The following is a 72,089-nucleotide window of genomic DNA, read 5'->3' on the forward strand; positions in this document are numbered from 1 at the left end:
ACATACCAAGTTTAGCTCAGTTCTGGGCATCTTTGAAATACCTATACAAACTTGTTCCTACATAGTAACTTGCATCTTTGAATGAAAATGTGCTTGCTTACAGCAACGTGCTATATGTTCTGAATGCCCGAATTGGGAATCTGTGTCAAAACTTTGTTAGGAATTATGTGATCCTTACTAGCTGGAAGTAAGGGAGATGGGGCATGAAGTTATTTCTAGGAGTTGGACACATACCAAGTTTAGCTCAGTTCTGGGCATCTTTGAAATACCTATACAAACTTGTTCCTACATAGTAACTTGCAACTTTGAATGAGAATGTGCTTGCTTACAGCAACGTGCTATATGTTCTGAATGCCCGAATTGGGAATCTGTGTCAAAACTTTGTTAGGAATTATGTGATCCTTACTTGCTGGAAGTAAGGGAGATGGGGCATGAAGTTATTTCTAGGAGTTGGACACATACCAAGTTTAGCTCAGTTCTGGGCATCATTGAAATACCTATACAAACTTGTTCCTACATAGTAACTTGCAACTTTGAATGAGAATGTGCTTGCTTACAGCAACGTGCTATATGTTCTGAATGCCCGAATTGGGAATCTGTGTCAAAAGTTTGTTAGGAATTATGAGATCCTTACTAGCTTTAAGTAAGGAAGATGGGGCATGAAGTTATTTCTAGGAGTTGGACACATACCAAGATTAGCTCAGTTCTGGGCATCTTTGAAATACCTATACAAACTTGTTCCTACATAGTAACTTGCAACTTTGAATGAGAATGTGCTTGCTTACAGCAACGTGCTATATGTTCTGAATGCCCGAATTGGGAATCTGTGTCAAAACTTTGTTGGGAATTATGTGATCCTTACTAGCTGGAAGTAAGGGAGATGGGGCATGAAGTTATTTCTTGGAGTTGGACACATACCAAGTTTAGCTCAGTTCTGGGCATCTTTGAAATACCTATACAAACTTGTTCCTACATAGTAACTTGCAACTTTGAATGAGAATGTGCTTGCTTGCAGCAACGTGCTATATGTTCTGAATGCCCGATTTGGGAATCTGTGTCAAAACTTTGTTAGGAATTATGTGATCCTTACTAGCTGGAAGTAAGGGAGATGGAGCATGAAGTTATTTCTAGGAGTTGGACACATACCAAGTTTAGCTCAGTTCTGGGCATCTTTGAAATACCTATACAAACTTGTTCCTACATAGTAACTTGCATCTTTGAATGAGAATGTGCTTGCTTACAGCAACGTGCTATATGTTCTGAATGCCCGAATTGGGAATCTGTGTCAAAACTTTGTTAGGGATTATGTGATCCTTACTAGCTGGAAGTAAGGGAGATGGGGCATGAAGTTATTTCTAGGAGTTGGACACATACCAAGTATAGCTCAGTTCTGGGCATCTTTGAAATACCTATACAAACTTGTTCCTACATAGTAACTTGCATCTTTGAATGAGAATCTGCTTGCTTACAGCAACGTGCTATATGTTCTGAATGCCCGAATTGGGAATCTGTGTCAAAACTTTGTTAGGAATTATGTGATCCTTACTAGCTGGAAGTAAGGGAGATGGGGCATGAAGTTATTTCTAGGAGTTGGACACATCCAAAGTTTAGCTCAGTTCTGGGCATCTTTGAAATACCTATACAAACTTGTTCCTACATAGTAACTTGCATCTTTGAATGAGAATCTGCTTGCTTACAGCAACGTGCTATATGTTCTGAATGCCCGAATTGGGAATCTGTGTCAAAACTTTGTTAGGAATTATGTGATCCTTACTAGCTGGAAGTAAGGGAGATGGGGCATGAAGTTATTTCTAGGAGTTGGACACATACCAAGTTTAGCTCAGTTCTGGGCCTCTTTGAAATACCTATACAAACTTGTTCCTACATAGTAACTTGCAACTTTGAACGACAATGTGCTTGCTTACAGCAACGTGCTATATGTTCTGAATGCCCGAATTGGGAATCTGTGTCAAAACTTTGTTAGGAATTATGTGATCCTTACTAGCTGAAAGTAAGTGAGATGGGGCATGAAGTTATTTCATGGAGTTGGACACATACCAAGTTTAGCTCAGTTCTGGGCATCTTTGAAATACCTATACAAACTTGTTCCTACATATTAACTTGCAACTTTGAATGAGAATGTGCTTGCTTACAGCAACGTGCTATATGTTCTGAATGCCCGAATTGGGAATCTGTGTCAAAACTTTGTTAGGAATTATGTGATCCTTACTAGCTGGAAGTAAGGGAGATGGGGCATGAAGTTATTTCTAGGAGTTGGACACATACCAAGTTTAGCTCAGTTCTGGGCCTCTTTGAAATACCTATACAAACTTGTTCCTACATAGTAACTTGCAACTTTGAACGACAATGTGCTTGCTTACAGCAACGTGCTATATGTTCTGAATGCCCGAATAGGGAATCTGTGTCAAAACTTTGTTAGGAATTATGTGATCCTTACTAGCTGGAAGTAAGGGAGATGGGGCATGAAGTTATTTCTAGGAGTTGGACACATACCAAGTTTAGCTCAGTTCTGGGCATCTTTGAAATACCTATACAAACTTGTTCCTACATAGTAACTTGCATCTTTGAATGAGAATCTGCTTGCTTACAGCAACGTGCTATATGTTCTGAATGCCCGATTTGGGAATCTGTGTCAAAACTTTGTTAGGAATTATGTGATCCTTACTAGCTGGAAGTAAGTGAGATGGGGCATGAAGTTATTTCTAGGAGTTGGACACATACCAAGTTTAGCTCAGTTCTGGGCATCTTTGAAATACCTATACAAACTTGTTCCTACATAGTAACTTGCATCTTTGAATGAAAATGTGCTTGCTTACAGCAACGTGCTATATGTTCTGAATGCCCGAATTGGGAATCTGTGTCAAAACTTTGTTAGGAATTATGTGATCCTTACTAGCTGGAAGTAAGGGAGATGGGGCATGAAGTTATTTCTAGGAGTTGGACACATACCAAGTTTAGCTCAGTTCTGGGCATCTTTGAAATACCTATACAAACTTGTTCCTACATAGTAACTTGCAACTTTGAATGAGAATGTGCTTGCTTACAGCAACGTGCTATATGTTCTGAATGCCCGAATTGGGAATCTGTGTCAAAACTTTGTTAGGAATTATGTGATCCTTACTTGCTGGAAGTAAGGGAGATGGGGCATGAAGTTATTTCTAGGAGTTGGACACATACCAAGTTTAGCTCAGTTCTGGGCATCATTGAAATACCTATACAAACTTGTTCCTACATAGTAACTTGCAACTTTGAATGAGAATGTGCTTGCTTACAGCAACGTGCTATATGTTCTGAATGCCCGAATTGGGAATCTGTGTCAAAAGTTTGGTAGGAATTATGAGATCCTTACTAGCTTTAAGTAAGGAAGATGGGGCATGAAGTTATTTCTAGGAGTTGGACACATACCAAGTTTAGCTCAGTTCTGGGCATCTTTGAAATACCTATACAAACTTGTTCCTACATAGTAACTTGCAACTTTGAATGAGAATGTGCTTGCTTACAGCAACGTGCTATATGTTCTGAATGCCCGAATTGGGAATCTGTGTCAAAACTTTGTTGGGAATTATGTGATCCTTACTAGCTGGAAGTAAGGGAGATGGGGCATGAAGTTATTTCTTGGAGTTGGACACATACCAAGTTTAGCTCAGTTCTGGGCATCTTTGAAATACCTATACAAACTTGTTCCTACATAGTAACTTGCAACTTTGAATGAGAATGTGCTTGCTTGCAGCAACGTGCTATATGTTCTGAATGCCCGATTTGGGAATCTGTGTCAAAACTTTGTTAGCAATTATGTGATCCTTACTAGCTGGAAGTAAGGGAGATGGAGCATGAAGTTATTTCTAGGAGTTGGACACATACCAAGTTTAGCTCAGTTCTGGGCATCTTTGAAATACCTATACAAACTTGTTCCTACATAGTAACTTGCATCTTTGAATGAGAATGTGCTTGCTTACAGCAACGTGCTATATGTTCTGAATGCCCGAATTGGCAATCTGTGTCAAAACTTTGTTAGGGATTATGTGATCCTTACTAGCTGGAAGTAAGGGAGATGGGGCATGAAGTTATTTCTAGGAGTTGGACACATACCAAGTATAGCTCAGTTCTGGGCATCTTTGAAATACCTATACAAACTTGTTCCTACATAGTAACTTGCATCTTTGAATGAGAATGTGCTTGCTTACAGCAACGTGCTATATGTTCTGAATGCCCGAATTGGCAATCTGTGTCAAAACTTTGTTAGGAATTATGTGATCCTTACTAGCTGGAAGTAAGGGAGATGGGGCATGAAGTTATTTCTAGGAGTTGGACACATACAAAGTTTAGCTCAGTTCTGGGCATCTTTGAAATACCTATACAAACTTGTTCCTACATAGTAACTTGCATCTTTGAATGAGAATCTGCTTGCTTACAGCAACGTGCTATATGTTCTGAATGCCCGAATTGGGAATCTGTGTCAAAACTTTGTTAGGAATTATGTGATCCTTACTAGCTGGAAGTAAGGGAGATGGGGCATGAAGTTATTTCTAGGAGTTGGACACATACCAAGTTTAGCTCAGTTCTGGGCCTCTTTGAAATACCTATACAAACTTGTTCCTACATAGTAACTTGCAACTTTGAACGACAATGTGCTTGCTTACAGCAACGTGCTATATGTTCTGAATGCCCGAATTGGGAATCTGTGTCAAAACTTTGTTAGGAATTATGTGATCCTTACTAGCTGAAAGTAAGTGAGATGGGGCATGAAGTTATTTCATGGAGTTGGACACATACCAAGTTTAGCTCAGTTCTGGGCCTCTTTGAAATACCTATACAAACTTGTTCCTACATAGTAACTTGCAACTTTGAACGAGAATGTGCTTGCTTACAGCAACGTGCTATATGTTCTGAATGCCCGAATAGGGAATCTGTGTCAAAACTTTGTTAGGAATTATGTGATCCTTACTAGCTGGAAGTAAGTGAGATGGGGCATGAAGTTATTTCTAGGAGTTGGACACATACCAAGTTTAGCTCAGTTCTGGGCATCTTTGAAATACCTATACAAACTTGTTCCTACATAGTAACTTGCAACTTTGAATGAGAATGTGCTTGCTTACAGCAACGTGCTATATGTTCTGAATGCCCGAATTGGGAATCTGTGTGAAAACTTTGTTAGGAATTATGTGATCCTTACTAGCTGGAAGTAAGGGAGATGGGGCATGAAGTTATTTCTTGGAGTTGGACACATACCAAGTTTAGCTCAGTTCTGGGCATCTTTGAAATACCTATACAAACTTGTTCCTACATAGTAACTTGCAACTTTGAATGAGAATGTGCTTGCTTACAGCAACGTGCTATATGTTCTGAATGCCCGATTTGGGAATCTGTGTCAAAACTTTGTCAGGAATTATGTGATCCTTACTAGCTGGAAGTAAGGGAGATGGAGCATGAAGTTATTTCTAGGAGTTGGACACATACCAAGTTTAGCTCAGTTCTGGGCATCTTTGAAATACCTATACAAACTTGTTCCTACATAGTAACTTGCAGCTTTGAATGAGAATGTGCTTGCTTACAGCAACGTGCTATATGTTCTGAATGCCCGAATTGGCCATCTGTGTCAAAACTTTGTCAGGAATTATGTGATCCTTACTAGCTGGAAGTAAGGGAGATGGGGCATGAAGTTATTTCTAGGAGTTGGACACATACCAAGTTTAGCTCAGTTCTGGGCATCTTTGAAATACCTATACAAACTTGTTCCTACCTAGTAACTTGCAACTTTGAATGAAAATGTGCTTGCTTACAGCAACGTGCTATATGTTCTGAATGCCCGAATTGGGAATCTGTGTCAAAACTTTGTTAGGAATTATGTGATCCTTACTAGCTGGAAGTAAGGGAGATGGGGCATGAAGTTATTTCTAGGAGTTGGACACATACCAAGTTTAGCTCAGTTCTGGGCATCTTTGAAATACCTATACAAACTTGTTCCTACATAGTAACTTGCATCTTTGAATGAGAATGTGCTTGCTTACAGCAACGTGCTATATGTTCTGAATGCCCGAATTGGGAATCTGTGTCAAAACTTTGTTAGGAATTATGTGATCCTTACTAGCTGGAAGTAAGGGAGATGGGGCATGAAGTTATTTCTAGGAGTTGGACACATACCAAGTTTAGCTCAGTTCTGGGCATCTTTGAAATACCTATACAAACTTGTTGCTACATAGTAACTTGCATCTTTGAATGAGAATGTGCTTGCTTACAGCAACGTGCTATATGTTCTGAATGCCCGATTTGGGAATCTGTGTCAAAACTTTGTTAGGAATTATGTGATCCTTACTAGCTGGAAGTAAGGGAGATGGGGCATGAAGTTATTTCTAGGAGTTGGACACATACCAAGTTTAGCTCAGTTCTGGGCATCTTTGAAAAACCTATACAAACTTGTTCCTACATAGTAACTTGCAACTTTGAATGAGAATGTGCTTGCTTACAGCAACGTGCTATATGTTCTGAATGCCCGAATTGGGAATCTGTGTCAAAACTTTGTTAGGAATTATGTGATCCTTACTAGCTGGAAGTAAGGGAGATGGGGCATGAAGTTATTTCTAGGAGTTGGACACATACCAAGTTTAGCTCAGTTCTGGGCATCTTTGAAATACCTATACAAACTTGTTGCTACATAGTAACTTGCATCTTTGAATGAGAATGTGCTTGCTTACAGCAACGTGCTATATGTTCTGAATGCCCGAATTGGGAATCTGTGTCAAAACTTTGTTAGGAATTATGTGATCCTTACTAGCTGGAAGTAAGGGAGATGGGGCATGAAGTTATTTCTAGGAGTTGGACACATACCAAGTTTAGCTCAGTTCTGGGCATCTTTGAAATACCTATACAAACTTGTTCCTACATAGTAACTTGCATCTTTGAATGAGAATGTGCTTGCTTACAGCAACGTGCTATATGTTCTGAATGCCCGAATTGGGAATCTGTGTCAAAACTTTGTTAGGAATTATGTGATCCTTACTAGCTGGAAGTAAGGGAGATGGGGCATGAAGTTATTTCTAGGAGTTGGACACATACCAAGTTTAGCTCAGTTCTGGGCATCTTTGAAATACCTATACAAACTTGTTCCTACATAGTAACTTGCATCTTTGAATGAGAATGTGCTTGCTTACAGCAACGTGCTATATGTTCTGAATGCCCGAATTGGGAATCTGTGTCAAAACTTTGTTAGGAATTATGTGATCCTTACTAGCTGGAAGTAAGGGAGATGGGGCATGAAGTTATTTCTAGGAGTTGGACACATACCAAGATTAGCTCAGTTCTGGGCATCTTTGAAATACCTATACAAACTTGTTCCTACATAGTAACTTGCAACTTTGAATGAGAATGTGCTTGCTTACAGCAACGTGCTATATGTTCTGAATGCCCGAATTGGGAATCTGTGTCAAAACTTTGTTAGGAATTATGTGATCCTTACTAGCTGGAAGTAAGGGAGATGGGGCATGAAGTTATTTCTAGGAGTTGGAGACATACCAAGTTTAGCTCAGTTCTGGGCATCTTTGAAATACCTATACAAACTTGTTCCTACATAGTAACTTGCATCTTTGAATGAGAATGTGCTTGCTTACAGCAACGTGCTATATGTTCTGAATGCCCGATTTGGGAATCTGTGTCAAAACTTTGTTAGGAATTATGTGATCCTTACTAGCTGGAAGTAAGGGAGATGGGGCATGAAGTTATTTCTAGGAGTTGGACACATACCAAGTTTAGCTCAGTTCTGGGCATCTTTGAAATACCTATACAAACTTGTTCCTACATAGTAACTTGCATCTTTGAATGAGAATGTGCTTGCTTACAGCAACGTGCTATATGTTCTGAATGCCCGAATTGGGAATCTGTGTCAAAACTTTGTTAGGAATTATGTGATCCTTACTAGCTGGAAGTAAGGGAGATGGGGCATGAAGTTATTTCTAGGAGTTGGACACATACCAAGTTTAGCTCAGTTCTGGGCATCTTTGAAATACCTATACAAACTTGTTCCTACATAGTAACTTGCATCTTTGAATGAGAATGTGCTTGCTTACAGCAACGTGCTATATGTTCTGAATGCCCGAATTGGGAATCTGTGTCAAAACTTTGTTAGGAATTATGTGATCCTTACTAGCTGGAAGTAAGGGAGATGGGGCATGAAGTTATTTCTAGGAGTTGGACACATACCAAGTTTAGCTCAGTTCTGGGCATCTTTGAAATACCTATACAAACTTGTTCCTACATAGTAACTTGCATCTTTGAATGAGAATGTGCTTGCTTACAGCAACGTGCTATATGTTCTGAATGCCCGAATTGGGAATCTGTGTCAAAACTTTGTTAGGAATTATGTGATCCTTACTAGCTGGAAGTAAGGGAGATGGGGCATGAAGTTATTTTTAGGAGTTGGACACATACCAAGTTTAGCTCAGTTCTGGGCATCTTTGAAATACCTATACAAACTTGTTCCTACATAGTAACTTGCATCTTTGAATGAGAACGTGCTTGCTTACAGCAACGTGCTATATGTTCTGAATGCCCGAATTGGGAATCTGTGTCAAAACTTTGTTAGGAATTATGTGATCCTTACTAGCTGGAAGTAAGGGAGTTGGGGCATGAAGTTATTTCTAGGAGTTGGACACATACCAAGTTTAGCTCAGTTCTGGGCATCTTTGAAATACCTATACAAACTTGTTCCTACATAGTAACTTGCATCTTTGAATGAGAATGTGCTTGCTTACAGCAACGTGCTATATGTTCTGAATGCCCGAATTGGGAATCTGTGTCAAAACTTTGTTAGGAATTATGTGATCCTTACTAGCTGGAAGTAAGGGAGATGGGGCATGAAGTTATTTCCAGGAGTTGGACACATACCAAGTTTAGCTCAGTTCTGGGCATCTTTGAAATACCTATACAAACTTGTTCCTACATAGTAACTTGCATCTTTGAATGAGAATGTGCTTGCTTACAGCAACGTGCTATATGTTCTGAATGCCCGAATTGGGAATCTGTGTCAAAACTTTGTTAGGAATTATGTGATCCTTACTAGCTGGAAGTAAGGGAGATGGGGCATGAAGTTATTTCTAGGAGTTGGACACATACCAAGTTTAGCTCAGTTCTGGGCATCTTTGAAATACCTATACAAACTTGTTCCTACATAGTAACTTGCAACTTTGAACGAGAATGTGCTTGCTTACAGCAACGTGCTATATGTTCTGAATGCCCGAATTGGGAATCTGTGTCAAAACTTTGTTAGGAATTATGTGATCCTTACTAGCTGGAAGTAAGGGAGATGGGGCATGAAGTTATTTCTAGGAGTTGGACACATACCAAGTTTAGCTCAGTTCTGGGCATCTTTGAAATACCTATACAAACTTGTTCCTACATAGTAACTTGCATCTTTGAATGAGAATCTGCTTGCTTACAGCAACGTGCTATATGTTCTGAATGCCCGAATTGGGAATCTGTGTCAAAACTTTGTTAGGAATTATGTGATCCTTACTAGCTGGAAGTAAGGGAGATGGGGCATGAAGTTATTTCTAGGAGTTGGACACATACCAAGTTTAGCTCAGTTCTGGGCATCTTTGAAATACCTATACAAACTTGTTCCTACATAGTAACTTGCAACTTTGAATGAGAATGTGCTTGCTTGCAGCAACGTGCTATATGTTCTGAATGCCCGAATTGGGAATCTGTGTCAAAAATTTGTTAGGAATTATGTGATCCTTACTAGCTGGAAGTAAGGGAGATGGGGCATGAAGTTATTTCTAGGAGTTGGACACATACCAAGTTTAGCTCAGTTCTGGGCATCTTTGAAATACCTATACAAACTTGTTCCTACATAGTAACTTGCATCTTTGAATGAGAATGTGCTTGCTTACAGCAACGTGCTATATGTTCTGAATGCCCGAATTTGGAATCTGTGTCAAACCTTGTTAGGAATTATGTGATCCTTACTAGCTGGAAGTAAGGGAGATGGAGCATGAAGTTATTTCTAGGAGTTGGACACATACCAAGTTTAGCTCAGTTCTGGGCATCTTTGAAATACTTATACAAACTTGTTCCTACATAGTAACTTGCATCTTTGAATGAGAATGTGCTTGCTTACAGCAACGTGCTATATGTTCTGATTGCCCGAATTGGCAATCTGTGTCAAAACTTTGTTAGGAATTATGTGATCCTTACTAGCTGGAAGTAAGGGAGATGGGGCATGAAGTTATTTCTAGGAGTTGGACACATACCAAGTTTAGCTCAGTTCTGGGCATCTTTGAAATACCTATACAAACTTGTTCCTACATAGTAACTTGCATCTTTGAATGAGAATGTGCTTGCTTACAGCAACGTGCTATATGTTCTGAATGCCCGAATTGGCAATCTGTGTCAAAACTTTGTTAGGAATTATGTGATCCTTACTAGCTGGAAGTAAGGGAGATGGGGCATGAAGTTATTTCTAGGAGTTGGACACATACCAAGTTTAGCTCAGTTCTGGGCATCTTTGAAATACCTATACAAACTTGTTGCTACATAGTAACTTGCATCTTTGAATGAGAATGTGCTTGCTTACAGCAACGTGCTATATGTTCTGAATGCCCGAATTGGGAATCTGTGTCAAAACTTTGTTAGGAATTATGTGATCCTTACTAGCTGGAAGTAAGGGAGATGGGGCATGAAGTTATTTCTAGGAGTTGGACACATACCAAGTTTAGCTCAGTTCTGGGCATCTTTGAAATACCTATACAAACTTGTTCCTACATAGTAACTTGCAACTTTGAATGAGAATGTGCTTGCTTACAGCAACGTGCTATATGTTCTGAATGCCCGAATTGGGAATCTGTGTCAAAACTTTGTTAGGAATTATGTGATCCTTACTAGCTGGAAGTAAGGGAGATGGGGCATGAAGTTATTTCTAGGAGTTGGACACATACCAAGTTTAGCTCAGTTCTGGGCATCTTTGAAATACCTATACAAACTTGTTCCTACATAGTAACTTGCATCTTTGAATGAGAATGTGCTTGCTTACAGCAACGTGCTATATGTTCTGAATGCCCGAATTGGGAATCTGTGTCAAAACTTTGTTAGGAATTATGTGATCCTTACTAGCTGGAAGTAAGGGAGATGGGGCATGAAGTTATTTCTAGGAGTTGGACACATACCAAGTTTAGCTCAGTTCTGGGCATCTTTGAAATACCTATACAAACTTGTTCCTACATAGTAACTTGCATCTTTGAATGAGAATGTGCTTGCTTACAGCAACGTGCTATATGTTCTGAATGCCCGAATTGGGAATCTGTGTCAAAACTTTGTTAGGAATTATGTGATCCTTACTAGCTGGAAGTAAGGGAGATGGGGCATGAAGTTATTTCTAGGAGTTGGACACATACCAAGATTAGCTCAGTTCTGGGCATCTTTGAAATACCTATACAAACTTGTTCCTACATAGTAACTTGCAACTTTGAATGAGAATGTGCTTGCTTACAGCAACGTGCTATATGTTCTGAATGCCCGAATTGGGAATCTGTGTCAAAACTTTGTTAGGAATTATGTGATCCTTACTAGCTGGAAGTAAGGGAGATGGGGCATGAAGTTATTTCTAGGAGTTGGACACATACCAAGTTTAGCTCAGTTCTGGGCATCTTTGAAATACCTATACAAACTTGTTGCTACATAGTAACTTGCATCTTTGAATGAGAATGTGCTTGCTTACAGCAACGTGCTATATGTTCTGAATGCCCGATTTGGGAATCTGTGTCAAAACTTTGTTAGGAATTATGTGATCCTTACTAGCTGGAAGTAAGGGAGATGGGGCATGAAGTTATTTCTAGGAGTTGGACACATACCAAGTTTAGCTCAGTTCTGGGCATCTTTGAAATACCTATACAAACTTGTTCCTACATAGTAACTTGCAACTTTGAATGAGAATGTGCTTGCTTACAGCAACGTGCTATATGTTCTGAATGCCCGAATTGGGAATCTGTGTCAAAACTTTGTTAGGAATTATGTGATCCTTACTAGCTGGAAGTAAGGGAGATGGGGCATGAAGTTATTTCTAGGAGTTGGACACATACCAAGTTTAGCTCAGTTCTGGGCATCTTTGAAATACCTATACAAACTTGTTCCTACATAGTAACTTGCAACTTTGAATGAGAATGTGCTTGCTTACAGCAACGTGCTATATGTTCTGAATGCCCGAATTGGCAATCTGTGTCAAAACTTTGTTAGGAATTATGTGATCCTTACTAGCTGGAAGTAAGGGAGATGGGGCATGAAGTTATTTCTAGGAGTTGGACACATACCAAGTTTAGCTCAGTTCTGGGCATCTTTGAAATACCTATACAAACTTGTTCCTACATAGTAACTTGCATCTTTGAATGAGAATGTGCTTGCTTACAGCAACGTGCTATATGTTCTGAATGCCCGAATTGGCAATCTGTGTCAAAACTTTGTTAGGAATAATGTGATCCTTACTAGCTGGAAGTAAGGGAGATGGGGCATGAAGTTATTTCTAGGAGTTGGACACATACCAAGTTTAGCTCAGTTCTGGGCATCTTTGAAATACCTATACAAACTTGTTCCTACATAGTAACTTGCAACTTTGAATGAGAATGTGCTTGCTTACAGCAACGTGCTATATGTTCTGAATGCCCGAATTGGGAATCTGTGTCAAAACTTTGTTAGGAATTATGTGATCCTTACTAGCTGGAAGTAAGGGAGATGGGGCATGAGGTTATTTCTAGGAGTTGGACACATACCAAGTTTAGCTCAGTTCTGGGCATCTTTGAAATACCTATACAAACTTGTTGCTACATAGTAACTTGCATCTTTGAATGAGAATGTGCTTGCTTACAGCAACGTGCTATATGTTCTGAATGCCCGATTTGGGAATCTGTGTCAAAACTTTGTTAGGAATTATGTGATCCTTACTAGCTGGAAGTAAGGGAGATGGGGCATGAAGTTATTTCTAGGAGTTGGACACATACCAAGTTTAGCTCAGTTCTGGGCATCTTTGAAATACCTATACAAACTTGTTCCTACATAGTAACTTGCAACTTTGAATGAGAATGTGCTTGCTTACAGCAACGTGCTATATGTTCTGAATGCCCGAATTGGGAATCTGTGTCAAAACTTTGTTAGGAATTATGTGATCCTTACTAGCTGGAAGTAAGGGAGATGGGGCATGAAGTTATTTCTAGGAGTTGGACACATACCAAGTTTAGCTCAGTTCTGGGCATCTTTGAAATACCTATACAAACTTGTTCCTACATAGTAACTTGCAACTTTGAATGAGAATGTGCTTGCTTACAGCAACGTGCTATATGTTCTGAATGCCCGAATTGGCAATCTGTGTCAAAACTTTGTTAGGAATTATGTGATCCTTACTAGCTGGAAGTAAGGGAGATGGGGCATGAAGTTATTTCTAGGAGTTGGACACATACCAAGTTTAGCTCAGTTCTGGGCATCTTTGAAATACCTATACAAACTTGTTCCTACATAGTAACTTGCATCTTTGAATGAGAATGTGCTTGCTTACAGCAACGTGCTATATGTTCTGAATGCCCGAATTGGCAATCTGTGTCAAAACTTTGTTAGGAATAATGTGATCCTTACTAGCTGGAAGTAAGGGAGATGGGGCATGAAGTTATTTCTAGGAGTTGGACACATACCAAGTTTAGCTCAGTTCTGGGCATCTTTGAAATACCTATACAAACTTGTTCCTACATAGTAACTTGCAACTTTGAATGAGAATGTGCTTGCTTACAGCAACGTGCTATATGTTCTGAATGCCCGAATTGGGAATCTGTGTCAAAACTTTGTTAGGAATTATGTGATCCTTACTAGCTGGAAGTAAGGGAGATGGGGCATGAGGTTATTTCTAGGAGTTGGACACATACCAAGTTTAGCTCAGTTCTGGGCATCTTTGAAATACCTATACAAACTTGTTCCTACATAGTAACTTGCATCTTTGAATGAGAATGTGCTTGCTTACAGCAACGTGCTATATGTTCTGAATGCCCGAATTGGGAATCTGTGTCAAAACTTTGTTAGGAATTATGTGATCCTTACTAGCTGGAAGTAAGGGAGATGGGGCATGAAGTTATTTCTAGGAGTTGGACACATACCAAGTTTAGCTCAGTTCTGGGCATCTTTGAAATACCTATACAAACTTGTTCCTACATAGTAACTTGCATCTTTGAATGAGAATGTGCTTGCTTACAGCAACGTGCTATATGTTCTGAATGCCCGAATTGGGAATCTGTGTCAAAACTTTGTTAGGAATTATGTGATCCTTACTAGCTGGAAGTAAGGGAGATGGGGCATGAAGTTATTTCTAGGAGTTGGACACATACCAAGATTAGCTCAGTTCTGGGCATCTTTGAAATACCTATACAAACTTGTTCCTACATAGTAACTTGCAACTTTGAATGAGAATGTGCTTGCTTACAGCAACGTGCTATATGTTCTGAATGCCCGAATTGGGAATCTGTGTCAAAACTTTGTTAGGAATTATGTGATCCTTACTAGCTGGAAGTAAGGGAGATGGGGCATGAAGTTATTTCTAGGAGTTGGACACATACCAAGTTTAGCTCAGTTCTGGGCATCTTTGAAATACCTATACCAACTTGTTCCTACATAGTAACTTGCATCTTTGAATGAGAATGTGCTTGCTTACAGCAACGTGCTATATGTTCTGAATGCCCGATTTGGGAATCTGTGTCAAAACTTTGTTAGGAATTATGTGATCCTTACTAGCTGGAAGTAAGGGAGATGGGGCATGAAGTTATTTCTAGGAGTTGGACACATACCAAGTTTAGCTCAGTTCTGGGCATCTTTGAAATACCTATACAAACTTGTTCCTACATAGTAACTTGCAACTTTGAATGAGAATGTGCTTGCTTACAGCAACGTGCTATATGTTCTGAATGCCCGAATTGGAAATCTGTGTCAAAATTTTGTTAGGAATTATGTGATCCTTACTAGCTGGAAGTAAGGGAGATGGGGCATGAAGTTATTTCTAGGAGTTGGACACATACCAAGTTTAGCTCAGTTCTGGGCATCTTTGAAATACCTATACAAACTTGTTCCTACATAGTAACTTGCAACTTTGAATGAGAATGTGCTTGCTTACAGCAACGTGCTATATGTTCTGAATGCCCGAATTGGGAATCTGTGTCAAAACTTTGTTAGGAATTATGTGATCCTTACTAGCTGGAAGTAAGGGAGATGGGGCATGAAGTTATTTCTAGGAGTTGGACAAATACCAAGTTTAGCTCAGTTCTGGGCATCTTTGAAATACCTATACCAACTTGTTCCTACATAGTAACTTGCAACTTTGAATGAGAATGTGCTTGCTTACAGCAACGTGCTATATGTTCTGAATGCCCGAATTGGGAATCTGTGTCAAAACTTTGTTAGGAATTATGTGATCCTTACTAGCTGGAAGTAAGGGAGATGGGGCATGAAGTTATTTCTTGGAGTTGGACACATACCAAGTTTAGCTCAGTTCTGGGCATCTTTGAAATACCTATACAAACTTGTTCCTACATAGTAACTTGCAACTTTGAATGAGAATGGGCTTGCTTACAGCAACGTGCTATATGTTCTGAATGCCCGAATTGGGAATCTGTGTCAAAACTTTGTTAGGAATTATGTGATCCTTACTAGCTGGAAGTAAGGGAGATGGGGCATGAAGTTATTTCTAGGAGTTGGACACATACCAAGTTTAGCTCAGTTCTGGGCATCTTTGAAATACCTATACAAACTTGTTCCTACATAGTAACTTGCAACTTTGAACGAGAATGTGCTTGCTTACAGGAACGTGCTATATGTTCTGAATGCCCGAATTGGGAATCTGTGTCAAAACTTTGTTAGGAATTATGTGATCCTTACTAGCTGGAAGTAAGGGAGATGGGGCATGAAGTTATTTCTAGGAGTTGGACACATACCAAGTTTAGCTCAGTTCTGGGCATCTTTGAAATACCTATACAAACTTGTTCCTACATAGTAACTTGCATCTTTGAATGAGAATCTGCTTGCTTACAGCAACGTGCTATATGTTCTGAATGCCCGAATTGGGAATCTGTGTCAAAACTTTGTTAGGAATTATGTGATCCTTACTAGCTGGAAGTAAGGGAGATGGGGCATGAAGTTATTTCCAGGAGTTGGACACATACCAAGTTTAGCTCAGTTCTGGGCATCTTTGAAATACCTATACAAACTTGTTCCTACATAGTAACTTGCAACTTTGAATGAGAATGGGCTTGCTTACAGCAACGTGCTATATGTTCTGAATGCCCGAATTGGGAATCTGTGTCAAAACTTTGTTAGGAATTATGTGATCCTTACTAGCTGGAAGTAAGGGAGATGGGGCATGAAGTTATTTCTAGGAGTTGGACACATACCAAGTTTAGCTCAGTTCTGGGCATCTTTGAAATACCTATACAAACTTGTTCCTACATAGTAACTTGCAACTTTGAACGAGAATGTGCTTGCTTACAGCAACGTGCTATATGTTCTGAATGCCCGAATTGGGAATCTGTGTCAAAACTTTGTTAGGAATTATGTGATCCTTACTAGCTGGAAGTAAGGGAGATGGGGCATGAAGTTATTTCTAGGAGTTGGACACATACCAAGTTTAGCTCAGTTCTGGGCATCTTTGAAATACCTATACAAACTTGTTCCTACATAGTAACTTGCATCTTTGAATGAGAATCTGCTTGCTTACAGCAACGTGCTATATGTTCTGAATGCCCGAATTGGCAATCTGTGTCAAAACTTTGTTAGGAATTATGTGATCCTTACTAGCTGGAAGTAAGGGAGATGGGGCATGAAGTTATTTCTAGGAGTTGGACACATACCAAGTTTAGCTCAGTTCTGGGCATCTTTGAAATACCTATACAAACTTGTTCCTACATAGTAACTTGCATCTTTGAATGAGAATGTGCTTGCTTACAGCAACGTGCTATATGTTCTGAATGCCCGAATTGGCAATCTGTGTCAAAAATTTGTTAGGAATTATGTGATCCTTACTAGCTGGAAATAAGGGAGATGGGGCATGAAGTTATTTCTAGGAGTTGGACACATACCAAGTTTAGCTCAGTTCTGGGCATCTTTGAAATACCTACACAAACTTGTTCCTACATAGTAACTTGCATCTTTGAATGAGAATGTGCTTGCTTACAGCAACGTGCTATATGTTCTGAATGCCCGAATTGGGAATCTGTGTCAAAACTTTGTTAGGAATTATGTGATCCTTACTAGCTGGACGTAAGGGAGATGGGGCATGAAGTTATTTCTAGGAGTTGGACAAATACCAAGTTTAGCTCAGTTCTGGGCATCTTTGAAATACCTATACAAACTTGTTCCTACATAGTAACTTGCAACTTTGAATGAGAATGTGCTTGCTTACAGCAACGTGCTATATGTTCTGAATGCCCGAATTGGCAATCTGTGTCAAAACTTTGTTAGGAATTATGTGATCCTTACTAGCTGGAAGTAAGGGAGATGGGGCATGAAGTTATTTCTAGGAGTTGGACACATACCAAGTTTAGCTCAGTTCTGGGCATCTTTGAAATACCTATACAAACTTGTTCCTACATAGTAACTTGCATCTTTGAATGAGAATGTGCTTGCTTACAGCAACGTGCTATATGTTCTGAATGCCCGAATTGGCAATCTGTGTCAAAACTTTGTTAGGAATAATGTGATCCTTACTAGCTGGAAGTAAGGGAGATGGGGCATGAAGTTATTTCTAGGAGTTGGACACATACCAAGTTTAGCTCAGTTCTGGGCATCTTTGAAATACCTATACAAACTTGTTCCTACATAGTAACTTGCAACTTTGAATGAGAATGTGCTTGCTTACAGCAACGTGCTATATGTTCTGAATGCCCGAATTGGGAATCTGTGTCAAAACTTTGTTAGGAATTATGTGATCCTTACTAGCTGGAAGTAAGGGAGATGGGGCATGAAGTTATTTCTAGGAGTTGGACACATACCAAGTTTAGCTCAGTTCTGGGCATCTTTGAAATACCTATACAAACTTGTTCCTACATAGTAACTTGCAACTTTGAATGAGAATGTGCTTGCTTACAGCAACGTGCTATATGTTCTGAATGCCCGAATTGGGAATCTGTGTCAAAACTTTGTTAGGAATTATGTGATCCTTACTAGCTGGAAGTAAGGGAGATGGGGCATGAAGTTATTTCTAGGAGTTGGACACATACCAAGTTTAGCTCAGTTCTGGGCATCTTTGAAATACCTATACAAACTTGTTCCTACATAGTAACTTGCATCTTTGAATGAGAATGTGCTTGCTTACAGCAACGTGCTATATGTTCTGAATGCCCGAATTGGGAATCTGTGTCAAAACTTTGTTAGGAATTATGTGATCCTTACTAGCTGGAAGTAAGGGAGATGGGGCATGAAGTTATTTCTAGGAGTTGGACACATACCAAGTTTAGCTCAGTTCTGGGCATCTTTGAAATACCTATACAAACTTGTTGCTACATAGTAACTTGCATCTTTGAATGAGAATGTGCTTGCTTACAGCAACGTGCTATATGTTCTGAATGCCCGAATTGGGAATCTGTGTCAAAACTTTGTTAGGAATTATGTGATCCTTACTAGCTGGAAGTAAGGGAGATGGGGCATGAAGTTATTTCTAGGAGTTGGACACATACCAAGTTTAGCTCAGTTCTGGGCATCTTTGAAATACCTATACAAACTTGTTCCTACATAGTAACTTGCATCTTTGAATGAGAATGTGCTTGCTTACAGCAACGTGCTATATGTTCTGAATGCCCGAATTGGGAATCTGTGTCAAAACTTTGTTAGGAATTATGTGATCCTTACTAGCTGGAAGTAAGGGAGATGGGGCATGAAGTTATTTCTAGGAGTTGGACACATACCAAGTTTAGCTCAGTTCTGGGCATCTTTGAAATACCTATACAAACTTGTTCCTACATAGTAACTTGCATCTTTGAATGAGAATGTGCTTGCTTACAGCAACGTGCTATATGTTCTGAATGCCCGAATTGGGAATCTGTGTCAAAACTTTGTTAGGAATTATGTGATCCTTACTAGCTGGAAGTAAGGGAGATGGGGCATGAAGTTATTTCTAGGAGTTGGACACATACTAAGATTAGCTCACTTCTGGGCATCTTTGAAATACCTATACAAACTTGTTACTACATAGTAACTTGCAACTTTGAATGAGAATGTGCTTGCTTACAGCAACGTGCTATATGTTCTGAATGCCCGAATTGGGAATCTGTGTCAAAACTTTGTTAGGAATTATGTGATCCTTACTAGCTGGAAGTAAGGGAGATGGGGCATGAAGTTATTTCTAGGAGTTGGACACATACCAAGTTTAGCTCAGTTCTGGGCATCTTTGAAATACCTATACAAACTTGTTCCTACATAGTAACTTGCATCTTTGAATGAGAATGTGCTTGCTTACAGCAACGTGCTATATGTTCTGAATGCCCGAATTGGGAATCTGTGTCAAAACTTTGTTAGGAATTATGTGATCCTTACTAGCTGGAAGTAAGGGAGATGGGGCATGAAGTTATTTCTAGGAGTTGGACACATACCAAGTTTAGCTCAGTTCTGGGCATCTTTGAAATACCTATACAAACTTGTTGCTACATAGTAACTTGCATCATTAATGAGAATCTGCTTGCTTACAGCAACGTGCTATATGTTCTGAATGCCCGAATTGGGAATCTGTGTCAAAACTTTGTTAGGAATTATGTGATCCTTACTAGCTGGAAGTAAGGGAGATGGGGCATGAAGTTATTTCTAGGAGTTGGACACATACCAAGTTTAGCTCAGTTCTGGGCATCTTTGAAATACCTATACAAACTTGTTCCTACATAGTAATTTGCAACTTTGAATGAGAATGTGCTTGCTTACAGCAACGTGCTATATGTTCTGAATGCCCGAATTGGGAATCTGTGTCAAAACTTTGTTAGGAATTATGTGATCCTTACTAGCTGGAAGTAAGGGAGATGGGGCATGAAGTTATTTCTAGGAGTTGGACACATACCAAGTTTAGCTCAGTTCTGGGCATCTTTGAAATACCTATACAAACTTGTTCCTACATAGTAACTTGCATCTTTGAATGAGAATGTGCTTGCTTACAGCAACGTGCTATATGTTCTGAATGCCCGAATTGGGAATCTGTGTCAAAACTTTGTTAGGAATTATGTGATCCTTACTAGCTGGAAGTAAGGGAGATGGGGCATGAAGTTATTTCTAGGAGTTGGACACATACCAAGTTTAGCTCAGTTCTGGGCATCTTTGAAATACCTATACAAACTTGTTCCTACATAGTAACTTGCATATTTGAATGAGAATGTGCTTGCTTACAGCAACGTGCTATATGTTCTGAATGCCCGAATTGGGAATCTGTGTCAAAACTTTGTTAGGAATTATGTGATCCTTACTAGCTGGAAGTAAGGGAGATGGGGCATGAAGTTATTTCTAGGAGTTGGACACATACCAAGTTTAGCTCAGTTCTGGGCATCTTTGAAATACCTATACAAACTTGTTGCTACATAGTAACTTGCATCATTAATGAGAATCTGCTTGCTTACAGCAACGTGCTATATGTTCTGAATGCCCGAATTGGGAATCTGTGTCAAAACTTTGTTAGGAATTATGTGATCCTTACTAGCTGGAAGTAAGGGAGATGGGGCATGAAGTTATTTCTAGGAGTTGGACACATACCAAGTTTAGCTCAGTTCTGGGCATCTTTGAAATACCTATACAAACTTGTTCCTACATAGTAACTTGCATCTTTGAATGAGAATCTGCTTGCTTACAGCAACGTGCTATATGTTCTGAATGCCCGAATTGGGAATCTTTGTCAAAACTTTGTTAGGAATTATGTGATCCTTACTAGCTGGAAGTAAGGGAGATGGGGCATGAAGTTATTTCTAGGAGTTGGACACATACCAAGTTTAGCTCAGGTCTGGGCATCTTTGAAATACCTATACAAACTTGTTCCTACATAGTAACTTGCATCTTTGAATGAGAATGTGCTTGCTTACAGCAACGTGTTATATGTTCTGAATGCCCGAATTGGGAATCTGTGTCAAAACTTTGTTAGGAATTATGTGATCCTTACTAGCTGGAAGTAAGGGAGATGGGGCATGAAGTTATTTCTAGGAGTTGGACACATACCAAGTTTAGCTCAGTTCTGGGCATCTTTGAAATACCTATACAAACTTGTTCCTACATAGTAACTTGCATCTTTGAATGAGAATGTGCTTGCTTACAGCAACGTGCTATATGTTCTGATTGCCCGAATTGGCAATCTGTGTCAAAACTTTGTTAGGAATTATGTGATCCTTACTAGCTGGAAGTAAGGGAGATGGGGCATGAAGTTATTTCTAGGAGTTGGACACATACCAAGTTTAGCTCAGTTCTGGGCATCTTTGAAATACCTATACAAACTTGTTCCTACATAGTAACTTGCATCTTTGAATGAGAATGTGCTTGCTTACAGCAACGTGCTATATGTTCTGAATGCCCGAATTGGGAATCTGTGTCAAAACTTTGTTAGGAATTATGTGATCCTTACTAGCTGGAAGTAAGGGAGATGGGGCATGAAGTTATTTCTAGGAGTTGGACACATACCAAGTTTAGCTCAGTTCTGGGCATCTTTGAAATACCTATACAAACTTGTTCCTACATAGTAACTTGCATCTTTGAATGAGAATCTGCTTGCTTACAGCAACGTGCTATATGTTCTGAATGCCCGAATTGGGAATCTGTGTCAAAACTTTGTTAGGAATTATGTGATCCTTACTAGCTGGAAGTAAGGGAGATGGGGCATGAAGTTATTTCTAGGAGTTGGACACATACCAAGTTTAGCTCAGTTCTGGGCATCTTTGAAATACCTATGCAAACTTGTTCCTACATAGTAACTTGCATCTTTGAATGAGAATGTGCTTGCTTACAGCAACGTGCTATATGTTCTGAATGCCCGAATTGGGAATCTGTGTCAAAACTTTGTTAGGAATTATGTGATCCTTACTAGCTGGAAGTAAGGGAGATGGAGCATGAAGTTATTTCTAGGATTTGGACACATACCAAGTTTAGCTCAGTTCTGGGCATCTTTGAAATACCTATACAAACTTGTTCCTACATAGTAACTTGCATCTTTGAATGAGAATGTGCTTGCTTACAGCAACGTGCTATATGTTCTGATTGCCCGAATTGGCAATCTGTGTCAAAACTTTGTTAGGAATTATGTGATCCTTACTAGCTGGAAGTAAGGGAGATGGGGCATGAAGTTATTTCTAGGAGTTGGACACATACCAAGTTTAGCTCAGTTCTGGGCATCTTTGAAATACCTATACAAACTTGTTCCTACATAGTAACTTGCATCTTTGAATGAGAATGTGCTTGCTTACAGCAACGTGCTATATGTTCTGAATGCCCGAATTGGCAATCTGTGTCAAAACTTTGTTAGGAATTATGTGATCCTTACTAGCTGGAAGTAAGGGAGATGGGGCATGAAGTTATTTCTAGGAGTTGGACACATACCAAGTTTAGCTCAGTTCTGGGCATCTTTGAAATACCTATACAAACTTGTTGCTACATAGTAACTTGCATCATTAATGAGAATCTGCTTGCTTACAGCAACGTGCTATATGTTCTGAATGCCCGAATTGGCAATCTGTGTCAAAACTTTGTTAGGAATTATGTGATCCTTACTAGCTGGAAGTAAGGGAGATGGGGCATGAAGTTATTTCTAGGAGTTGGACACATACCAAGTATAGCTCAGTTCTGGGCATCTTTGAAATACCTATACAAACTTGTTCCTACATAGTAACTTGCATCTTTGAATGAGAATGTGCTTGCTTACAGCAACGTGCTATATGTTCTGATTGCCCGAATTGGCAATCTGTGTCAAAACTTTGTTAGGAATTATGTGATCCTTACTAGCTGGAAGTAAGGGAGATGGGGCATGAAGTTATTTCTAGGAGTTGGACACATACCAAGTTTAGCTCAGTTCTGGGCATCTTTGAAATACCTATACAAACTTGTTCCTACATAGTAACTTGCATCTTTGAATGAGAATGTGCTTGCTTACAGCAACGTGCTATATGTTCTGAATGCCCGAATTGGCAATCTGTGTCAAAACTTTGTTAGGAATTATGTGATCCTTACTAGCTGGAAGTAAGGGAGATGGGGCATGAAGTTATTTCTAGGAGTTGGACACATACCAAGTTTAGCTCAGTTCTGGGCATCTTTGAAATACCTATACAAACTTGTTCCCACATAGTAACTTGCATCTTTGAATGAGAATCTGCTTGCTTACAGCAACGTGCTATATGTTCTGAATGCCCGAATTGGGAATCTGTGTCAAAACTTTGTTAGGAATTATGTGATCCTTACTAGCTGGAAGTAAGGGAGATGGGGCATGAAGTTATTTCTAGGAGTTGGACACATACCAAGTTTAGCTCAGTTCTGGGCATCTTTGAAATACCTATACAAACTTGTTCCTACATAGTAACTTGCATCTTTGAATGAGAATGTGCTTGCTTACAGCAACGTGCTATATGTTCTGAATGCCCGAATTGGGAATCTGTGTCAAAACTTTGTTAGGAATTATGTGATCCTTACTAGCTGGAAGTAAGGGAGATGGGGCATGAAGTTATTTCTAGGAGTTGGACACATACCAAGTTTAGCTCAGTTCTGGGCATCTTTGAAATACCTATACAAACTTGTTGTTACATAGTAACTTGCATCATTAATGAGAATCTGCTTGCTTACAGCAACGTGCTATATGTTCTGAATGCCCGAATTGGGAATCTGTGTCAAAACTTTGTTAGGAATTATGTGATCCTTACTAGCTGGAAGTAAGGGAGATGGGGCATGAAGTTATTTCTAGGAGTTGGACACATACCAAGTATAGCTCAGTTCTGGGCATCTTTGAAATACCTATACAAACTTGTTCCTACATAGTAACTTGCATCTTTGAATGAGAATGTGCTTGCTTACAGCAACGTGCTATATGTTCTGAATGCCCGAATTGGGAATCTGTGTCAAAACTTTGTTAGGAATTATGTGATCCTTACTAGCTGGAAGTAAGGGAGATGGGGCATGAAGTTATTTCTAGGAGTTGGACACATACCAAGTTTAGCTCAGTTCTGGGCATCTTTGAAATACCTATACAAACTTGTTCCTACATAGTAACTTGCATCTTTGAATGAGAATGTGCTTGCTTACAGCAACGTGCTATATGTTCTGAATGCCCGAATTGGGAATCTGTGTCAAAACTTTGTTAGGAATTATGTGATCCTTACTAGCTGGAATTAAGGGAGATGGGGCATGAAGTTATTTCTAGGAGTTGGACACATACCAAGTTTAGCTCAGTTCTGGGCATCTTTGAAATACCTATACAAACTTGTTCCTACATAGTAACTTGCATCTTTGAATGAGAATGTGCTTGCTTATGGCAACGTGCTATATGTTCTGATTGTCCGAATTGGCAATCTGTGTCAAAACTTTGTTAGGAATTATGTGATCCTTACTAGCTGGAAGTAAGGGAGATGGGGCATGAAGTTATTTCTAGGAGTTGGACACATACCAAGTTTAGCTCAGTTCTGGGCATCTTTGAAATACCTATACAAACTTGTTCCTACATAGTAACTTGCATCTTTGAATGAGAATGTGCTTGCTTACAGCAACGTGCTATATGTTCTGAATGCCCGAATTGGGAATCTGTGTCAAAACTTTGTTAGGAATTATGTGATCCTTACTAGCTGGAAGTAAGGGAGATGGGGAATGAAGTTATTTCTGGAGTTGGACACATACCAAGTTTAGCTCAGTTCTGGGCATCTTTGAAATACCTATACAAACTTGTTCCTACATAGTAACTTGCAACTTTGAATGAGAATGTGCTTGCCTACAGCAACGTGCTATATGTTCTGAATGCCCAAATAGGGAATCTGTGTCTAAACTTTGTTAGGAATTATGTGATCCTTACTAGCTTGAAGTAAGGGAGATGGGGCATGAAGTTATTTCTAGGAGTTGGACACATACCAAGTTTAGCTCAGTTCTGGGCATCTTTGAAATACCTATACAAACTTGTTCCTACATAGTAACTTGCATCTTTGAATGAGAATGTGCTTGCTTACAGCAACGTGCTATATGTTCTGAATGCCCGAATTGGGAATCTGTGTCAAAACTTTGTTAGGAATTATGTGATCCTTACTAGCTGGAAGTAAGGGAGATGGGGCATGAAGTTATTTCTTGGAGTTGGAGACATACCAAGTTTAGCTCAGTTCTGGGCATCTTTGAAATACCTATACAAACTTGTTCCTACATAGTAACTTGCAACTTTGAATGAGAATGTGCTTGCTTACAGCAACGTGCTATATGTTCTGAATGCCCGATTTGGGAATCTGTGTCAAAACTTTGTTAGGAATTATGTGATCCTTACTAGCTGGAAGTAAGGGAGATGGAGCATGAAGTTATTTCTAGGAGTTGGACACATACCAAGTTTAGCTCAGTTCTGGGCATCTTTGAAATACCTATACAAACTTGTTCCTACCTAGTAACTTGCATCTTTGAATGTGAATCTGCTTGCTTACAGCAACGTGCTATATGTTCTGAATGCCCGAATTGGGAATCTGTGTCAAAACTTTGTTAGGAATTACGTGATCCTTACTAGCTGGAAGTAAGGGAGATGGGGCATGAAGTTATTTCTAGGAGTTGGACACATACCAAGTTTAGCTCAGTTCTGGGCATCTTTGAAATACCTATACAAACTTGTTCCTAAATAGTAACTTGCAACTTTGAATGAGAATGTGCTTGCTTGCAGCAACGTGCTATATGTTCTGAATGCCCGAATAGGGAATCTGTGTCAAAACTTTGTTAGGAATTATGTGATCCTTACTAGCTTGAAGTAAGGGAGATGGGGCATGAAGTTATTTCTAGGAGTTGGACACATACCAAGTTTAGCTCAGTTCTGGGCATCTTTGAAATACCTATACAAACTTGTTCCTACATAGTAACTTGCATCTTTGAATGAGAATGTGCTTGCTTACAGCAACGTGCTATATGTTCTGAATGCCCGAATAGGGAATCTGTGTCAAAACTTTGTTAGGAATTATGTGATCCTTACTAGCTGGAAGTAAGGGAGATGGGGCATGAAGTTATTTCTAGGAGTTGGAGACATACCAAGTTTAGCTCAGTTCTGGGCATCTTTGAAATACCTACACAAACTTGTTCCTACATAGTAACTTGCATCTTTGAACGAGAATGTGCTTGCTTGCAGCAACGTGCTATATGTTCTGAATGCCCGAATTGGGAATCTGTGTCAAAACTTTGTTAGGAATTATGTGATCCTTACTAGCTGGAAGTAAGGGAGATGGGGCATGAAGTTATTTCTAGGAGTTGGACAAATACCAAGTTTAGCTCAGTTCTGGGCATCTTTGAAATACCTATACAAACTTGTTCCTACCTAGTAACTTGCATCTTTGAATGTGAATCTGCTTGCTTACAGCAACGTGCTATATGTTCTGAATGCCCGAATTGGGAATCTGTGTCAAAACTTTGTTAGGAATTACGTGATCCTTACTAGCTGGAAGTAAGGGAGATGGGGCATGAAGTTATTTCTAGGAGTTGGACACATACCAAGTTTAGCTCAGTTCTGGGCATCTTTGAAATACCTATACAAACTTGTTCCTAAATAGTAACTTGCAACTTTGAATGAGAATGTGCTTGCTTGCAGCAACGTGCTATATGTTCTGAATGCCCGAATAGGGAATCTGTGTCAAAACTTTGTTAGGAATTATGTGATCCTTACTAGCTTGAAGTAAGGGAGATGGGGCATGAAGTTATTTCTAGGAGTTGGACACATACCAAGTTTAGCTCAGTTCTGGGCATCTTTGAAATACCTATACAAACTTGTTCCTACATAGTAACTTGCATCTTTGAATGAGAATGTGCTTGCTTACAGCAACGTGCTATATGTTCTGAATGCCCGAATAGGGAATCTGTGTCAAAACTTTGTTAGGAATTATGTGATCCTTACTAGCTGGAAGTAAGGGAGATGGGGCATGAAGTTATTTCTAGGAGTTGGAGACATACCAAGTTTAGCTCAGTTCTGGGCATCTTTGAAATACCTACACAAACTTGTTCCTACATAGTAACTTGCATCTTTGAACGAGAATGTGCTTGCTTGCAGCAACGTGCTATATGTTCTGAATGCCCGAATTGGGAATCTGTGTCAAAACTTTGTTAGGAATTATGTGATCCTTACTAGCTGGAAGTAAGGGAGATGGGGCATGAAGTTATTTCTAGGAGTTGGACAAATACCAAGTTTAGCTCAGTTCTGGGCATCTTTGAAATACCTATACAAACTTGTTCCTACATAGTAACTTGCAACTTTGAATGAGAATGTGCTTGCTTGCAGCAACGTGCTATATGTTCTGAATGCCCGAATTGGGAATCTGTGTCAAAACTTTGTTAGGAATTATGTGATCCTTACTAGCTGGAAGTAAGGGAGATGGGGCATGAAGATATTTCTAGGAGTTGGACACATACCAAGTTTAGCTCAGTTCTGGGCATCTTTGAAATACCTATACAAACTTGTTCCTACATAGTAACTTGCATCTTTGAATGAGAATGTGCTTGCTTACAGCAACGTGCTATATGTTCTGAATGCCCGAATTGGGAATCTGTGTCAAAACTTTGTTAGGAATTATGTGATCCTTACTAGCTGGAAGTAAGGGAGATGGGGCATGAAGTTATTTCTTGGAGTTGGAGACATACCAAGTTTAGCTCAGTTCTGGGCATCTTTGAAATACCTATACAAACTTGTTCCTACATAGTAACTTGCAACTTTGAATGAGAATGTGCTTGCTTGCAGCAACGTGCTATATGTTCTGAATGCCCGATTTGGGAATCTGTGTCAAAACTTTGTTAGGAATTATGTGATCCTTACTAGCTGGAAGTAAGGGAGATGGAGCATGAAGTTATTTCTAGGAGTTGGACACATACCAAGTTTAGCTCAGTTCTGGGCATCTTTGAAATACCTATACAAACTTGTTCCTACCTAGTAACTTGCATCTTTGAATGTGAATCTGCTTGCTTACAGCAACGTGCTATATGTTCTGAATGCCCGAATTGGGAATCTGTGTCAAAACTTTGTTAGGAATTACGTGATCCTTACTAGCTGGAAGTAAGGGAGATGGGGCATGAAGTTATTTCTAGGAGTTGGACACATACCAAGTTTAGCTCAGTTCTGGGCATCTTTGAAATACCTATACAAACTTGTTCCTAAATAGTAACTTGCAACTTTGAATGAGAATGTGCTTGCTTGCAGCAACGTGCTATATGTTCTGAATGCCCGAATAGGGAATCTGTGTCAAAACTTTGTTAGGAATTATGTGATCCTTACTAGCTTGAAGTAAGGGAGATGGGGCATGAAGTTATTTCTAGGAGTTGGACACATACCAAGTTTAGCTCAGTTCTGGGCATCTTTGAAATACCTATACAAACTTGTTCCTACATAGTAACTTGCATCTTTGAATGAGAATGTGCTTGCTTACAGCAACGTGCTATATGTTCTGAATGCCCGAATAGGGAATCTGTGTCAAAACTTTGTTAGGAATTATGTGATCCTTACTAGCTGGAAGTAAGGGAGATGGGGCATGAAGTTATTTCTAGGAGTTGGAGACATACCAAGTTTAGCTCAGTTCTGGGCATCTTTGAAATACCTACACAAACTTGTTCCTACATAGTAACTTGCATCTTTGAACGAGAATGTGCTTGCTTGCAGCAACGTGCTATATGTTCTGAATGCCCGAATTGGGAATCTGTGTCAAAACTTTGTTAGGAATTATGTGATCCTTACTAGCTGGAAGTAAGGGAGATGGGGCATGAAGTTATTTCTAGGAGTTGGACAAATACCAAGTTTAGCTCAGTTCTGGGCATCTTTGAAATACCTATACAAACTTGTTCCTACATAGTAACTTGCAACTTTGAATGAGAATGTGCTTGCTTGCAGCAACGTGCTATATGTTCTGAATGCCCGAATTGGGAATCTGTGTCAAAACTTTGTTAGGAATTATGTGATCCTTACTAGCTGGAAGTAAGGGAGATGGGGCATGAAGATATTTCTAGGAGTTGGACACATACCAAGTTTAGCTCAGTTCTGGGCATCTTTGAAATACCTATACAAACTTGTTCCTACATAGTAACTTGCAACTTTGAATGAAAATGTGCTTGCTTACAGCAACGTGCTATATGTTCTGAATGCCCGAATTGGGAATCTGTGTCAAAACTTTGTTAGGAATTATGTGATCCTTACTAGCTGGAAGTAAGGGAGATGGGGCATGAAGTTATTTCTAGGAGTTGGACACATACCAAGTTTAGCTCAGTTCTGGGCATCTTTGAAATACCTATACAAACTTGTTCCTACATAGTAACTTGCAACTTTGAATGAGAATGTGCTTGCTTACAGCAACGTGCTATATGTTCTGAATGCCCGAATTGGGAATCTGTGTCAAAACTTTGTTAGGAATTATGTGATCCTTACTAGCTGGAAGTAAGGGAGATGGGGCATGAAGTTATTTCTTGGAGTTGGAGACATACCAAGTTTAGCTCAGTTCTGGGCATCTTTGAAATACCTATACAAAATTGTTCCTACATAGTAACTTGCAACTTTGAATGAGAATGTGCTTGCTTGCAGCAACGTGCTATATGTTCTGAATGCCCGATTTGGGAATCTGTGTCAAAACTTTGTTAGGAATTATGTGATCCTTACTAGCTGGAAGTAAGGGAGATGGAGCATGAAGTTATTTCTAGGAGTTGGAGACATACCAAGTTTAGCTCAGTTCTGGGCATCTTTGAAATACCTATACAAACTTGTTCCTACATAGTAACTTGCATCTTTGAATGAGAATGTGCTTGCTTACAGCAACGTGTTATATGTTCTGAATGCCCGAATTGGCAATCTGTGTCAAAACTTTGTTAGGAATTATGTGATCCTTACTAGCTGGAAGTAAGGGAGATGGGGCATGAAGTTATTTCTAGGAGTTGGACACATACCAAGTTTAGCTCAGTTCTGGGCATCTTTGAAATACCTATACAAACTTGTTCCTACATAGTAACTTGCATCTTTGAATGAGAATGTGCTTGCTTACAGCAACGTGCTATATGTTCTGAATGCCCGAATTGGGAATCTGTGTCAAATCTTTGTTAGGAATTATGTGATCCTTACTAGCTGGAAGTAAGGGAGATGGGGCATGAAGTTATTTCTAGAAGTTGGACAAATACCAAGTTTAGCTCAGTTCTGGGCATCTTTGAAATACCTATACAAACTTGTTCCTACATAGTAACTTGCAACTTTGAATGAGAATGTGCTTGCTTGCAGCAACGTGCTATATGTTCTGAATGCCCGAATTGGGAATCTGTGTCAAAACTTTGTTAGGAATTATGTGATCCTTACTAGCTGGAAGTAAGGGAGATGGGGCATGAAGATATTTCTAGGAGTTGGACACATACCAAGTTTAGCTCAGTTCTGGGCATCTTTGAAATACCTATACAAACTTGTTCCTACATAGTAACTTGCAACTTTGAATGAAAATGTGCTTGCTTACAGCAACGTGCTATATGTTCTGAATGCCCGAATTGGGAATCTGTGTCAAAACTTTGTTAGGAATTATGTGATCCTTACTAGCTGGAAGTAAGGGAGATGGGGCATGAAGTTATTTCTAGGAGTTGGACACATACCAAGTTTAGCTCAGTTCTGGGCATCTTTGAAATACCTATACAAACTTGTTCCTACATAGTAACTTGCAACTTTGAATGAGAATGTGCTTGCTTACAGCAACGTGCTATATGTTCTGAATGCCCGATTTGGGAATCTGTGTCAAAACTTTGTTAGGAATTATGTGATCCTTACTAGCTGGAAGTAAGGGAGATGGGGCATGAAGTTATTTCTAGGAGTTGGAGACATACCAAGTTTAGCTCAGTTCTGGGCATCTTTGAAATACCTATACAAAATTGTTCCTACATAGTAACTTGCAACTTTGAATGAGAATGTGCTTGCTTGCAGCAACGTGCTATATGTTCTGAATGCCCGATTTGGGAATCTGTGTCAAAACTTTGTTAGGAATTATGTGATCCTTACTAGCTGGAAGTAAGGGAGATGGAGCATGAAGTTATTTCTAGGAGTTGGAGACATACCAAGTTTAGCTCAGTTCTGGGCATCTTTGAAATACCTATACAAACTTGTTCCTACATAGTAACTTGCATCTTTGAATGAGAATGTGCTTGCTTACAGCAACGTGTTATATGTTCTGAATGCCCGAATTGGGAATCTGTGTCAAAACTTTGTTAGGAATTATGTGATCCTTACTAGCTGGAAGTAAGGGAGATGGGGCATGAAGTTATTTCTAGGAGTTGGACACATACCAAGTTTAGCTCAGTTCTGGGCATCTTTGAAATACCTATACAAACTTGTTCCTACATAGTAACTTGCATCTTTGAATGAGAATGTGCTTGCTTACAGCAACGTGCTATATGTTCTGAATGCCCGAATTGGGAATCTGTGTCAAATCTTTGTTAGGAATTATGTGATCCTTACTAGCTGGAAGTAAGGGAGATGGGGCATGAAGTTATTTCTAGGAGTTGGACACATACCAAGTTTAGCTCAGTTCTGGGCATCTTTGAAATACCTATACAAACTTGTTCCTACATAGTAACTTGCAACTTTGAATGAAAATGTGCTTGCTTACAGCAACGTGCTATATGTTCTGAATGCCCGAATTGGGAATCTGTGTCAAAACTTTGTTAGGAATTATGTGATCCTTACTAGCTGGAAGTAAGGGAGATGGGGCATGAAGTTATTTCTAGGAGTTGGACACATACCAAGTTTAGCTCAGTTCTGGGCATCTTTGAAATACCTATACAAACTTGTTCCTACATAGTAACTTGCAACTTTGAATGAGAATGTGCTTGCTTACAGCAACGTGCTATATGTTCTGAATGCCCGAATTGGGAATCTGTGTCAAAACTTTGTTAGGAATTATGTGATCCTTACTAGCTGGAAGTAAGGGAGATGGGGCATGAAGTTATTTCTAGGAGTTGGAGACATACCAAGTTTAGCTCAGTTCTGGGCATCTTTGAAATACCTATACAAAATTGTTCCTACATAGTAACTTGCAACTTTGAATGAGAATGTGCTTGCTTGCAGCAACGTGCTATATGTTCTGAATGCCCGATTTGGGAATCTGTGTCAAAACTTTGTTAGGAATTATGTGATCCTTACTAGCTGGAAGTAAGGGAGATGGAGCATGAAGTTATTTCTAGGAGTTGGAGACATACCAAGTTTAGCTCAGTTCTGGGCATCTTTGAAATACCTATACAAACTTGTTCCTACATAGTAACTTGCATCTTTGAATGAGAATGTGCTTGCTTACAGCAACGTGTTATATGTTCTGAATGCCCGAATTGGCAATCTGTGTCAAAACTTTGTTAGGAATTATGTGATCCTTACTAGCTGGAAGTAAGGGAGATGGGGCATGAAGTTATTTCTAGGAGTTGGACTCATACCAAGTTTAGCTCAGTTCTGGGCATCTTTGAAATACCTATACAAACTTGTTCCTACATAGTAACTTGCATCTTTGAATGAGAATGTGCTTGCTTACAGCAACGTGCTATATGTTCTGAATGCCCGAATTGGGAATCTGTGTCAAATCTTTGTTAGGAATTATGTGATCCTTACTAGCTGGAAGTAAGGGAGATGGGGCATGAAGTTATTTCTAGGAGTTGGACACATACCAAGTTTAGCTCAGTTCTGGGCATCTTTGAAATACCTATACAAACTTGTTCCTACATAGTAACTTGCATCTTTGAATGAGAATGTGCTTGCTTACAGCAACGTGCTATATGTTCTGAATGCCCGAATTGGGAATCTGTGTCAAAACTTTGTTAGGAATTATGTGATCCTTACTAGCTGGAAGTAAGGGAGATGGGGCATGAAGTTATTTCTAGGAGTTGGACACATACCAAGTTTAGCTCAGTTCTGGGCATCTTTGAAATACCTATACAAACTTGTTCCTACATAGTAACTTGCAACTTTGAATGAGAATGTGCTTGCTTACAGCAACGTGCTATATGTTCTGAATGCCCGAATTGGGAATCTGTGTCAAAACTTTGTTAGGAATTATGTGATCCTTACTAGCTTGAAGTAAGGGAGATGGGGCATGAAGTTATTTCTAGGAGTTGGACACATACCAAGTTTAGCTCAGTTCTGGGCATCTTTGAAATACCTATACAAACTTGTTCCTACATAGTAACTTGCATCTTTGAATGAGAATGTGCTTGTTTACAGCAACGTGCTATATGTTCTGAATGCCCGAATTGGGAATCTGTGTCAAAACTTTGTTAGGAATTATGTGATCCTTTCTAGCTGGAAGTAAGGGAGATGGGGCATGAAGTTATTTCTTGGAGTTGGAGACATACCAAGTTTAGCTCAGTTCTGGGCATCTTTGAAATACCTATACAAACTTGTTCCTACATAGTAACTTGCAACTTTGAATGAGAATGTGCTCGCTTGTAGCAACGTGCTATATGTTCTGAATGCCCGATTTGGGAATCTGTGTCAAAACTTTGTTAGGAATTATGTGATCCTTACTAGCTGGAAGTAAGGGAGATGGAGCATGAAGTTATTTCTAGGAGTTGGACACATACCAAGTTTAGCTCAGTTCTGGGCATCTTTGAAATACCTATACAAACTTGTTCCTACCTAGTAACTTGCATCTTTGAATGAGAATCTGCTTGCTTACAGCAACGTGCTATATGTTCTGAATGCCCGAATTGGGAATCTGTGTCAAAACTTTGTTAGGAATTATGTGATCCTTACTAGCTGGAAGTAAGGGAGATGGGGCATGAAGTTATTTCTAGGAGTTGGACAAGTACCAAGTTTAGCTCAGTTCTGGGCATCTTTGAAATACCTATACAAACTTGTTCCTACATAGTAACATGCAACTTTGAATGAGAATCTGCTTGCTTACAGCAACGTGCTATATGTTCTGAATGCCCGAATTGGGAATCTGTGTCAAAACTTTGTTAGGAATTATGTGATCCTTACTAGCTGGAAGTAAGGGAGATGGGGCATGAAGTTATTTCTAGGAGTTGGACACATACCAAGTTTAGCTCAGTTCTGGGCATCTTTGAAATACCTATACAAACTTGTTCCTACATAGTAACTTGCATCTTTGAATGAGAATGTGCTTGCTTACAGCAACGTGTTATATGTTCTGAATGCCCGAATTGGCAATCTGTGTCAAAACTTTGTTAGGAATTATGTGATCCTTACTAGCTGGAAGTAAGGGAGATGGGGCATGAAGTTATTTCTAGGAGTTGGACAAATACCAAGTTTAGCTCAGTTCTGGGCATCTTTGAAATACCTATACAAACTTGTTCCTACATAGTAACTTGCATCTTTGAATGAGAATGTGCTTGCTTACAGCAACGTGCTATATGTTCTGAATGCCCGAATTGGCAATCTGTGTCAAAACTTTGTTAGGAATTATGTGATCCTTACTAGCTGGAAGTAAGGGAGATGGGGCATGAAGTTATTTCTAGGAGTTGGACACATACCAAGTTTAGCTCAGTTCTGGGCATCTTTGAAATACCTATACAAACTTGTTCCTACATAGTAACTTGCATCTTTGAATGAGAATGTGCTTGCTTACAGCAACGTGCTATATGTTCTGAATGCCCGAATTAGGAATCTGTGTCAAAACTTTGTTAGGAATTATGTGATCCTTACTAGCTGGAAGTAAGGGAGATGGGGCATGAAGTTATTTCTAGGAGTTGGACACATACCAAGTTTAGCTCAGTTCTGGGCATCTTTGAAATACCTATACAAACTTGTTCCTACATAGTAACTTGCAACTTTGAATGAGAATGTGCTTGCTTACAGCAACGTGCTATATGTTCTGAATGCCCGAATTGGGAATCTGTGTCAAAACTTTCTTAGGAATTATGTGATCCTTACTTGCTTGAAGTAAGGGAGATGGGGCATGAAGTTATTTCTAGGAGTTGGACACATACCAAGTTTAGCTCAGTTCTGGGCATCTTTGAAATACCTATACAAACTTGTTCCTACATAGTAACTTGCATCTTTGAATGAGAATGTGCTTGCTTACAGCAACGTGCTATATGTTCTGAATGCCCGAATTGGGAATCTGTGTCAAAACTTTGTTAGGAATTATGTGATCCTTACTAGCTGGAAGTAAGGGACATGGGGCATGAAGTTATTTCTTGGAGTTGGAGACATACCAAGTTTAGCTCAGTTCTGGGCATCTTTGAAATACCTATACAAACTTGTTCCTACATAGTAACTTGCAACTTTGAATGAGAATGTGCTTGCTTGCAGCAACGTGCTATATGTTCTGAATGCCCGATTTGGGAATCTGTGTCAAAACTTTGTTAGGAATTATGTGATCCTTACTAGCTGGAAGTAAGGGAGATGGAGCATGAAGTTATTTCTAGGAGTTGGACACATACCAAGTTTAGCTCAGTTCTGGGCATCTTTGAAATACCTATACAAACTTGTTCCTACCTAGTAACTTGCATCTTTGAATTAGAATCTGCTTGCTTACAGCAACGTGCTATATGTTCTGAATGCCCGAATTGGGAATCTGTGTCAAAACTTTGTTAGGAATTATGTGATCCTTACTAGCTGGAAGTAAGGGAGATGGGGCATGAAGTTATTTCTAGGAGTTGGACACATACCAAGTTTAGCTCAGTTCTGGGCATCTTTGAAATACCTATACAAACTTGTTCCTACATAGTAACTTGCAACTTTGAATGAGAATCTGCTTGCTTACAGCAACGTGCTATATGTTCTGAGCGCCCGAATTGGCAATCTGTGTCAAAACTTTGTTAGGAATTATGTGATCCTTACTAGCTGGAAGTAAGGGAGATGGGGCATGAAGTTATTTCTAGGAGTTGGACACATACCAAGTTTAGCTCAGTTCTGGGCATCTTTGAAATACCTATACAAACTTGTTCCTACATAGTAACTTGCAACTTTGAATGAGAATGTGCTTGCTTACAGCAACGTGCTATATGTTCTAAATGCCCGAATTGGGAATCTGTGTCAAAACTTTGTTAGGAATTATGTGATCCTTACTAGCTGGAAGTAAGGGAGATGGGGCATGAAGTTATTTCTAGGAGTTGGACACATACCAAGTTTAGCTCAGTTCTGGGCATCTTTGAAATACCTATACAAACTTGTTCCTACATAGTAACTTGCAACTTTGAATGAGAATGTGCTTGCTTACAGCAACGTGCTATATGTTCTGAATGCCCGAATTGGGAATCTGTGTCAAAACTTTGTTAGGAATTATGTGATCCTTACTAGCTGGAAGTAAGGGAGATGGGGCATGAAGTTATTTCTAGGAGTTGGACACATACCAAGTTTAGCCCAGTTCTGGGCATCTTTGAAATACCTATACAAACTTTTTCCTACATAGTAACTTGCAACATTGAATGAGAATGTGCTTGCTTACAGCAACGTGCTATATGTTCTGAATGCCCGAATTGGCAATCTGTGTCAAAACTTTGTTAGGAATTATGTGATCCGTCCTAGCTGGAAGTAAGGCAGATGGGGCATGAAGTTATTTCTAGGAGTTGGACACATACCAAGTTTAGCTTAGTTCTGGGCTTCTTTGAAATACCTATAGAAACTTGTTCCTACATAGTAACTTGCAACTTTGAATGAAAATGTGCTTGCTTACAGCAACGTGCTATATGTTCTGAATGCCCGAATTGGGAATCTGTGTCAAAACTTTGTTAGGAATTATGTGATCCTTACTAGCTGGAAGTAAGGGAGATGGGGCATGAAGTTATTTCTAGGAGTTGGACACATACCAAGTTTAGCTCAGTTCTGGGCATCTTTGAAATACCTATACAAACTTGTTCCTACATAGTAACTTGCAACTTTGAATGAGAATGTGCTTGCTTACAGCAACGTGCTATATGTTCTGAATGCCCGAATTGGGAATCTGTGTCAAAACTTTGTTAGGAATTATGTGATCCTTACTAGCTGGAAGTAAGGGAGATGGGGCATGAAGTTATTTCTTGGAGTTGGAGACATACCAAGTTTAGCTCAGTTCTGGGCATCTTTGAAATACCTATACAAACTTGTTCCTACATAGTAACTTGCATCTTTGAATGAGAATGTGCTTGCTTACAGCAACGTGCTATATGTTCTGAATGCCCGAATTGGCAATCTGTGTCAAAACTTTGTTAGGAATTATGTGATCCTTACTAGCTGGAAGTAAGGGTGATGGGGCATGAAGTTATTTCTAGGAGTTGGACACATACCAAGTTTAGCTCAGTTCTGGGCATCTTTGAAATACCTATACAAACTTGTTCCTACATAGTAACTTGCAACTTTGAATGAGAATCTGCTTGCTTACCGCAACGTGCTATATGGTCTGAATGCCCGAATTGGGAATCTGTGTCAAAACTTTGTTAGGAATTATGTGATCCTTACTAGCTGGAAGTAAGGGAGATGGGGCATGAAGTTATTTCTAGGAGTTGGACACATACCAAGTTTAGCTCAGTTCTGGGCATCTTTGAAATACCTATACAAACTTGTTCCTACATAGTAACTTGCAACTTTGAATGAGAATGTGCTTGCTTACAGCAACGTGCTATATGTTCTAAATGCCCGAATTGGGAATCTGTGTCAAAACTTTGTTAGGAATTATGTGATCCTTACTAGCTGGAAGTAAGGGAGATGGGGCATGAAGTTATTTCTAGGAGTTGGACACATACCAAGTTTAGCTCAGTTCTGGGCATCTTTGAAATACCTATACAAACTTGTTCCTACATAGTAACTTGCAACTTTGAATGAGAATGTGCTTGCTTACAGCAACGTGCTATATGTTCTGAATGCCCGAATTGGGAATCTGTGTCAAAACTTTGTTAGGAATTATGTGATCCTTACTAGCTGGAAGTAAGGGAGATGGGGCATGAAGTTATTTCTAGGAGTTGGACACATACCAAGTTTAGCTCAGTTCTGGGCATCTTTGAAATACCTATACAAACTTTTTCCTACATAGTAACTTGCAACATTGAATGAGAATGTGCTTGCTTACAGCAACGTGCTATATGTTCTGAATGCCCGAATTGGCAATCTGTGTCAAAACTTTGTTAGGAATTATGTGATCCGTACTAGCTGGAAGTAAGGCAGATGGGGCATGAAGTTATTTCTAGGAGTTGGACACATACCAAGTTTAGCTTAGTTCTGGGCTTCTTTGAAATACCTATACAAACTTGTTCCTACATAGTAACTTGCAACTTTGAATGAAAATGTGCTTGCTTACAGCAACGTGCTATATGTTCTGAATGCCCGAATTGGGAATCTGTGTCAAAACTTTGTTAGGAATTATGTGATCCTTACTAGCTGGAAGTAAGGGAGATGGGGCATGAAGTTATTTCTAGGAGTTGGACACATACCAAGTTTAGCTCAGTTCTGGGCATCTTTGAAAAACCTATACAAACTTGTTCCTACATAGTAACTTGCAACTTTGAATGAGAATGTGCTTGCTTACAGCAACGTGCTATATGTTCTGAATGCCCGAATTGGGAATCTGTGTCAAAACTTTGTTAGGAATTATGTGATCCGTACTAGCTGGAAGTAAGGGAGATGGGGCATGAAGTTATTTCTTGGAGTTGGAGACATACCAAGTTTAGCTCAGTTCTGGGCATCTTTGAAATACCTATACAAACTTGTTCCTACATAGTAACTTGCATCTTTGAATGAGAATGTGCTTGCTTAGAGCAACGTGCTATATGTTCTGAATGCCCGAATTGGCAATCTGTGTCAAAACTTTGTTAGGAATTATGTGATCCTTACTAGCTGGAAGTAAGGGTGATGGGGCATGAAGTTATTTCTAGGAGTTGGACACATACCAAGTTTAGCTCAGTTCTGGGCATCTTTGAAATACCTATACAAACTTGTTCCTACATAGTAACTTGCATCTTTGAATGAGAATCTGCTTGCTTACAGCAACGTGCTATATGTTCTGAATGCCCGAATTGGGAATCTGTGTCAAAAATTTGTTAGGAATTATGTGATCCTTACTAGCTGGAAGTAAGGGAGATGGGGCCTGAAGTTATTTCTAGGAGTTGGACACATACCAAGTTTAGCTCAGTTCTGGGCATCTTTGAAATACCTATACAAACTTGTTCCTACCTAGTAACTTGCATCTTTGAATGAGAATGTGCTTGCTTACAGCAACGTGCTATATGTTCTGAATGCCCGAATTGGGAATCTGTGTCAAAACTTTGTTAGGAATTATGTGATCCTTACTAGCTGGAAGTAAGGGAGATGGGGCATGAAGTTATTTCTTGGAGTTGGACACATACCAAGTTTAGCTCAGTTCTGGGCATCTTTGAAATACCTATACAAACTTGTTCCTACATAGTAACTTGCAACTTTGAATGAGAATGTGCTTGCTTGCAGCAACGTGCTATATGTTCTGAATGCCCGAATAGGGAATCTGAGTCAAAACTTTGTTAGGAATTATGTGATCCTTACTAGCTGGAAGTAAGGGAGATGGGGCATGAAGTTATTTCTAGGAGTTGGAGACATACAACGTTTCGCTCAGTTCTGGGCATCTTTGAAATATCTATACAAACTTGTTCCTACCTAGTAACTTGCATCTTTGAATGAGAATGTGCTTGCTTACAGCAACGTGCTATATGTTCTGAATGCCCGAATTGGGAATCTGTGTCAAAACTTTGTTAGGAATTATGTGATCCTTACTAGCTGGAAGTAAGGAAGATGGGGCATGAAGTTATTTCTAGGAGTTGGACACATACCAAGTTTAGCTCAGTTCTGGGCATCTTTGAAATACCTATACAAACTTGTTCCTACATAGTAACTTGCATCTTTGAATGAGAATGTGCTTGCTTACAGCAACGTGCTATATGTTCTGAATGCCCGAATTGGGAATCTGTGTCAAAATTTTGTTAGGAATTATGTGATCCTTACTAGCTGGAAGTAAGGGAGATGGGGCATGAAGTTATTTCTAGGAGTTGGACACATACCAAGTTTAGCTCAGTTCTGGGCATCTTTGAAATACCTATACAAACTTGTTCCTACATAGTAACTTGCAACTTTGAATGAGAATGTGCTTGCTTACAGCAACGTGCTATATGTTCTGAATGCCCGAATTGGGAATCTGTGTCAAAACTTTGTTAGGAATTATGTGATCCTTACTAGCTGGAAGAAGGGAGATGGGGCATGAAGTTATTTCTAGGAGTTGGACACATACCAAGTTTAGCTCAGTTCTGGGCATCATTGAAATACCTATACAAACTTGTTCCTACATAGTAACTTGCAACTTTGAATGAAAATGTGCTTGCTTACAGCAACGTGCTATATGTTCTGAATGCCCGAATAGTGAATCTGTGTCAAAACTTTGTTAGGAATTATGTGATCCTTACTAGCTGGAAGTAAGGGAGATGGGGCATGAAGTTATTTCTAGGAGTTGGACACATACCAAGTTTAGCTCAGTTCTGGGCATCTTTGAAATACCTATACAAACTTGTTCCTACATAGTAACTTGCAACTTTGAATGAGAATGTGCTTGCTTACAGCAACGTGCTATATGTTCTGAATGCCCGAATTGGGAATCTGTGTCAAAACTTTGTTAGGAATTATGTGATCCTTACTAGCTGGAAGTAAGGGAGATGGGGCATGAAGTTATTTCTAGGAGTTGGACACATACCAAGTTTAGCTCAGTCTGGGCATCTTTGAAATACCTATACAAACTTGTTCCTACCTAGTAACTTGCATCTTTCAATGAGAATCTGCTTGCTTACAGCAACGTGCTATATGTTCTGAATGCCCGAATTGGGAATCTGTGTCAAAACTTTGTTAGGAATTATGTGATCCTTACTAGCTGGAAGTAAGGGAGATGGGGCATGAAGTTATTTCTAGGAGTTGGACACATACCAAGTTTAGCTCAGTTCTGGGCATCTTTGAAATTCCTATACAAACTTGTTCCTACATAGTAACTTGCATCTTTGAATGAGAATCTGCTTGCTTACAGCAACGTGCTATATGTTCTGAATGCCGGAATTGGGAATCTGTGTCAAAACTGTTAGGAATTATGTGATCCTTACTAGCTGGAAGTATGGGAGATGGCGCATGAAGTTATTTCTAGGAGTTGGACACATACCAAGTTTAGCTCAGTTCTGGGCATCTTTGAAATACCTATACAAACTTGTTCCTACATAGTAACTTGCAACTTTGAATGAAAATGTGCTTGCTTACAGCAACGTGCTATATGTTCTGAATGCCCGAATTGGGAATCTGTGTCAAAACTTTGTTAGGAATTATGTGATCCTTACTAGCTGGAAGTAAGGGAGATTGGGCATGAAGTTATTTCTAGGAGTTGGACACATACCAAGTTTAGCTCAGTTCTGGGCATCTTTGAAATACCTATACAAACTTGTTCCTACATAGTAACTTGCATCTTTGAATGAGAATCTGCTTGCTTACAGCAACGTGCTATATGTTCTGAATGCCCGAATTGGGAATCTGTGTCAAAACTTTGTTAGGAATTATGTGATCCTTACTAGCTGGAAGTAAGGGAGATGGGGCATGAAGTTATTTCTAGGAGTTGGACACATACCAAGTTTAGCTCAGTTCTGGGCATCTTTGAAATACCTATACAAACTTGTTCCTACATAGTAACTTGCATCTTTGAATGAGAATCTGCTTGCTTACAGCAACGTGCTATATATTCTGAATGCCCGAATTGGGAATCTGTGTCAAAACTGTTAGGAATTATGTGATCCTTACTAGCTGGAAGTATGGGAGATGGGGCATGAAGTTATTTCTAGGAGTTGGACACATACCAAGTTTAGCTCAGTTCTGGGCATCTTTGAAATACCTATACAAAATTGTTCCTACATAGTAACTTGCAACTTTGAATGAAAATGTGCTTGCTTACAGCAACGTGCTATATGTTCTGAATGCCCGAATTGGGAATCTGTGTCAAAACTTTGTTAGGAATTATGTGATCTTTACTAGCTGGAAGTAAGGGAGATGGGGCATGAAGTTATTTCTAGGAGTTGGACACATACCAAGTTTAGCTCAGTTCTGGGCATCTTTGAAATACCTATACAAACTTGTTCCTACATAGTAACTTGCAACTTTGAATGAGAATGTGCTTGCCTGCAGCAACGTGCTATATGTTCTGAATGCCCGAATTGGGAATCTGTGTCAAAACATTGTTAGGAATTATGTGATCCTTACTAGCTGGAAGTAAGGGAGATGGAGCATGAAGTTATTTCTAGGAGTTGGACACATACCAAGTTTAGCTCAGTTCTGGGCATCTTTGAAATACCTATACAAACTTGTTCCTACATAGTAACTTGCATCTTTGAATGAGAATGTGCTTGCTTACAGCAACGTGTTATATGTTCTGAATGCCCGAATTGGGAATCTGTGTCAAAACTTTGTTAGGAATTATGTGATCCTTACTAGCTGGAAGTAAGGGAGATGGGGCATGAAGTTATTTCTAGGAGTTGGACACATACCAAGTTTAGCTCAGTTCTGGGCATCTTTGAAATACCTATACAAACTTGTTCCTACATAGTAACTTGCAACTTTGAATGAGAATGTGCTTGCTTACAGCAACGTGCTATATGTTCTGAATGCCTGAATTGGGAATCTGTGTCAAAACTTTGTTAGGAATTATGTGATCCTTACTAGCTGGAAGTAAGGGAGATGGGGCATGAAGTTATTTCTAGGAGTTGGACACATGCCAAGTTTAGCTCAGTTCTGGGCATCTTTGAAATACCTATACAAACTTGTTCCTACATAGTAACTTGCATCTTTGAATGAGAATCTGCTTGCTTACAGCAACGTGCTATATGTTCTGAATGCCCGAATTGGGAATCTGTGTCAAAACTTTGTTAGGAATTATGTGATCCTTACGAGCTGGAAGTAAGGGAGATGGGGCATGAAGTTATTTCTAGGAGTTGGACACATACCAAGTTTAGCTCAGTTCTGGGCATCTTTGAAATACCTATACAAACTTGTTCCTATATAGTAACTTGCAACTTTGAATGAGAATGTGCTTGCTTACAGCAACGTGCTATATGTTCTGAATGCCCGAATTGGGAATCTGTGTCAAAACTTTGTTAGGAATTATGTGATCCTTACTAGCTGGAAGTAAGGGAGATGGGGCATGAAGTTATTTCTAGGAGTTGGACACATACCAAGTTTAGCTCAGTCTGGGCATCTTTGAAATACCTATACAAACTTGTTCCTACCTAGTAACTTGCATCTTTCAATGAGAATCTGCTTGCTTACAGCAACGTGCTATATGTTCTGAATGCCCGAATTGGGAATCTGTGTCAAAACTTTGTTAGGAATTATGTGATCCTTACTAGCTGGAAGTAAGGGAGATGGGGCATGAAGTTATTTCTAGGAGTTGGACACATACCAAGTTTAGCTCAGTTCTGGGCATCTTTGAAATTCCTATACAAACTTGTTCCTACATAGTAACTTGCATCTTTGAATGAGAATCTGCTTGCTTACAGCAACGTGCTATATGTTCTGAATGCCGGAATTGGGAATCTGTGTCAAAACTGTTAGGAATTATGTGATCCTTACTAGCTGGAAGTATGGGAGATGGCGCATGAAGTTATTTCTAGGAGTTGGACACATACCAAGTTTAGCTCAGTTCTGGGCATCTTTGAAATACCTATACAAACTTGTTCCTACATAGTAACTTGCAACTTTGAATGAAAATGTGCTTGCTTACAGCAACGTGCTATATGTTCTGAATGCCCGAATTGGGAATCTGTGTCAAAACTTTGTTAGGAATTATGTGATCCTTACTAGCTGGAAGTAAGGGAGATGGGGCATGAAGTTATTTCTAGGAGTTGGACACATACCAAGTTTAGCTCAGTTCTGGGCATCTTTGAAATACCTATACAAACTTGTTCCTACATAGTAACTTGCATCTTTGAATGAGAATCTGCTTGCTTACAGCAACGTGCTATATGTTCTGAATGCCCGAATTGGGAATCTGTGTCAAAACTTTGTTAGGAATTATGTGATCCTTACTAGCTGGAAGTAAGGGAGATGGGGCATGAAGTTATTTCTAGGAGTTGGACACATACCAAGTTTAGCTCAGTTCTGGGCATCTTTGAAATACCTATACAAACTTGTTCCTACATAGTAACTTGCATCTTTGAATGAGAATCTGCTTGCTTACAGCAACGTGCTATATATTCTGAATGCCCGAATTGGGAATCTGTGTCAAAACTGTTAGGAATTATGTGATCCTTACTAGCTGGAAGTATGGGAGATGGGGCATGAAGTTATTTCTAGGAGTTGGACACATACCAAGTTTAGCTCAGTTCTGGGCATCTTTGAAATACCTATACAAAATTGTTCCTACATAGTAACTTGCAACTTTGAATGAAAATGTGCTTGCTTACAGCAACGTGCTATATGTTCTGAATGCCCGAATTGGGAATCTGTGTCAAAACTTTGTTAGGAATTATGTGATCAATACTAGCTGGAAGTAAGGGAGATGGGGCATGAAGTTATTTCTAGGAGTTGGACACATACCAAGTTTAGCTCAGTTCTGGGCATCTTTGAAATACCTATACAAACTTGTTCCTACATAGTAACTTGCAACTTTGAATGAGAATGTGCTTGCCTGCAGCAACGTGCTATATGTTCTGAATGCCCGAATTGGGAATCTGTGTCAAAACATTGTTAGGAATTATGTGATCCTTACTAGCTGGAAGTAAGGGAGATGGAGCATGAAGTTATTTCTAGGAGTTGGACACATACCAAGTTTAGCTCAGTTCTGGGCATCTTTGAAATACCTATACAAACTTGTTCCTACATAGTAACTTGCATCTTTGAATGAGAATGTGCTTGCTTACAGCAACGTGTTATATGTTCTGAATGCCCGAATTGGGAATCTGTGTCAAAACTTTGTTAGGAATTATGTGATCCTTACTAGCTGGAAGTAAGGGAGATGGGGCATGAAGTTATTTCTAGGAGTTGGACACATACCAAGTTTAGCTCAGTTCTGGGCATCTTTGAAATACCTATACAAACTTGTTCCTACATAGTAACTTCCAACTTTGAATGAGAATGTGCTTGCTTACAGCAACGTGCTATATGTTCTGAATGCCCGATTTGGGAATCTGTGTCAAAACTTTGTTAGGAATTATGTGATCCTTACTAGCTGGAAGTAAGGGAGATGGGGCATGAAGTTATTTCTAGGAGTTGGACACATACCAAGTTTAGCTCAGTTCTGGGCATCTTTGAAATACCTATACAAACTTGTTCCTACATAGTAACTTGCATCTTTGAATGAGAATCTGCTTGCTTACAGCAACGTGCTATATGTTCTGAATGCCCGAATTGGGAATCTGTGTCAAAACTTTGTTAGGAATTATGTGATCCTTACGAGCTGGAAGTAAGGGAGATGGGGCATGAAGTTATTTCTAGGAGTTGGACACATACCAAGTTTAGCTCAGTTCTGGGCATCTTTGAAATACCTATACAAACTTGTTCCTATATAGTAACTTGCAACTTTGAATGAGAATGTGCTTGCTTACAGCAACGTGCTATATGTTCTGAATGCCCGAATTGGGAATCTGTGTCAAAACTTTGTTAGGAATTATGTGATCCTTACTAGCTGGAAGTAAGGGAGATGGGGCATGAAGTTATTTCTAGGAGTTGGACACATACCAAGTTTAACTCAGTTCTGGGCATCTTTGAAATACCTATACAAACTTGTTCCTACATAGTAACTTGCATCTTTGAATGAGAATGTGCTTGCTTACAGCAACGTGCTATATGTTCTGAATGCCCGAATTGGGAATCTGTGTCAAAACTTTGTTAGGAATTATGTGATCCTTACTAGCTGGAAGTAAGGGAGATGGGGCATGAAGTTATTTCTAGGAGTTGGACACATACCAAGTTTAGCTCAGTTCTGGGCATCTTTGAAATACCTATACAATCTTGTTCCTACATAGTAACTTGCAACTTTGAATGAGAATGTGCTTGCTTGCAGCAACGTGCTATATGTTCTGAATGCCCGAATAGGGAATCTGTGTCAAAACTTTGTTAGGAATTATGTGATCCTTACTAGCTGGAAGTAAGGGAGATGGAGCATGAAGTTATTTCTTGGAGTTGGACACATACCAAGTTTAGCTCAGTTCTGGGCATCTTTGAAATACCTATACAAACTTGTTCCTACCTAGTAACTTCCATCTTTGAATGAGAATCTGCTTGCTTACAGCAACGTGCAATATGTTCTGAATGCCCGAATAGGGAATCTGTGTCAAAACTTTGTTAGGAATTATGTGATCCTTACTAGCTGGAAGTAAGGGAGATGGGGCATGAAGTTATTTCTAGGAGTTGGACACATACCAAGTTTAGCTCAGTTCTGGGCATCTTTGAAATACCTATACAAACTTGTTCCTACCTAGTAACTTGCATCTTTGAATGAGAATCTGCTTGCTTACAGCAACGTGCTATATGTTCTGAATACCCGAATTGGGAATCTGTGTCAAAACTTTGTTAGGAATTATGTGATCCTTACTAGCTGGAAGTAAGGGAGATGGGGCATGAAGTTATTTCTAGGAGTTGGACACATACCAAGTTTAGCTCAGTTCTGGGCATCTTTGAAATACCTATACAAACTTGTTCCTACATAGTAACTTGCATCTTTGAATGAGAATCTGCTTGCTTACAGCAACGTGCTATATGTTCTGAATGCCCGAATTGGGAATCTGTGTCAAAACTTTGTTAGGAATTATGTGATCCTTACTGGCTGGAAGTAAGGGAGATGGGGCATGAAGTTATTTCTAGGAGTTGGACACATACCAAGTTTAGCTCAGTTCTGGGCATCTTTGAAATACCTATACAAACTTGTTCCTACCTAGTAACTTGCATCTTTGAATGAGAATGTGCTTGCTTACAGCAACGTGCTATATGTTCTGAATGCCCGATTTGGGAATCTGTGTCAAAACTTTGTTAGGAATTATGTGATCCTTACTAGCTGGAAGTAAGGGAGATGGGGCATGAAGTTATTTCTAGGAGTTGGACACATACCAAGTTTAGCTCAGTTCTGGGCATCTTTGAAATACCTATACAAACTTGTTCCTACATAGTAACTTGCATCTTTGAATGAGAATCTGCTTGCTTACAGCAACGTGCTATATGTTCTGAATGCCCGAATTGGGAATCTGTGTCAAAACTTTGTTAGGAATTATGTGATCCTTACGAGCTGGAAGTAAGGGAGATGGGGCATGAAGTTATTTCTAGGAGTTGGACACATACCAAGTTTAGCTCAGTTCTGGGCATCTTTGAAATACCTATACAAACTTGTTCCTATATAGTAACTTGCAACTTTGAATGAGAATGTGCTTGCTTACAGCAACGTGCTATATGTTCTGAATGCCCGAATTGGGAATCTGTGTCAAAACTTTGTTAGGAATTATGTGATCCTTACTAGCTGGAAGTAAGGGAGATGGGGCATGAAGTTATTTCTAGGAGTTGGACACATACCAAGTTTAACTCAGTTCTGGGCATCTTTGAAATACCTATACAAACTTGTTCCTACATAGTAACTTGCATCTTTGAATGAGAATGTGCTTGCTTACAGCAACGTGCTATATGTTCTGAATGCCCGAATTGGGAATCTGTGTCAAAACTTTGTTAGGAATTATGTGATCCTTACTAGCTGGAAGTAAGGGAGATGGGGCATGAAGTTATTTCTAGGAGTTGGACACATACCAAGTTTAGCTCAGTTCTGGGCATCTTTGAAATACCTATACAATCTTGTTCCTACATAGTAACTTGCAACTTTGAATGAGAATGTGCTTGCTTGCAGCAACGTGCTATATGTTCTGAATGCCCGAATAGGGAATCTGTGTCAAAACTTTGTTAGGAATTATGTGATCCTTACTAGCTGGAAGTAAGGGAGATGGAGCATGAAGTTATTTCTTGGAGTTGGACACATACCAAGTTTAGCTCAGTTCTGGGCATCTTTGAAATACCTATACAAACTTGTTCCTACCTAGTAACTTGCATCTTTGAATGAGAATCTGCTTGCTTACAGCAACGTGCTATATGTTCTGAATGCCCGAATTGGGAATCTGTGTCAAAACTTTGTTAGGAATTTTGTGATCCTTACTAGCTGGAAGTAAGGGAGATGGGGCATGAAGTTATTTCTAGGAGTTGGACACATACCAAGTTTAGCTCAGTTCTGGGCATCTTTGAAATACCTATACAAACTTGTTCCTACATTGTAACTAGCAACTTTGAATGAGAATGTGCTTGCTTACAGCAACGTGCTATATGTTCTGAATGCCCGAATTGGGAATCTGTGTCAAAACTTTGTTAGGAATTATGTGATCCTTACTAGCTGGAAGTAAGGGAGATGGGGCATGAAGTTATTTCTAGGAGTTGGAGACATACCAAGTTTAGCTCAGTTCTGGGCATCTTTGAAATACCTATACAAACTTGTTCCTACATAGTAGCTTGCAACTTTGAATGAGAATGTGCTTGCTTACAGCAACGTGCTATATGTTCTGAATGCCCGAATTGGGAATCTGTGTCAAAACTTTGTTAGGAATTATGTGATCCTTACTAGCTGGAAGTAAGGGAGATGGGGCATGAAGTTATTTCTAGAAGTTGGACACATACCAAGTTTAGCTCAGTTCTGGGCATCTTTGAAATACCTATACAAACTTGTTCCTACATAGTAACTTGCAACTTTGAATGAGAATGTGCTTGCTTACAGCAACGTGCTATATGTTCTGAATGCCCGAATTGGGAATCTGTGTCAAAACTTTGTTAGGAATTATGTGATCCTTACTAGCTTGAAGTAAGGGAGATGGGGCATGAAGTTATTTCTTGGAGTTGGACACATACCAAGTTTAGCTCAGTTCTGGGCATCTTTGAAATACCTATACAAACTTGTTCCTACATAGTAACTTGCATCTTTGAATGAGAATGTGCTTGCTTACAGCAACGTGCTATATGTTCTGAATGCCCGAATTGGCAATCTGTGTCAAAACTTTGTTAGGAATTATGTGATCCTTACTAGCTGGAAGTAAGGGAGATGGGTCATGAAGTTATTTCTAGGAGTTGGACACATACCAAGTTTAGCTCAGTTCTGGGCATCTTTGAAATACCTATACAAACTTGTTCCTACATAGTAACTTGCATCTTTGAATGAGAATCTGCTTGCTTAGAGCAACGTACTATATGTTCTGAATGCCCGAATTGGGAATCTGTGTCAAATCTTTGTTAGGAATTATGTGATCCTTACTAGCAGGAAGTAAGGGAGATGGGGCATGAAGTTATTTCTAGGAGTTGGACACATACCAAGTTTAGCTCAGTTCTGGGCATCTTTGAAATACCTATACAAACTTGTTCCTACATAGTAACTTGCAACTTTGAATGAGAATGTGCTTGCTTACAGCAACGTGCTATATGTTCTGAATGCCCGAATTGGGAATATGTGTCAAAACTTTGTTAGGAATTATGTGATCCTTACTAGCTGGAAGTAAGGGAGATGGGGCATGAAGTTATTTCTAGGAGTTGGACACATACCAAGTTTAGCTCAGTTCTGGGCATCTTTGAAATACCTATACAAACTTGTTCCTACATAGTAACTTGCATCATTAATGAGAATCTGCTTGCTTACAGCAACGTGCTATATGTTCTGAATGCCCGAATTGGGAATCTGTGTCAAAACTTTGTTAGGAATTATGTGATCCTTACTAGCTGGAAGTAAGGGAGATGGGGCATGAAGTTATTTCTAGGAGTTGGACACATACCAAGTTTAGCTCAGTTCTGGGCATCTTTGAAATACCTATACAAACTTGTTCCTACATAGTAACTTGCAACTTTGAATGAAAATGTGCTTGCTTACAGCAACGTGCTATATGTTCTGAATGCCCGAATTGGGAATCTGTGTCAAATCTTTGTTAGGAATCATGTGATCCTTACTAGCTGGAAGTAAGGGAGATGGGGCATGAAGTTATTTCTAGGAGTTGGACACATACCAAGTTTAGCTCAGTTCTGGGCATCTTTGAAATACCTATACAAACTTATTCCTACATAGTAACTTGCAACTTTGAAGGAGAATGAGCTTGCTTACAGCAACGTGCTATATGTTCTGAATGCCCGAATTGGGAATCTGTGTCAAAACTTTGTTAGGAATCATGTGATCCTTACTAGCTGGAAGTAAGGGAGATGGGGCATGAAGTTATTTCTAGGAGTTGGACACATAACAAGTTTAGCTCAGTTCTGGGCATCTTTGAAATACCTATACAAACTTGTTCCTACATAGTAACTTGCAACTTTGAATGAGAATGTGCTTGCTTAGAGCAACGTGCTATATGTTCTGAATGCCCGAATTGGCAATCTGTGTCAAAACTTTGTTAGGAATTATGTGATCCTTACTAGCTGGAAGTAAGGGAGATGGGGCATGAAGTTATTTCTAGGAGTTGGACACATAGCAAGTTTAGCTCAGTTCTGGGCATCTTTGAAATACCTATACAAACTTGTTCCTACATAGTAACTTGCAACTATGAATGAGAATGTGCTTGCTTACAGCAACGTGCTATATGTTCTGAATGCCCGAATTGGGAATCTGTGTCAAAACTTTGTTAGGAATTATGTGATCCTTACTAGCTGGAAGTAAGGGAGATGGGTCATGAAGTTATTTCTAGGAGTTGGACACATACCAAGTTTAGCTCAGTTCTGGGCATCTTTGAAATACCTATACAAACTTGTTCCTACATAGTAACTTGCAACTTTGAATGAGAATGTGCTTGCTTACAGCAACGTGCTATATGTTCTGAATGCCCGAATTGGGAATCTGTGTCAAAACTTTGTTAGGAATTATGTGATCCTTACTAGCTGGAAGTAAGGGAGATGGGGCATGAAGTTATTTCTAGGAGTTGGACACATACCAAGTTTAGCTCAGTTCTGGGCATCTTTGAAATACCTATACAAACTTGTTCCTACATAGTAACTTGCAACTTTGAATGAGAATGTGCTTGCTTACAGCAACGTGCTATATGTTCTGAATGCCCGAATTGGGAATCTGTGTCAAAACTTTGTTAGGAATTATGTGATCCTTACTAGCTTTAAGTAAGGGAGATGGGGCATGAAGTTATTTCTAGGAGTTGGACACATACCAAGTTTAGCTCAGTTCTGGGCATCTTTGAAATACCTATACAAACTTGTTCCTACATAGTAACTTGCAACATTGAATGAGAATGTCCTTGCTTACAGCAACGTGCTATATGTTCTGAATGCCCGAATTGGGAATCTGTGTCAAAACTTTGTTAGGAATTATGTGATCCTTACTAGCTGGAAGTAAGGGAGATGGGCATGAAGTTATTTCTTGGAGTTGGACACATACCAAGTTTAGCTCAGTTCTGGGCATCTTTGAAATACCTATACAAACTTGTTCCTACATAGTAACTTGCAACTTTGAAGGAGAATGTGCTTGCTTACAGCAAAGTACTATATGTTCTGAATGCCCGAATTCGGAATCTGTGTCAAAACTTTGTTAGGAATTATGTGATCCTTACTAGCTGGAAGTAAGGGAGATGGGGCATGAAGTTATTTCTAGGATTTGGACACATACCAAGTTTAGCTCAGTTCTGGGCATCTTTGAAATACCTATACAAACTTGTTCCTACATAGTAACTTGCAACTTTGAATGAGAATGTGCTTGCTTACAGCAACGTGCTATATGTTCTGAATGCCCGAATTGGGAATCTGTGTCAAATCTTTGTTAGGAATTATGTGATCCTTACTAGCTGGAAGTAAGGGAGATGGGGCATGAAGTTATTTCTAGGAGTTGGACACATACCAAGTTTAGCTCAGTTCTGGGCATCTTTGAAATACCTATACAAACTTGTTCCTACATAGTAACTTGCAACTTTGAATGAAAATGTGCTTGCTTACAGCAACGTGCTATATGTTCTGAATGCCCGAATTGGGAATCTGTGTCAAAATTTTGTTAGGAATTATGTGATCCTTACTAGCTGGAAGTAAGGGAGATGGGGCATGAAGTTATTTCTAGGAGTTGGACACATACCAAGTTTAGCTCAGTTCTGGGCATCTTTGAAATACCTATACAAACTTGTTCCTACATAGTAACTTGCAACTTTGAATGAGAATGTGCTTGCTTGCAGCAACGTGCTATATGTTCTGAATGCCCGAATTGGGAATCTGTGTCAAAACTTTGTTAGGAATTATGTGATCCTTACTAGCTGGAAGTAAGGGAGATGGAGCATGAAGTTATTTCTAGGAGTTGGACACATACCAAGTTTAGCTCAGTTCTGGGCATCTTTGAAATACCTATACAAACTTGTTCCTACCTAGTAACTTGCATCTTTGAATGAGAATGTGCTTGCTTACAGCAACGTGCTATATGTTCTGAATGCCCGAATTCGCAATCTGTGTCAAAACTTTGTTAGGAATTATGTGATCCTTACTAGCTGGAAGTAAGGGAGATGGGGCATGAATGTATTTCTAGGAGTTGGATACAAACCAAGTTTAGCACAGTTCTGGGCATCTTAGAAATACCTATACAAACTTGTTCCTACATAGTAACTTGCAACTTTCAATGAGAATGTGCTTGCTTACAGCAACGTGCTATATGCTCTGAATGCCCGAAATGGGAATCTGTGTCAAATCTTTGTTAGGAATTATGTGATTCTTACTAGCGGAAGTAAGTGAGATGGAGCATGAAGTTATTTCTAGGAGTTGGAGACATACCAAGTTTAGCTCAGTTCTGGGCATCTTTGAAATACCTATACAAACTTGTTCCTACATATTAACTTGCAAATTTGAATGAGAATGTGCTTGCTTACAGCAACGTGCTATATGTTCTGAATGCCCGAATTGGGAATCTGTGTCAAAATTTGTTAGGAATTATGTGATCCTTACTAGCTGGAAGTAAGGGGGTTAGGGCATGAAGGTATTTCTAGGAGTTGGACACAAACCAAGTTTAGCACAGTTCTGGGCATCTTAGAAATACCTATACAAACTTGTTCCTACATAGTAACTTGCAACTTTGAATGAGAATGTGCTTGCTTATAGCAACGTGCTATATGCTCTGAATGCCCTAAAAGGGAATCTGTGTCAAAACTTTGTTAGGAATTATGTGATCCTTACTAGCTGGAAGTAAGGGAGATGGGGCATGAAGTTATTTCTAGGAGTTGGAGACATACAACGTTTAGCTCAGTTCTGGGCATCTTTGAAATACCTATACAAACTTGTTCCTACATAGTAACTTGCAACTTTGAATGAGAATGTGCTTGCTTACAGCAACGTGCTATATGTTCTTAATGCCCGAATTGGTAATCTGTGTCAAAACTTTGTTAGAAATTATGTGATCCTTACTAACTGGAAGTAAGGGAGATGGGGCATGAAGTTATTTCTAGGAGTTGGAGACATACCAAGTTTAGCTCAGTTCTGGGCATCTTTGAAATACCTATACAAACTTGTTCCTACATACTAACTTGCAACTTTGAATGAGAATGTGCTTGCTTAGAGCAACGTGCTATATGATCTGAATGCCCGAATTGGGAATCTGTGTCAAAACTTTGTTAGGAATTATGTGATCCTTACTAACTGGAAGTAAGGGAGATGGGGCATGACGTTATTTCTAGGAGTTGGAGACATACCAAGTTTAGCTCAGTTCTGGGCATCTTTGAAATACCTATACAAACTTGTTCCTACATAGTAACTTGCATCTTTGATTGAGAATGTGCTTGCTTACAGCAACGTGCTATATGTGCTGAATGCCCGAATTGGGAATCTGTGTCAAAACTTTGTTAGGAATTATGTGATCCTTACTAGCTGGAAGTAAGGGAGATGGGGCATTAAGTTATTTCTAGGAGTTGGAGACATATCAAGTTTAGCTCAGTTCTGCGCATCTTTGAAATACCTATACAAACTTGTTCCTACATAGTAACTTGCATCTTTGATGAGAATGTGCTTGCTTACAGCAACGTGCTATATGTTCTTAATGGCCGAATTGGGAATCTGTGTCAAAATTTGTTAGGAATTATGTGATCCTTACTAGCTGGAAGTAAGGGAGTTGGGGCATGAAAGTATTTCTAGGAGTTGGACACAAACCAAGTTTAGCACAGTTCTGGGCATCTTAGAAATACCTATACAAATTTGTTCCTACATAGTAACTTGCAACTTTGAATGAGAATGTGCTTGCTTACAGCAACGTGCTATATGCTCTGAATGCCCGAAAAGGGAATCTGTGTCAAAACTTTGTTAGGAATTTTGTGATCCTTACTAGCTGGAAGTAAGTGAGATGGGGCATGAAGTTATTTCTAGGAGTTGGAGACATACAACGTTTAGCTCAGTTCTGGGCATCTTTGAAATACCTATACAAACTTGTTCCTACATAGTAACTTGCAACTTTGAATGAGAATGTGCTTGCTTAAGCAACGTGCTATATGTTCTGAATGCCCGAATTGGGAATCTGTGTCAAAACTTTGTTAGGAATTATGTGATCCTTACTAGCTGGAAGTAAGGGAGATGGGGCATGAAGTTATTTCTAGGAGTTGGAGACATAGCACGTTTAGCTCAGTTCTGGGCATCTTTGAAATACCTATACAAACTTGTTCCTACATAGTAACTTGCAACTTTGAATGAGAATGTGCTTGCTTACAGCAACGTGCTATATGTTCTGAATGCCCGAATTGGGAATCTGTGTCAAAATCTGTTAGGAATTATGTGATCCTTACTAGCTGGTAGTAAGGGAGTTGGGGCATGAAGGTATTTCTAGAAGTTGGACACATACCAAGTTTAGCTCAGTTCTGGGCATCTTTGAAATACCTATACAAACTTGTTCCTACATAGTAACTTGCAACTTTCAATGAGAATGTGCTTGCTTACAGCAACGTGCTATATGTTCTGAATGCCCGAATTGGGAATCTGTGTTAAAACTTTGTTAGGAATTATGTGATCCTTACTAGCTGGAAGTAAGTGAGATGGGGCATTAAGTTATTTCTAGGAGTTGGAAACATACCAAGTTTAGCTCAGTTCTGGGCATCATTGAAATACCTATACAAACTTCTCCCTACATAGTAACTTGCAACTTTGAATGAGATTGTTCTTGCTTACAGCAACGTGCTATATGTTCTGAATGCCCGAATTGGGAATCTGTGTCAAAACTTTGTTAGGAATTATGTGATCCTTACTAGCTGGAAGTAATGGAGATGGGGCATGAAGTTATTTCTAGGAGTTGGACACATCCCATGTTTAGCTCAGTTCTGGGCATCTTTGAAATACCTATACAAACTTGTTCCTACATAGTAACTTGCAACTTTGTATGAGAATGTGCTTGCTTGCAGCAACGTGCTATATGTTCTGAATGCCTGAATTGGGAATCTGTGTCAAAACTTTGTTAGGAATTATGTGATCCTTACTAACTGGAAGTAAGTGAGATGGGGCATGAAATTATTTCTAGGAGTTGGACACATACCAAGTTTAGCTCAGTTCTGGGCATCTTTGAAATACCTATACAAACTTGTTCCTACATAGTAACTTGCAACTTTGAATGAGAATGTGCTTGCTTACAGCAACGTGATATATGTTCTGAATGCCCGAATTGGGAATCTGTGTTAAAACTTTGTTAGGAATTATGTGATCCTTACTAGCTGGAAGTAAGGGAGATGGGGCATGAAGTTATTTCTAGGAGTTGGACACATACCAAGTTTAGCTCAGTTCTGGGCATCTTTGAAATACCTATACAAACTTGTTCCTACGTAGTAACTTGTAACTTTGAATGAGAATGTGCTTGCTTACAGCAACGTGCTATATGTTCTTAATGCCCGAATTGGGAATCTGTGTCAAAACTTTGTTAGGAATTATGTGATCCTTACTAGCTGGAAGTAAGGGAGATGGGGCATGAAGTTATTTCTAGGAGTTGGACACATACCAAGTTTAGCTCAGTTCTGGGCATCTTTGAAATACCTATACAAACTTGTTCCCACGTAGTAACTTGCAACTTTGAATGAGAATGTGCTTGCTTACAGCAACGTGCTATATGTTCTGAATGCCCGAATTGGGAATCTGTGTCAAAACTTTGTTATGAATTATGTGATCCTTACTAGCTTGAAGGAAGTGAGATGGGGCATGAAATTATTTCTAGGAGTTGGACACATACCAAGCTTAGCTCAGTTCTCGGCATCTTTGAAATACCTATACAAACTTGTTCCTACGTAGTAACTTGCAACTTTGAATGAGAATGTGCTTGCTTACAGCAACGTGCTATATGTTCTGAATGCCCGAATTGGGAATCTGTGTCAAAATTTGTTAGGAATTATGTGATCCTTACTAGCTGGAAGTAAGGGAGATGGGGCATGAAGTTATTTCTAGGAGTTGGACACATACCAAGTTTAGCTCAGTTCTGGGCATCTTTGAAATACCTATACAAACTTGTTCCTACGTAGTAACTTGAACTTTGAATGAGAATGTGCTTGCTTGCAGCAACGTGCTATATGTTCTGAATGCCCGAATTGGGAATCTGTGTCAAAACTTTGTTAGGAATTATGTGATCCTTACTAGCTGGAAGTAAGTGAGATGGGGCATGAAGGTATTTCTAGGAGTTGGAAACATACAACGTTTAGCTCAGTTCTGGGCATCTTTGAAATACCTATACAAACTTGTTCCTACATAGTAACTTGCAACTTTGAATGAGAATGTGCTTGCTTGCAGCAACGTGCTATATGTTCTGAAAGCCTGAATTGGGAATCTGTGTCAAAACTTTGTTAGGAATTATGTGATCATTATTAGCTGGAAGTAAGTGAGATGGGGCATGAAATTATTTCTAGGAGTTGGACACATACCAAGTTTAGCTCAGTTCTGGGCATCTTTGAAATACCTATACAAACTTGTTCCTACATAATAACTTGCAACTTTGAATGAGAATGTGCTTGCTTACAGCAACGTGCTATATGTTCTTAATGCCCGAATTGGGAATCTGTGTCAAAACTTTGTTAGGAATTATGTGATCCTTACTAGCTGGAAGTAAGGGAGATGGCTCATGAAGTTATTTCTAGGAGTTGGACAGATACCAAGTTTAGCTCAGTTCTGGGCATCTTTGAAATACCTATACAAACTTGTTCCTACATAGTAACTTGCATCTTTGAATGAGAATGTGCTTGCTTACAGCAACGTGCTATATGTTCTGAATGCCCGAATTGGGAATCTGTGTCAAAACTTTGTTAGGAATTATGTGATCCTTACTAGCTGGAAGTAAGGGAGATGGGGCATGAAGTTATTTCTAGGACTTGGACACATACCAAGTTTAGCTCAGTTCTGGGCATCTTTGAAATACCTATACAAACTTGTTCCTACATAGTAACTTGCAACTTTGAATGAGAATGTGCTTGCTTACAGCAACGTGCTATATGTTCTGAATGCCCGAATTGGGAATCTGTGTCAAAATTTGTTAGGAATTATGTGATCCTTACTAGCTGGAAGTAAGGGAGTTGGGGCATGAAGGTATTTCTAGGAGTTGGACACATACAAAGTTTAGCACAGTTCTGGGTATCTTTGAAATACCTATACAAACTTGTTCCTACATAGTTACTTGCAACTTTGAATGAGAATGTGCTTGCTTACAGCAACGTGCTATATGTTCTGAAAGCCCGAATTGGGAATCTGTGTCAAAACTTTGTTAGGAATTATGTGATCCTTACTAGCTGGAAGTAAGGGAGATGGGGCATGAAGTTATTTCTAGGAGTTGGACACATACCAAGTTTAGCTCAGTTCTGGGCATCTTTGAAATACCTATACAAACTTGTTCCTACGTAGTAACTTGCAACTTTGAATGAGAATGTGCTTGCTTACAGCAACGTGCTATATGTTCTGAATGCCCGAATTGGGAATCTGTGTCAAAACTTTGTTAGGAATTATGTGATCCTTACTAGCTGGAAGTAAGGGAGATGGGGCATGAAATTATTTCCAGGAGTTGGACACATACCAAGTTTAGCTCAGTTCTGGGCATCTTTGAAATACCTATACAAACTTGTTCCTACATAGTAATTTGCAACTTTGAATGAGAATTTGCTTGCTTGCAGCAACGTGCTATATGTTCTGAATGCCCGAATTGGGAATCTGTGTCAAAATTTGTTAGGAATTATGTGATCCTTACTAACTGGAAGTAAGGGAGATGGGGAATGAAGTTATTTCTAGGAGTTGGATACATACCAAGTTTAGCTCAGTTCTGGGCATCTTTGAAATACCTATACAAACTTGTTCCTATATAGTAACTTGCAACTTTGGATGAGAATGTGCTTGCTTGCAGCAACGTGCTATATGTTCTGAATGCCCGAATTGGTAGTCTGTGTCAAAACTTTGTTAGGAATTATGTGATCCTTACTAGCTGGAAGTAAGGGAGATGGGGCATGAAGTTATTTCTAGGAGTTGGACACATACCAAGTTTAGCTCAGTTCTGGGCATCTTTGAAATACCTATACAAACTTGTTCCTACCTAGTAACTTGCAACTTTGAATGAGAATGTGCTTGCTTACAGCAACGTACTACCTGTTCTCAATGTCCGAATTGGGAATCTGTGTCAAAATTTGTTAGGAATTATGTGATCCTTACTAGCTGGAAGTAAGGGAGTTAGGGCATGAAGGTACTTCTAGGAGTTGGACACATACCAAGTTTAGCACAGTTCTGGGCATCTTTGAAATACCTATACAAACTTGTTCCTACATAGTAACTTGCAACTTTGAATGAGAATGTGCTTGCTTACAGCAACGTGCTATATGTTCTGAATGCCCTAATTGGGAATCTGTGTCAAAACTTTGTTAGGAATTATGTGATCCTAACTAGCTGGAAGTAAGTGAGATGGGGCATGAAGGTATTTCTAGGAGTTGGAGACATACAACGTTTAGCTCAGTTCTGGGCATCTTTGAAATACCTATACAAACTTGTTCCTACATAGTAACTTGCAACTTTGAATGAGAATGTGCTTGCTTACAGCAACGTGCTATATGTTCTGAATGCCCGAATAGGCAATCTGTGTCAAAACTTTGTTAGAAATTATGTGATCCTTACTAGATGGAAGTAAGGGAGTTGGGGCATGAAGGTATTTCTAGGAGTTGGACACATACCAAGTTTAGCACTGTTCTGGGCATCTTTGAAATACCTATACAAACTTGTTCCTACATAGTAACTTGCAACTTTGAATGAGAATGTGCTTGCTTACAGCAACGTGCTATATGTTCTGAAAGCCCGAATTGGGAATCTGTGTCAAAACTTTGTTAGGAATTATGTGATCCTTACTAGCTGGAAGTAAGGGAGATGGGGCATGAAGTTATTTCTAGGAGTTGGACACATACCAAGTTTAGCTCAGTTCTGGGCATCTTTGAAATACCTATACAAACTTGTTCCTACATAGTAATTTGCAACTTTGAATGAGAATTTGCTTGCTTGCAGCAACGTGCTATATGTTCTGAATGCCCGAATTGGGAATCTGTGTCAAAATTTGTTAGGAATTATGTGATCCTTACTAACTGGAAGTAAGGGAGATGGGGAATGAAGTTATTTCTAGGAGTTGGATACATACCAAGTTTAGCTCAGTTCTGGGCATCTTTGAAATACCTATACAAACTTGTTCCTATATAGTAACTTGCAACTTTGGATGAGAATGTGCTTGCTTGCAGCAACGTGCTATATGTTCTGAATGCCCGAATTGGTAATCTGTGTCAAAACTTTGTTAGGAATTATGTGATCCTTACTAGCTGTAAGTAAGGGAGATGGGGCATGAAGTTATTTCTAGGAGTTGGACACATACCAAGTTTAGCTCAGTTCTGGGCATCTTTGAAATACCTATACAAACTTGATCCTACCTAGTAACTTGCAACTTTGAATGAGAATGTGCTTGCTTACAGCAACGTACTACCTGTTCTCAATGTCCGAATTGGGAATCTGTGTCAAAATTTGTTAGGAATTATGTGATCCTTACTAGCTGGAAGTAAGGGAGTTAGGGCATGAAGGTACTTCTAGGAGTTGGACACATACCAAGTTTAGCACAGTTCTGGGCATCTTTGAAATACCTATACAAACTTGTTCCTACATAGTAACTTGCAACTTTGAATGAGAATGTGCTTGCTTACAGCAACGTGCTATATGTTCTGAATGCCCTAATTGGGAATCTGTGTCAAAACTTTGTTAGGAATTATGTGATCCTAACTAGCTGGAAGTAAGTGAGATGGGGCATGAAGGTATTTCTAGGAGTTGGAGACATACAACGTTTAGCTCAGTTCTGGGCATCTTTGAAATACCTATACAAACTTGTTCCTACATAGTAACTTGCATCTTTGAATGAGAATGTGCTTGCTTACAGCAACGTGCTATATGTTCTGAATGCCCGAATAGGCAATCTGTGTCAAAACTTTGTTAGAAATTATGTGATCCTTACTAGATGGAAGTAAGGGAGTTGGGGCATGAAGGTATTTCTAGGAGTTGGACACATACCAAGTTTAGCACTGTTCTGGGCATCTTTGAAATACCTATACAAACTTGTTCCTACATAGTAACTTGCAACTTTGAATGAGAATGTGCTTGCTTACAGCAACGTGCTATATGTTCTGAAAGCCCGAATTGGGAATCTGTGTCAAAACTTTGTTAGGAATTATGTGATCCTTACTAGCTGGAAGTAAGGGAGATGGGGCATGAAGTTATTTCTAGGAGTTGGACACATACCAAGTTTAGCTCAGTTCTGGGCATCTTTGAAATACCTATACAAACTTGTTCCTACATAGTAACTTGCAACTTTGAATGAGAATGTGCTTGCTTACAGCAACGTGCTATATGTTCTGAATGCCCGAATTGGGAATCTGTGTCAAAACTTTGTTAGGAATTATGTGATCCTTACTAGCTGGAAGTAAGTGAGATGGGGCATGAAATTATTTCCAGGAGTTGGACACATACCAAGTTTAGCTCAGTTCTGGGCATCTTTGAAATACCTATACAAACTTGTTCCTACATAGTAATTTGCAACTTTGAATGAGAATTTGCTTGCTTGCAGCAACGTGCTATATGTTCTGAATGCCCGAATTGGGAATCTGTGTCAAAATTTGTTAGGAATTATGTGATCCTTACTAACTGGAAGTAAGGGAGATGGGGAATGAAGTTATTTCTAGGAGTTGGATACATACCAAGTTTCGCTCAGTTATGGGCATCTTTGAAATACCTATACAAACTTGTTCCTATATAGTAACTTGCAACTTTGAATGAGAATGTGCTTGCTTACAGCAACGTGCTATATGTTCTGAATGCCCGAATAGGCAATCTGTGTCAAAACTTTGTTAGAAATTATGTGATCCTTACTAGATGGAAGTAAGGGAGTTGGGGCATGAAGGTATTTCTAGGAGTTGGACACATACCAAGTTTAGCACTGTTCTGGGCATCTTTGAAATACCTATACAAACTTGTTCCTACATAGTAACTTGCAACTTTGAATGAGAATGTGCTTGCTTACAGCAACGTGCTATATGTTCTGAATGCCCGAATTGGGAATCTGTGTCAAAACTTTGTTAGGAATTATGTGATCCTTACTAGCTGGAAGTAAGTGAGATGGGGCATGAAATTATTTCTAGGAGTTGGACACATACCAAGTTTAGCTCAGTTCTGGGCATCTTTGAAATACCTATACAAACTTGTTCCTACATAGTAACTTGCAACTTTGAATGAAAATGTGCTTGCTTGCAGCAACGTGCTATATGTTCTGAATGCACGAATTGGGAATCTGTGTCAAAACTTTGTTAGGAATTATGTGATCCTTACTAGCTGGAAGTAAGGGAGATGGGGAATGAAGTTATTTCTAGGAGTTGGACACATACCAAGTTTAGCTCAGTTCTGGGCATCTTTGAAATACCTATACAAACTAGTTCCTACATAGTAACTTGCATCTTTGAATGAGAATGTGCTTGCTTACAGCAACGTGCTATATGTTCTGCATGCCCGAATTGGGAATCTGTGTCAAAACTTTGTTAGGAATTATGTGATCCTTACTAGCTGGAAGTAAGGGAGTTGGGGCATGAAGGTATTTCTAGGAGTTGGACACATACCAAGTTTAGCTCAGTTCTGGGCATCTTTGAAATACCTATACAAGCTTGTTCCTACATAGTAACTTGGAACTTTGAATGAGAATGTGCTTGCTTACAACAACGTGCTATATGTTCTGAATGCCCGAATTGGGAATCTGTGTCAAAATTTGTTAGGAATTATGTGATCCTTACTAGCTGGAAGTAAGGGAGATGGGGCATGAAGGTATTTCTAGGAGTTGGACACATACCAAGTTTAGCTCAGTTCTGGGCATCTTTGAAATACCTATACAAACTTGTTCCCACGTAGTAACTTGCAACTTTGAATGAGAATGTGCTTGCTTACAGCAACGTGCTATATGTTCTGAATGCCCGAATTGGGAATCTGTGTCAAAACTTTGTTAGAAATTATGTGATCCTTACTAGCTGGAAGTAAGGGAGATGGGGCATGAAGTTATTTCTAGGAGTTGGACAGATACCAAGTTCAGCTCATTTCTGGGCATCTTTGAAATACCTATACAAACTTGTTCCTACATAGTAACTTGCAACTTTGAATGAGAATGTGCTTGCTTGCAGCAACGTGCTATATGTTCTGAATGCCCGAATTGGGAATCTGTGTCAAAATTTGTTAGGAATTATGTGATCCTTACTAACTGGAAGTAGGGAGATGGGGAATGAAGTTATTTCTAGGAGTTGGAGACATACCAAGTTTAGCTCAGTTCTGGGCATCTTTGAAATACCTATACAAACTTGTTCCTACATAGTAACTTGCAACTTTGAATGAGAATGTGCTTGCTTGCAGCAACGTGGTATATGTTCTGAATGCCCGAATTGGGAATCTGTGTCAAAACTTTGTTAGAAATTATGTGATCCTTACTAGCTGGAAGTAAGGGAGATGGGGCATGAAGTTATTTCTAGGAGTTGGACACATACCAAGTTTAGCTCAGTTCTGGGCATCTTTGAAATACCTATACAAACTTGTTCCTACATAGTAACTTGCAACTTTGAATGAGAATGTGCTTGCTTACAGCAACGTACTACATGTTCTGAATGCCCGATTTGGGAATCTGTGTCAAAATTTGTTCGGAATTATGTGATCCTTACTAGCTGGAAGTAAGGGAGTTAGGGCATGAAGGTATTTCTAGGAGTTGGACACATACCAAGTTTAGCTCAGTTCTGGGCATCTTTGAAATACCTATACAAACTTGTTCCTACATAGTAACTTGCATCTTTGAATGAGAATGTGCTTGCTTACAGCAACGTGCTATATGTTCTGCATGCCCGAATTCTGAATCTGTGTCAAATCTTTGTTAGGAATTATGTGATCCTTACTAGCTGGAAGGAAGGGAGTTGGGGCATGAAGGTATTTCTAGGAGTTGGACACATACCAAGTTTAGCTCAGTTCTGGGCATCTTTGAAATACCTATACAAACTTGTTCCCACGTAGTAACTTGCAACTTTGAATGAGAATGTGCTTGCTTACAGCAACGTGCTATATGTTCTGAATGCCCGAATTGGGAATCTGTGTCAAAACTTTGTTAGGAATTATGTGATCCTTACTAGCTGAAAGTAAGGGAGATGGGGCATGAAGTTATTTCTAGGAGTTGGACACATACCAAGTTTAGCTCAGTTCTGGGCATCTTTGAAATACCTATACAAACTTGTTCCTACATAGTAACTTGCATCTTTGAATGAGAATGTGCTTGCTTACAGCAACGTGCTATATGTTCTGAATGCCCGAATTGGGAATCTGTGTCAAAACTTTGTTAGGAATTATGTGATCCTTAGTAGCTGGAAGTAAGTGAGATGGGGCATGAAGTTATTTCTAGGTGTTGGAGACATACAACGTTTAGCTCAGTTCTGGGCATCTTTGAAATGCCTATACAAACTTGTTCCTACATAGTAACTTGCAACTTTGAATGAGAATGTGCTTGCTTGCAGCAACGTGCTATATGTTCTGAATGCCCGAATTGGGAATCTGTGTCAAAACTTTGTTAGGAATTATGTGATCCTTACTAGCTGGAAGGAAGTGAGATGGGGCATGAAATTATTTCTAGGAGTTGGACACATACCAAGTTTAGCTCAGTTCTGGGCATCTTTGAAATACCTATACAAACTTGTTCCTACATAGTAACTTGCAACTTTGAATGAGAATGTGCTTGCTTACAGCAACGTGCTATATGTGCTGAATGCCCGAATTGGGAATCTGTGTCAAAACTTTGTTAGGAATTATGTGATCCTTACTAGCTGGAAGTAAGGGAGATGGGGCATGAAGGTATTTCTAGGAGTTGGACACATACCAAGTTTAGCTCAGTTCTGGGCATCTTAGAAATACCTATACAAACTTGTTCCTACGTAGTAACTTGCAACTTTGAATGAGAATGTGCTTGCTTACAGCAACGTGCTATATGTTCTGAATGCCCGAATTGGGAATCTGTGTCAAAACTTTGTTAGGAATTATGTGATCCTTACTAGCTGGAAGGAAGTGAGATGGGGCATGAAATTATTTCTAGGAGTTGGACACATACCAAGCTTAGCTCAGTTCTGGGCATCTTTGAAATACCTATACAAACTTGTTCCTATGTAGTAACTTGCAACTTTGAATGAGAATGTGCTTGCTTACAGCAACGTGCTATATGTTCTGAATGCCCGAATTGGGAATCTGTGTCAAAACTTTGTTAGGAATTATGTGATCCTTACTAGCTGGAAGTAAGGGAGATGGGGCATGAAGGTATTTCTAGGAGTTGGAGACATACAACGTTTAGCTCAGTTCTGGGCATCTTTGAAATACCTATACAAACTTGTTCCTACATAGTAACTTGCAACTTTGAATGAGAATGTGCTTGCTTGCAGCAACGTGCTATATGTTCTGAATGCCCTAATTGGGAATCTGTGTCAAAACTTTGTTAGGAATTATGTGATCCTTACTAGCTGGAAGTAAGGGAGATGGGGCATGAAGTTATTTCTAGGAGTTGGACACATACCAAGTTTAGCTCAGTTCTGGGCATCTTTGAAATACCTATACAAACTTGTTCCTACATAGTAACTTGCATCTTAGAATGAGAATGTGCTTGCTTACAGCAACGTGCTATATGTTCTGAATGCCCGAATTGGGAATCTGTGTCAAAACTTTGTTAGGAATTATGTGATCCTTACTAGCTGGAAGTAAGTGAGATGGGGCATGAAGTTATTTCTAGGAGTTGGAGACAAACAACGTTTAGCTCAGTTCTGGGCATCTTTGAAATGCCTATACAAACTTGTTCCTACATAGTAACTTGCAACTTTGAATGAGAATGTGCTTGTTTGCAGCAACGTGCTATATGTTCTGAATGCCCGAATAGGGAATCTGAGTCAAAACTTTGTTAGGAATTATGTGATCCTTACTAGCTGGAAGTAAGGGAGTTGGGGCATGATGGTATTTCTAGGAGTTGGACACATACCAAGTTTAGCACTGTTCTGGGCATCTTTGAAATACCTATACAAACTTGTTCCTTCATAGTAACTTGCAACTTTGAATGAGAATGTGCTTGCTTACAGCAACGTGCTATATGTTCTTAATGCCCGAATTGGGAATCTGTGTCAAAACTTTGTTAGGAATTATGTGATCCTTACTAGCTGGAAGTAAGTGAGATGGGGCATGAAGTTATTTCTAGGAGTTGGACACATACCAAATTTAGCTCAGTTCTGGGCATCTTTGAAATACCTATACAAACTTGTTCCTACGTAGTAACTTGCATCTTTGAATGAGAATGTGCTTGCTTGCAGCAACGTGCTATATGTTCTGAATGCCCGAATTGGGAATCTGTGTCAAAACTTTGTTAGGAATTATGTGATCCTTACTAGCTGGAAGTAAGGGAGATGGGGCATGAAGTTATTTCTAGGAGTTGGACACATACCAAGTTTAGCTCAGTTGTGGGCATCTTTGAAATACCTATACAAACTTGTTCCTACATAGTAACTTGCAACTTTGAATGAGAATCTGCTTGCCTACAGCAACGTGCTATATGTTCTTAATGCCCGAATTGGGAATCTGTGTCAAAACTTTGTTAGGAATTATGTGATCCTTACTAGCTTAAAGTAAGGGAGATGGGGCATGAAGTTATTTCTAGGACTTGGACACATACCAAGTTTAGCTCAGTTCTGGGCATCTTTGAAATACCTATACAAACTTGTTCCTACATAGTAACTTGCAACTTTGAATGAGAATGTGCTTGCTTACAGCAACGTGCTATATGTTCTGAATGCCCGAGTTGGGAATCTGTGTCAAAATTTGTTAGGAATTATGTGATCCTTACTAGCTGGAAGTAAGGGAGTTGGGGCATGAAGGTATTTCTAGGAGTTGGACACATACAACGTTTAGCACAGTTCTGGGCATCTTTGAAATACCTATACAAACTTGTTCCTACATAGTAACTTGCAACTTTGAATGAGAATGTGCTTGCTTGCAGCAACGTGCTATATGTTCTGAATGCCCGAATTGGGAATCTGCGTCAAAACTTTGTTAGGAATTATGTGATGCTTACTAGCTGGAAGTAAGTGAGATGGGGCATGAAATTATTTCTAGGAGCTGGACACATACCAAGTTTAGCTCAGTTCTGGGCATCTTTGCAATACCTATACAAACTTGTTCCTACATATTAACTTGCAACTTTGAATGAGAATGTGCTTGCTTACAGCAACGTGCTATATGTTCTGAATGCCCGAATTGGGAATCTGTGTCAAAACTTCGTTAGGAATTATGTGATCCTTACTAGCTGGAAGTAAGGGAGATGGGGCATGAAGTTATTTCTAGGAGTTGGACACATACCAAGTTTAGCTCAGTTCTGGGCATCTTTGAAATACCTATACAAACTTGTTCCTACATAGTAACTTGCAACTTTGAATGAGAATGTGCTTGCATACAGCAACGTGCTATATGTTCTGAATGCCCGAATTGGGAATATGTGTCAAAACTTTGTTAGGAATTATGTGATCCTTACTAGCTGGAAGTAAGTGAGATGGGGCATGAAGGTATTTCTAGGAGTTGGAGACATACAACGTTTAGCTCAATTCTGGGCATCTTTGAAATACCTATACAAACTTGTTCCTACATAGTAACTTGCAACTTTGAATGAGAATGTGCTTGCTTACAGCAACGTGCTATATGTTCTGAATGCCCGAATTGGGAATCTGTGTCAAAACTTTGTTAGGAATTATGTGATCCTTACTAGCTGGAAGTAAGTGAGATGGGGCATGAAGGTATTTCTAGGAGTTGGAGACATACAACGTTTAGCTCAGTTCTGGGCATCTTTGAAATACCTATGCAAACTTGTTCCTACATAGTAACTTGCAACTTTGAATGAGAATGTGCTTGCTTACAGCAACGTGCTATATGTTCTGAATGCCCGAATAGGCAATCTGTGTCAAAACTTTGTTAGAAATTATGTGATCCTTACTAGATGGAAGTAAGGGAGTTGGGGCATGAAGGTATTTCTAGGAGTTGGACACATACCAAGTTCAGCACTGTTCTGGGCATCTTTGAAATACCTATACAAACTTGTTCCTACATAGTAACTTGCAACTTTGAATGAGAATGTGCTTGCTTGCAGCAAGGTGCTACATGTTCTGAATGCCCGAATTGGGAATCTGTGTCAAAACTTTGTTAGGAATTATGTGATCCTTACTAGCTGGAAGTAAGGGAGATGGGGCATGAAGTTATTTCTAGGAGTTGGACACATACCAAGTTTAGCTCAGTTCTGGGCATCTTTGAAATACCTATACAAACTTGTTCCTACATAGTAACTTGCATCTTTGAATGAGAATGTGCTTGCTTACAGCAACGTGCTATATGTTCTGCATGCCCGAATTGGGAATCTGTGTCAAAACTTTGTTAGGAATTATGTGATCCTTACTAGCTGGAAGTAAGGGAGAAGGGGCATGAAGTTATTTCTAGGAGTTAGACACATGCCAAGTTTAGCTCAGTTCTGGGCATCTTTGAAACACCTATACAAACTTGTTCCTACATAGTAACTTGCAACTTTTAATGAGAATGTGCTTGCTTGCAGCAACGTGCTATATGTTCTGAATGCCCGAATTGGGAATCTGTGTCAAAACTTTGTTAGGAATTATGTGATCCTTACTAGCTGGAAGTAAGGGAGTTGGGGCATGAAATTATTTCTAGGAGCTGGACACATACCAAGTTTAGCTCAGTTCTGGCCATCTTTGAAATACCTATACAAGCTTGTTCCTACATAGTAACTTGGAACTTTGAATGAGAATGTGCTTGCTTACAGCAACGTGCTATATGTTCTGAATGCCCGAATTGGGAATCTGTGTCAAAATTTGTTAGGAATTATGTGATCCTTACTAGCTGGAAGTAAGGGAGATGGGGCATGAAGGTATTTCTAGGAGTTGGACACATACCAAGTTTAGCTCAGTTCTGGGCATCTTTGAAATACCTATACAAACTTGTTGCTACATAGTAACTTGCAACTTTGAATGAGAATGTGCTTGCTTGCAGCAACGTGCTATATGTTCTGAATGCCCGAATTGGGAATCTGTGTCAAAACTTTGTTAGGAATTATGTGATCCTTACTAGCTGGAAGGAAGTGAGATGGGGCATGAAATTATTTCTAGGAGTTGGACACATACCAAGCTTAGCTCAGTTCTGGGCATCTTTCAAATACCTATACAAACTTGTTCCTACGTAGTAACTTGCAACTTTGAATGAGAATGTGCTTGCTTACAGCAACGTGCTATATGTTCTGAATGCCCGAATTGGGAATCTGTGTCAAAACTTTGTTAACAATTATGTGATCCTTATTAGCTGGAAGCAAGGGAGATGTGGCATGAAGGTATTTCTAGGAGTTGGAGACATACAACGTTTAGCTCAGTTCTGGGCATATTTGAAATACCTATACAAACTTGTTCCTACATAGTAACTTGCAACTTTGAATGAGAATGTGCTTGCTTACAGCAACGTGCTATATGTTCTGAATGCCCGAATAGGGAATCTGTGTCAAAACTTTGTTAGAAGTTATGTGATCCTTACTAGATGGAAGTAAGGGAGTTGGGGCATGAAGGTATTTCTAGGAGTTGGACACATACCAACTTTAGCACTGTTCTGGGCATCTTTGAAATACCTATACAAACTTGTTCCTACATAGTAACTTGCAACTTTGAATGAGAATGTGCTTGCTTACAGCAACGTGCTATATGTTCTGAATGCCCGAATTGGGAATCTGTGTGAAAACTTTGTTAGGAAATATATGATCCTTACTAGCTGGAAGTAAGTGAGATGGGGCATGAAATTATTTCTAGGAGTTGGACACATACCAAGTTTAGCTCAGTTCTGGGCATCTTTGAAATACCTATACAAACTTGTTCCTACATAGTAAGTTGCAACTTTGATGAGAATGTGCTTGCTTGCAGCAACGTGCTATATGTTCTGAATGCCCGAATTGGGAATCTGTGTCAAAACTTTGTTAGGAATTATGTGATCCTTACTAGCTGGAAGTAAGGGAGATGGGGCATGAAGTTATTTCTGGGAGTTGGACACATACCAAGTTTATCTCAGTTCTGGGCATCTTTGAAATACCTATACAAACTTGTTCCTACATAGTAACTTGCAACTTTGAATGAGAATGTGCTTGCTTGCAGCAACGTGCTATATGTTCTGAATGCCCGATTTGGGAATCTGTGTCAAAACTTTGTTAGGAATTATGTGATCCTTACTAGCTGGAAGTAAGGGAGAAGCGGCATGAAGTTATTTCTAGGAGTTGGACACATGCCAAGTTTAGCTCAGTTCTGGGCATCTTTGAAATACCTATACAAACTTGTTCCTACATAGTAACTTGCATCTTTGAATGAGAATGTGCTTGCTTACAGCAACGTGCTATATGTTCTGCATGCCCGAATTGGGAATCTGTGTCAAAACTTTGTTAGGAATTATGTGATCCTTACTAGCTGGAAGTAAGGGAGTTGGGGCATGAAGGTATTTATAGGAGTTGGACACATACCAAGTTTAGCTCAGTTCTGGGCATCTTTGAAATACCTATACAAGCTTGTTCCTACATAGTAACTTGGAACTTTGAATGAGAATGTGCTTGCTTACAGCAACGTGCTATATGTTCTGAATGCCCGAATTGGGAATCTGTGTCAAAATTTGTTAGGAATTATGTGATCCTTACTAGCTGGAAGTAAGGGAGATGGGGCATGAAGGTATTTCTAGGAGTTGGACACATACCAAGTTTAGCTCAGTTCTGGGCATCTTTGAAATACCTATACAAACTTGTTCCTACATAGTAACTTGCAACTTTGAATGAGAATGTGCTTGCTTGCAGCAACGTGCTATATGTTCTGAATGCCCGAATTGGGAATCTGTGTCAAAACTTTGTTAGGAATTATGTGATCCTTACTAGCTGGAAGGAAGTGAGATGGGGCATGAAATTATTTCTAGGAGTTGGACACATACCAAGCTTAGCTCAGTTCTGGGCATCTTTCAAATACCTATACAAACTTGTTCCTACGTAGTAACTTGCAACTTTGAATGAGAATGTGCTTGCTTGCAGCATCGTGCTATATGTTCTGAATGCCCGAATTGGGAATCTGTGTCAAAACTTTCTTAGGAATTATGTGATCCTTACTAGCTGGAAGTAAGGGAGATGGGGCATGAAGTTATTTCTAGGATTTGGACAGATAGCAAGTTTAGCTCAGTTCTGGGCATCTTTGAAATACCTATACAAACTTGTTCCTACATATTAACTTGCAAATTTGAAAGAGAATGTGCTTGCTTACAGCAACGTGCTATATGTTCTGAATGCCCGAATTGGGAATCTGTGTCAAAATTTGTTAGGAATTATGTGATCCTTACTAGCTGGAAGTAAGGGAGTTGGGGCACGAAGGTATTTCTAGGAGTTGGACACATACCAAGTTTAGCTCAGTTCTGGGCATCTTTGAAATACCTATACAAACTTGTTCCTAAATAGTAACTTGCAACTTTGAATGAGAATGTGCTTGCTTATAGCAACGTGCTATATGTTCTGAATGCCCGAATTGGGAATCTGTGTCAAAATTTGTTAGGAATTATGTGATCCTTACTAGCTGGAAGTAAGGGAGTTGGGGCATGAAGGTATTTCTAGGAGTTGGACACATACAAAGTTTAGCTCAGTTCTGGGCATCTTTGAAATACCTGTACAAACTTGTTCCTATATAGTAACTTGCAACTTTGAATGAGAATGTGCTTGCTTACAGCAACGTGCTATATGTTCTGAATGCCCGAATTGGGAATCTGTGTCAAAATTTGTTAGGAATTATGTGATCCTTACTAGCTGGAAGTAAAGGAGATGGGGCATGAAATTATTTCTAGGAGTTGGACACATCCCAAGTTTAGCTCAGTTCTGGGCATCTTTGAAATACCTATACAAACTTGTTCCTACATAGTAACTTGCATCTTTGAATGAGAATCTGCTTGCTTACAGCAACCTACTACATGTTCTGAATGCCCGAATTGGGAATCTGTGTCAAAACTTTGTTAGGAATTATGTGATCCTTACTAGCTGGAAGTAAGGGAGTTGGGACATGAAGGTATTTCTAGGAGTGGGACACATACCAAGTTTAGCACAGTTCTGGGCATCTTTGAAATACCTATACAAACTTGTTCCTACATAGTAACTTGCAACTTTGAATGAGAATGTGCTTGCTTACAGCAACGTGCTATATGTTCAGAATGCCCGAATTGGGAATCTGTGTCAAAACTTTGTTAGGAATTATGTGATCCTTACTAGCTGGAAGTAAGTGAGATGTGGCATGAAGTTATTTCTAGGAGTTGGAGACATACAACGTTTAGCTCAGTTCTGGGCATCTTTGAAATACCTATACAAACTTGTTCCTACATAGTAATTTGCAACTTTGAATGA

This window comes from Diceros bicornis, chromosome 20 (genome assembly GCF_020826845.1).
Source record: "Diceros bicornis minor isolate mBicDic1 chromosome 20, mDicBic1.mat.cur, whole genome shotgun sequence".
NCBI classification, from domain to species: domain Eukaryota; kingdom Metazoa; phylum Chordata; class Mammalia; order Perissodactyla; family Rhinocerotidae; genus Diceros; species Diceros bicornis.